The sequence below is a fragment of the Gossypium raimondii genome, chromosome 6 (genome assembly GCF_025698545.1).
Source record: "Gossypium raimondii isolate GPD5lz chromosome 6, ASM2569854v1, whole genome shotgun sequence".
In the NCBI taxonomy this organism is placed as follows: domain Eukaryota; kingdom Viridiplantae; phylum Streptophyta; class Magnoliopsida; order Malvales; family Malvaceae; genus Gossypium; species Gossypium raimondii.
Window position 1 is genome coordinate 57356737 of NC_068570.1, and position 70257 is coordinate 57426993.

Sequence of the window (70257 nt, forward strand, 5' to 3'; positions counted from 1 at the left end):
CATGGGGCCCTTTCCCTTGTCACTTCCCTTAGTTATCAGTCGGGTTATCTTTGCCACGATATCCTCTTGAGATTCCCACATCTTCTCAGTCATTTCTTGCTTCATCTTGTCTAGCCGCTCCTGCATCTGTAGCTGAAGTCGGTCCTGTATCTCCTTTTGACATTGCTCTAGTTTTTCTAATCTCTGATCCATATCTTTTGTCCTTGCTCGAGTGTCGTAACGGTGCTTGGTAGGTTGGTTGGTTTCCAAGTTAACTGAGCAATGATTTTAATTAATTAGGATCATTTAGAGGTGTTTAATGCATATGATGGAATGTAATGCAAATGCATGAAATGAATGCCTAAAGAGATGTTAACTTTGATTCAATTACATTCAAAAAACTTTACTAGAAGACAAATTTCTTTACATAAAGCAGATATATATATACGACTTTGCCCTCATATTCCAGTCGAAGACATCTTCTCCTTCTCTATCCGGATGCTAGGATAAACCTTGCAAATTCTTCAAAAGGAACGTCTCTTCTACCTCTTTTTGCTTGATCCTGGTTGATATGCATCATCTGCCCATCTTCGTAATGCTCATCGGCTTCTTTAAGGAAGTTAGATTATCGAAAACTCTTGAATAATCAGCCTGAATCCTCGGACCATGAAGTAAAGTCACGAACACTTCTGTCACCCTTCTTGTGTTTCTTGGAATATATTCAGGCAGCCGTATTATTTTCCACTTTATCAAGAAATCCGTATTCCATGACAAGCTTTCTAAGTTAGTAATCGAATGTGAATCAACACCTCTTTTCTAGGATGCAAATGTAATGTAATTATGATGTCATGCAATCAAAACAAAATAAACCCAAGTCAGTATCAGGTATAAACATTAAATCCAATACAATCAAGAAATAATAAAAACTCCTAGTCAGGTATCTACTGAGGTCTAGAGTACTTCTACCTAGGGTAAGTTCCTAAAGCTCACTATATGAGGCTTAGTTTCTAGAGTAAGGGTACCCGAACTAGCAGATTCCTCGACCCTGACCCATTATAGGCTCATGTGGATCGAGTTCAGCTCAGGGGGATACATTTCCCTATGGCTGCACGGAGATGAAAATCTCACGAAGACATAGGTACGGATGTATCCCGGAAGCGGTCCACTACCCTGCACGGAGGTGAAAACCTCACGAAGGACTAGTTTCTCGCTCCCACTTAAGGGGGTAAAATGCAAAATGTAAATGCAAAGTTGCCAAAATACCATGATAAAACATCAATGAGTGCGAAGGGAACTCATGAATTTTTTTAAAAACTTTTGATTTTCGACACAAAGACAAACATAATCAGTTTATGGCTCGACTCTCTAAGGTCCCCAGTGGAGTCGCCAAGCTGTCGAAACCGTTTTTTTGAAAACAAAATTTTAGTTGTCGACTTTTAAAAGTAAAACTGGAGTCGCCACCGATCCTTTATTAAGGTGTGACCGGCCCACCTCAAAAAATTATTTTGGTCTGCGAATTTTGAAATCAGGCTCGGGAGTCAGTTACGCACGAGGAAAGGTTAGCACCCTCGTAACGCCCAAAAATCGGTACCAAATTGACTATTTAATGTCTTAGTGTCGAAAGTTAAAAAAGATTTTAAAATAAGTTTGAATGATGAAATTGGCAAAAGGATAATCAATTGTTCAAGTCATGTAAAGAAATCGAGTCCCAATACGTTAGGGTACAATTCCTCATAATCCCCAAACTTTGAATGTCACTTTTATTTTATACTGAAAATTCTCATTTCGAGAAAGTAACATGCCACACCCAATACGTTAGGGCACAACAAGTTAAGTTCCCAAAATGATTTTTATGCATTTTGAATAAAAATATTCTCGGTCATTCAGATTGACAAAGAAAATCAGAACCCAATACGTTAGGGCTCAATTTCCCTCGAAAATCCCAAACTTCCAATAATGCTTTACTCAAAAAACCTTCAAATCAAGAAATTCACTTTGGTGAATAGTTTAAACCAAAATATAGTTTTAGATGGGTATGTTAAAAAGTTAATACAATACGATACAAATCCTAATTTAAGACCAAAATGAATAAATATTAACAAATATATATACGGGTAGAATATACAAGTAAATTTACATGCATGTACGCGCATACATTCAACGTGTAAATATAAGTGTACATATAAAATAGATGGAATGAAAGAAATCTAAATAAAATGCATGTATGTATTTGCAAATTGTGAAAATAACTTAAAAATATAAGAATATATATACATGAGAATTGTGAAAATAAAGTAAAATTATAAAAATATGTGCAATATGTATAAAAGGAAAAATTTAAAGGAAAACGTGTACATGAATATATGAAAATGTATGGGTATCTTGAATTATGAAGCGAAAAGTGTATATGTTATATAATATACATGCATACATATATAATATAAAATTTATAAATGTTAGAAAAGTAAAAATATAAAGTATAAAAAAAGTATATATATGTATATTATTTAAAACATGCGTATATATGTGCAGTAATAATAATGATAATAATAATAATAATAATAATAATAATATCAATAAATAGGATAAAATAAGAAACATAGCATAATTATGAAAAAAAATGGACTAAATTGAGTTAAAAACGAAGCAATGGGCGTATTTAAAATAAAAATTTTAAAAAAGGGGGCCCACTCGAACGTGCGCGCAACCATGGAGGACCAGAAGGGATATTATCCCATCCTTCCAATGCGCTATGCAAGGAGCGACCCAATTGAAACAAAGATAAAATGTGCGGCCCAAATTTTAAAATATGTAAAAAGAATTTAATTAAAAAGCACTGCAAATAGGAGGGGCCAATTGCGCAAATATACCATGTGACGTCAGAGCGAGCCGATCCTCCCCTCCGGGTCGGGTCACCGCGCGGGTCTGCTTGAATGAAAACGGCGCCGTTTTGATTGTTAATTAAAACCATTTTCCCTTTCAAAATCATTCGGAACCGAATGAGAGGAAAAAAAATAATAAAAAAAAAAAAGAAAAACTCAACAGGTGCTCTGCTGGGGTTTTATCCCTAGCTTCCTCGCACCGCCGCCGTTCTCAAACAATCAGCCGATCCAAATCCCGGCCGTCCAAGACGAAGCGAGCTTCGGGTTTCATCGGCAAGACCACGCAGGTAAGCCTCTCCCCTTTTCTTTTGTTATATAAAAAAAATAAAAATAAAAATAAAAAACATAGAAAACGCGAGAAGAAAAAAAAGAAACCCGAGTTCACCTAAAAGAGAATCTGTACTCAGTTTTTTCTTTTCGATTTCTTTGTCTATTTCTCTGTTAATACCCCCTATTTTTCCCCCCTTCATTCATACAAATCTAGGCTTTTATAGCCTACGAAAATGCACTAGTTTACAATCCCTCTCTTTTGTGGACTCTTAGTCCGTTTTTATTTGCAGGTGGTTGTGCGAATGGCGCACGTGGAGGGGCTGATCTCCGAGTCCTACGGCGCTTGGAGAGGTTTGCTGGAGGCGTTGGAAGTTGCTGGTGGCTTGCTGCAGCTAGGGTTTCCCTTTTGATTTTTAGTTTTGCTGTGTTGGGCTGTTAGTTACTGGTCATAGGGTCTGGGTCTTGTTTGTTGGTTTGGGCCCAGGCATATTTGTTTGCTTGGGCCCGGGCATTATTGGGCTTGTACAAAGATTGTCTGGTAGATTCGTCATGTCAGTTACATTTATGACAAAAACATGCAAAGCTTATTGATCCAACTTCATGAATTAAGATGTAATATTAATGATCCGCAACTGTTCACAAAGCCAATTGCATACAGGCCATACTCCATAGGGACGAATAGCTGAAAAGGGCAGGAAATTTCAGCCTCATTTATTAATTTATTATTATCATAGCACTATATTATTTTTGAAAGAGTACAAATGTACATTAGTTTACATACATACAAAGATTTGGTTGGCCAGGGCCGGGAAGGGGGGGGGGGTTTAGAAAATAAAAATATCAATATGGATGAAGCAACCTCCAAAGATGGGTAAAAAAGAAGAGACAAATTAAGTACTTAAAAATCAAACTAGATGAAGCTATATAAGCCATCAAGATAAAAAGAAAGAGCCAGAAAGATACTGAACTCACTGTCGAAATGGGAATGATATCCAGCAACAAGTGTGCGATTGAGTTGGTTCTTTGACTAGGTACTTTAGTGTGGTTTTCTGTTTCAGTTTCAGGTATCAGCAAGTTTAATAAGCTGGTCTACTACACCTGGATCGGCCAGTGTGCTTGTGTCTCCGAGTTCATCCAACTGTCTGGCTGCGATTTTCCTCAGAATCCTCCGCATTATCTTCCCACTCCTTGTTTTTGGGAGGGCAGGTGCCCAATGTATTTTGTCAGGTGCCGCGAATGCTCCTATCTGCAAGCCACCCACATACACCTTTTAACTAACCAATGTTTAACTAATCGGGATGTAAGGAAACCGGTAGCTACGGCTACAGTTTAAATTTTTGGTTCAACTGAATGGTAATGGTCAAAGCAACAAATTTTGAAAACTATTTGAGACCATAGCAAACATCTAAATTCTACGTCTTCTTTTCAAGGACCACACTTCAAAAAGTGCAAGGCTGACTAGGAACTAATATGGGTTTAAAGTACTTGGGAGGTTCCTGTATTATAGGGACTAGATCAATTTAATCTTTATACTATTAAAAAGAATTAAATAAGTCCAAATTGTAACAAAGTTAACATTTAATATATAAAAATTATTTTGAAAATTATTTTTTTCAATTGTAGTTCAATTCTAGATTTCATTTACAGAACTATAAAAACTTTCAAAATATTAACTCTGTTAAACAGGAAATGATATTTTTTAAACAATAAATGTTAACTCTATTTCAATTCGATCTTACGCGATTCTTTTCAATAGTACAGTGACTAAATTGATTTATTTAATAGTAGAGGGACTAATTTGATCAGGTCCATATAATAGAGGGACTTCTCAGATACATTCATGAACTAATATGTCTATGGTGACGGTGTAGATCATCTCTTAAAAGAAACAAGCACTAATCTATTACATGTTTCATATTTATATTCTACATATCATGTAGGTTAAATATGAGAGTTCCTAAGCATAAGCAGGCAACAACGTTTTTCTTCTTTTACTTTTTTGCTAGTTTGTCAGCAGACCAAGATTATGCTAGTACCAACAATTTCATCGAGTAAGGTGCGTTAGGTTAAATTTGTCCTTATGCAGCAACCCATAGGAATAAATTCAAACCTGAGTTCGCACGGTGAGTATAAGGCTCTTTCTGAGTTCGTCACTGTAAGAAATGCCTTCCACTGGAGTTACAAAGGCATATATGCCCTGCCCTTTAACCTAAGGGAAACGGAAAATGAAAGCTTAGGATTATGAACCACAAGCATGTCTCTTGGCTACTTGATATATAATTCTAAAATAAATGCATCAAGACCTTAGCATACCTGGTGCTCAACACCAACCACAGCAGCTTCTGCACACTGAGGATGAGAAACTAGAGCAGATTCCACCTCAGCTGTGCCAATACGATGCCCGCTGCAAACATTGAGATAATATCACTGACAGGCAATAGAAAAGAAGCAGATACGGAACATTCAACAGGCTGGCTAGTTTCCAGATAACTGCGGAACTTTATTAAAATGGAGGTGAAAGTCCCATAGAGGCCCCTATGCTTAGAGTTGGATTGCATTTTAGCCCCTCTACTCAAAAAATGATCAAATTAATCTTTGTATGTTAGATCAAAGAGCAAACTAGTCCTTCTGTTAAAAATTTAATCCATTGTTATTGTTAAAAACTGGTCTCTGTACATCAATATAAGCTACATGTGGAACACCATATGACATCTGATTATTCTGTCAGCCACACTAGTTTTTAACAGTACAAAGGAAAGAAATTTTTAACAGAAGGGACCAATTTGCACTTTAATCTAACATACAGGGACTCATATGACCATTTTTTGAGTAGAATGGGCAAAATGCAATCTAACTCCTAGTACAGGGGCCTCCATGGTATTTTATCTTCAAATGGAATACCTGACATTGATAACATCATCAACTCTTCCAGTAAGCCAGTGGTACCCATCTTTGTCCCTGAAATGAAACCGGCAACAAAGAATAAATGGATATAAGTATAGGGGTGGCTTAGAATCAAATTCACTATGCTAGTAAAAAATGCAAACTAATGAAACAGCAAATTCAGGGTTATACCAACATACCTGCTGCATCCATCACCAGTAAAATAATATCCAGGGAATGGCTTAAAGTATGTTGTCTCATATCTCTCATGGTCACCATACAGAGTTCGAAATGCACCAGGCCATGAGCTTTTCACACACAGGTAGCCACTGCACTCACCACCAAGCTCAACTCCTTTCTCATCCACTATGACAGGCTGTCGTTATACAATAAGAAGAGATTAACGAAAAGGAAAAGAAAAATGCTAATTTTATATAACAGCAGGGTGTTAAACCTGGATTCCAAAGAAAGGAAAGGTTGCAGAACCAGGCTTCTGTGGCCAGGCCCCTGGTAGAGGAGTAATCTGCCAGTTAAGACGAGGAAAACATATCAAAAGTTGAAATATCATGTAAAGCAGAGAAAAATCAACTAAATTTCCAAGTGAAAAATAGTTATGAGAATATTTCCAGAGGAGATGCTCCCAAAATATGTAACATGAAAAAAGAAAAGTACTTACCATAAAGCCACCTGTTTCTGTTTGCCACCAAGTGTCAGAAATTGGGCACCTTGACCCTCCAACTACATTAAAAAACCACCTATAGTAACCGGGACCCTTTTAGGTGAGAAACAGTTTGTTTATATATAAAAAGAGATAAGAGGCAAAAAATACAAAGAAAACTTATAAAGTTGAGAACCTCCAAGCACTTGGATTAATAGGCTCGCCAACACTTCCAAGGACACGAAGGGACTTCCTTGAGTAGCGTGTAACATACTGCACAGTCAGCAATAGTGATTATCAATACAAATTTGGAAATACATCAAGAAGAACTCCAGCGATGGTTTTCTCCAAACACACTAGATGACCTTTGCAGGCCAAAGGATAGTCTCGAAGATCATGCAAGTAAACTTTCATTCCAGAATCAAAGAAAATGACTGAATGCTTGCAAAACTCAAACAAGTTCCTTTCTTTATTACTCCCACTTAATTTTAGACAGCAATATTGAATGAAAATTGAAGACAAAAGTAGATTGGAGCTGTGGAAATTATGAAGGTGAGTATCAAATATAAAAAATAAATGAAGCAAAATAGAAACAAAGAGCTCTCTTTATTCAAAAAATCTCTGATAAACATCCCGAACCCAAGATAAACAAGATTAGAGAAATAGCTTGCCTCATCACCATCACGCATGAGAGAGCGCACCAAGGTAGGGGCAGTGTAGAAAATGGTCACCTTGTATTTGTCAACAATGTCCCAACATCGTCCAGGATCAGGGTAACTTGGGGCCTGCAAATTCCAATAGGACTTGTTGCTATCTACTGAAACATCTATAATATATTCTAACAAAAAAATTTGGTTTAAATGCTATAACAATCTGGCAGTTAGTGCTTATTAATGGCTTGTCAAACCTAGTTGCTCTCTAGATAAACTTTCAGAAACACCATGACTTGTAAAACCTTCCATACACCATTATGTTTCTTCCAGCATGTTTTAACTAATCCAGATTAGTTGCCACTTCTTTTGCCTCCTTAGTCCTCAATGACAATCTCAGGGAACCAAAAATTACAACATAGACACTATCCGTGTGCCAGATGTATATAAAACTAGACTAGTTGCCAATACTGGAAGCTTATAATTTCTTTATCCGTGTCAAATAGGAATTGTGAACCCTTACCCCCTCATACAGAAGAACTGTAGCTCCATTAAGCATGGGTCCATAAGTAACATAACTGTGCCCTGTAATCCAACCACAGTCAGCTGTGCACCTAAAATCAAGCAAAAGATGTTAACAAAGACTTGGCAACAATAGAATTATAAACAGCAAGAATTTATAAAATTTTAAGAGCACAAGGGAGCAGAGTGTCCAAAGTACCAGTAAACATCAGAGTCTTTGTAGTCAAATGCATATTTGAATGTTGTAGCTGTGTACACCATATATCCTCCAGTTGTATGAAGTACACCCTTTTGAAAGTTCATATTAGAGCATAAGAAAGGAATATGAGAAACTATGTATCCTCCAGTTGTATGAAGTACACCCTTTTGAAAGTTCATATTAGAGCATAAGAAAGGAATATGAGAAACTATGTAAAATATTTCAACCAATCAAAATAAATATACCTTTGGCTTCCCGGTACTCCCACTAGTATACAGCAGAAAAAGGGGATCTTCTGCATCCACCCATTCAACGTCAGAAGAAGTTGGATATTTTGGGACAACATCCTAGAAAAGAAGTATGAAAACGTCACTCCATTATAAAATTACGGTTACTGAAACCAGGAACCATCAAAGCTTAATAATTTTCTGTTTTTACACTAACCTCCCACCATATATCTCTTCCTTCCTTCCATTTAGTCTTTTCCCTCTTCAGTGCCAATTGGTTTTCATAGGTTAAGCACACATCTGCACAAAAAAAGATATCAATATAGATAGAGAGCATACGAGTCATAAAAATAATCACATTAGAGTCACTGGTGATAGAAATCAGCAGAGCAACGTAGCTAAAAGTTAAAGACTCAGCGACCTGTTAAGCATCCATCATGCTCTACATGATGCTAAAGATCTGGATATGTTAATTTAGATCTGACAAGCACATGGTACTCTCCATCAGTTATGTAAGAGCAGTTGGCAACCATCTCCCCCTTGGATATTAAAACATACTGAATGAATGCGAAGGAACAGTAGTGCAAAGAAATACTGTTGTACCAAAAGTTTCATTATATAGAAAATAAAATTTAGGTTAAAGATAAGTGGTCCATTGTATAGCACTAAGCAAAAGTTGATGAGATTAAATGGGTTCCATTTGCCCAGTCTAAATATGCATGAATTGCTATGGAGTATGGAGGAACCTATGCTCAAAAAATTAATAATTTCTTAAATTTTTCCAACCTACAGAGATCCCCTTGTTGGCAGAGTCAATAAGGGCAGCATCAACAATGTCCTTGAGGAAGACGGTCTTGGGACCTCTTTTAACAGCATTACAAGTAATAACAACTTTGGGTTTGCAGTCCACAATTCGTTGGGCAAGAGATTCTGAAGAGAACCCAGCAAAGACAACCTGAAAGTGCAATGGGGGTGGGAATTCGTCCAATGATAAAGAAGAAATTAGCAAAGTAATCTCTTATTGTTTGTTTGACATCATTCATCCTTCTTCATGTGCAAAAAAAGGAGTCATGTACCGAGTGAACTGCACCAATGCGCGAGCATGCAAGCATAGTAATAGGGAGTTCCATTAACATAGGCAAATAAACAACAACAGCATCGCCCTTTCTAACACCAACACTTTTCAAGTAGTTAGCAAGCTGCAAACAAGATGCAACAAATCAAAAGTGATTCCAATTAACAAAACCGAAAACATGCAGCGAATAATACAAAAGCTGAAAGAGACCTGGCAAACTCGTTGGAGTAGTTGGGAATAAGTTAAAGTAGCATCAAAGCCAGGTTCATTGGATTCCCAATAAAGAGCAATTTTGTCTGCAAGTCCAGCATCAATGTTTCTATCTAAGCAATTGTAACACACATTGGTAATGCCGCCTTTGAACCACTGGTAAAGACCAGAAACAAAAGGAACAGATTACAGTTACATAGACCCAAACGTTAAACTAAACAAGAATACAAGACAAAAAAGACACTAAAAGAGAATGAATGAAAGACCTCGATCTTGATATTCCCCCTCCTCACATCGAGATTCTCAGAGTAAACCTGATCTCCCCATCTTTGTTTCCAGTAAAACTCCGATGACGCAATGCCTGACCAAAACCCAGCTGGGTTTTCTATCGATGCTTTATACATTTCCAGGTACTGATCTCATATCACCCACCAGAATTGCCAATTATACAACAACCACGTAACCAAATCATAAGCTAATTTACTCAGATCAAAGCGAAACCGTAAATCCATGATCATATATAACAATTCAGTATTAAGCAATATTCAATTCAAGAAACAATGAGAAGAAACCTTTTGCTGAGAAGGAACGAGAGCCTGACGAGAAAAGTCATGGCTAGGGAGAACGACGTCGTCCTCTTCAGAAGCAGGAGCGTCACCCAAAACAACGGCCTTCAAATGAGAGATCTTGGCTACGGCAGAGGAAGGCGGAGAAGCCGTGGAATCAGCGTGGCGGAAATGGTGATTGTGGTTGTGGTTGTGGTTGTTGAGAGAGGCCATCAACAAGAGTGATCGACCGGCACCGTCAAGGTGAAGAAGAGGCAAGCGATGGTTGAGGCGGGATATTTTGTAGCGATGTTCAAGCTGTGGGAGTATAAGGGGAATGATGGGACGGGGGGAAATGCCGATGCTCTTCATTTTATCTTATAGTTCAAGCTTAAAGCTTTGCTATAAAGTTATAACCTTTCCATTATGTGTATGTATTTGTTACCTATAGTTTACCATCAGACTTTTGCTCTACTTTCTTTTCATGTGCATATATATATATGCCCATAGCATTGGAAATATCATTTATCAGATAGCACAAAATATATATAAGAGAATCACGGGAGTTTAGTAAAACAGTAATGCTTTTGTTTTCCTTAATTAGGTTGAGAGTTGAATTTTGCTTCGGATAAAATCCGTAACTAGTGATTAGTTTTTAATGAGCTTACAGAATATAGATGAATAATACAAAATTGATTTCTAATTTTATTATTTAAATGTTCAATGTTTTCAAATGTTGTAGGATATACTCGTGACTGGGTTTAAATTTATTGGGATTATTTTGCGAGTGTTTAAAGAACGATTTTGATTTTTGTATCATGAATTTAATAAGTTTAAATCATGATATAAAAAAATTAAATTATGTTCCCTTCCGCAATTACTACAAGTGTGTTCAAAAGATTTGAATCTATAAAGAGCGTGAACTCTTTTGCATATCAAGATTTGAGTTTGAAGCTATTGAAATGCATGTATGGGTGATAAAAGTTTTGAGAAATTGCAGTGGTAGAACCAAGAGGCTAGTAGAGGTCTTGACCCTCTTAAAATAGAAAATTTTTTATTTAGATCTCGTTATAATTTATAAAATTTTAAGTTAATAATGGTAAAATTATACTTCAACATCAAAAATGATAAAATATTAATTTAATCTTTTAAAAAATATAAAATATAAACTATTAAAAAATAAAATTACATTTGTAATATCATAAAAATATACCACTTAATTTTGATCCTAAAAAATTTAAATGATATGAGTACACTAAAATAATTTAATTGTCTTTGCTATAATGTTGACAAGTGGCCTTTTCTTATTGGTGGTCGACACATGTGGATATAAAAGAGTACATTGACAGTTTTTTTTTTTTGAAGATAAAGTACATTGACAGCTATATGATAATAAAAGGACTATTTTACTATTAAAAAAAACTCGTTTCCAACTTTATTGAAGGAAATAGACCATTTAAAATTTTATTTATCGAAATGAGCTAAAAAGATCCAAAACGTGCCTACGTGGAAGTATTTTAAGGAGAAATTTCATAAAAGTATATTGATAGAAATGCGCTTTACCCTGTGTCAGTAAAAATGCGCTGAAGTGGGCACACTTTTGCCCTTACTCAGACTAAATTTTCAAAAAAGATCATTTTTTAAAAATATTATAAAAATAGACCAAATTTTTTAAAATTTATGAGAATAAGCCTTTATAATATCCAAAGTGGCAACACCATTTTTTTTTGTGCCACCAATTAATGTGTAAATAAAACTTACAAAACAGATCTTTATATAGACCCAAAGTCTCATTTCTCTTTTTTTTTAAGTAATTGGGATGTGAGATATGTTTATATATAGACTCGTGAATAAGTTTGCAGCTTGTTTCTAAACAACGTAGGATTCCTTCCTCTTTTAACTAACAATATAAAATTAAAGGCTACACTATATTTTTATTTTTATTTATAGAGTTTAAATTTTTTACAAAAGTTAACATTTGTTACATTATAAATAAAAATTTTAAACTCTATAAGTAAAAATTATAAAATATAAAATGAGTATGGTAAAATATTTAAAAATTACTAATATTTGAGTGATCATCTTGTAAGTTTTATAATTCGATAGCCAAAAATCATAGTTAAGTGACTACTAATGTACTTTAATCTAGATATAAAAATATGAAAAATAATTATTATATTTTATGCATATTATATATTTCTATAAAAACTTATTTAACATAATTATATACTCTGTTTAAATGGATTATCTATATGGTCAAAATACATTTGAAATAAATTTATCAAGATTCATCGTGATGAAAATTAAATTAAAATTAGGATTAAAAAATGAATAAGTATAATAAAATATTAAAAATAAATATTTAAAAAAGAGATATCAATTTTTAAAATTACAAAAAATACTATTTGAGTACCAAATACTCACCATTTAATTTATTAATCAAACATTCATAACATAAAATAAAATAAATAATAAAAAATTAAAGTATAACTTCTAATTTAAAATAATGGAAAATTATTTTAAAATTAGAATTGCATAGATATTAACTTCAAACATTTAAAATTGAATAGAAGATTATTGCATGTATAAGTTTCATATGTGCAATTTGTTCTTTTTTTTAAGTCCTTTTGTATATATGCTAACAATTCTAAAATGCAACAAGGTTAAAGATCTCAAAATATAATTTTATAATATGAGAAAATGTTAACGAAATATAAAAAATAGAAATTGTTTTGTAAAAAATTATAAAATATAATGTAGCCTTTAATCTTATGTTATTAGTTGAGATAGGAAGGAATATTGTTTAAAAACAAGTTGCAAACCTATTCATGGCTCTATATATACACATATCTCACATCCCATATTGCTTAAGAAAACAAGTGAAATGAGACTTTGGGTCTATATAAATATCTATTTTGTAAGTTTTATTTTTACATTAATTGGTGACACCTTAAAATAAAATAAAAAACATTGTTGTCACTTTAGGTCTTTATAAAGGTTTATTCTCGTAAATTTTGAAAAAATTTATCTATTTTTATAATATTTTAAAAAACTGACATTTTTTTGAAAATAGTCCGGGCACGGGTTAAAGTGCACCTACGTCTACGCGCTTTTCTAAATTTCTCCTTAAAATATTTCCATGTAGGCGAGTTTTGAATTTTTTTAGCCTATTTCGATAAATAAAATTTTAAATGACTCATTTTCGTAAATAAAATTAGAAATGGGGTTTTTTTAGTAAAATATTAAGATAATATTATTACCATATATATTAAAGGTGATAAAAACAGCAATTACCATAATGTTATCATCATATGTAATAAAAGAGTAATTATCATGATATTATTACCATATATATTAATTATCATAATTTAAAATAGCAATTTAATATATATAAATACTATCAATTTAAAGTTACAATTAAGAAAAGCATTTCAATATGGTATAATTAAGAAATTGTCATTTGGCATACTAATTATTTGACATGTGTTTTATTGACTATATTTTAAAATAATATAATTTCAATCTAATTTCCTTATAAAAATATATCAATATTTTATTTTTGGTGAATTACAAGAGGAGGGCAAAGCCTTAATAGTAATGCGACTTGCACAACTCGAACACAAATTATACCCGGAGCGGCGAACACCTTAGCCATCAGGCCAACACACGGGGCTTAAAAAACATATATATTGATATTGAATACTCATTCATATAACATTGATCATATATGTCAATAATTTTTGCTATAATTTATTTAGTCATAAATTATGAAAAAATTATAAATATGAAGATGTCTACATATAAAATTTTAATAAGTAAAAATATAAATATATAAATATGTTTTTAAAAAATAAAAAAATGTGCAAGCCTAAAATGGGCTTGGGTTTGCTATTTACAAATATGAATGAGTTTGGGCAGAATTTTAGATCTATGTTTTAGGTCGAGTCAGGTTTGAACAAGTATAAAGTGGATTAATATTATACTTAAGCCCAATGTCTTGTCGTATTTATATACATCAAATTAAGCTCTTTAAACACTTAAAATATGAGTATTTTGTATAATCTTTTAGTACTTTTCTGTAATTATTAGATTTCATACTTAATTTTAATATTTATTGTGTTTTTATGCTTTTTTAAATAAAATGACAAGTTTAGGCCAGGAACTTAATCTTAAAGTTAAGCTTATTTTCAGACACTTGGTTGATGAGAAAAATGATGAGAAGAGCCTCAGATGGAGCCAATGTCGCCACATCAAGGTGTTGATGTCCCGACAATGATGCTTTTATTATCAATTGAGGAGTTGGACTTCATCACTTCACACATCTGAGTGGACTATGTTTGAAGTCACGACACCAAGAGTGTGATGTCGCAACACCTACCTATGTGGCCACAACATTGAGCTATTGAGGTTGCAACACTCGCCACAGTTTACAAAGTTGTAGAAGTCGAATCACCTAAGGACGAGGCCGAGAAATTAGAAGGTTGTTGTCGTGACACTAAATCCCAAAAGCACCCCTTGAAGTAGTCCGTCGTTGATGTCGCAACACTAAGACGTCACGACAAGGGAATTTTTCAATCCATCAAACCCTAAAAGTGAGGGAAGATTATTAATTGTAGGTCAATTTGTATTAGACTATAAAAGATACATCATGACACATTTTTGAGAGACTTTTGGATAGATTCTTAATACTAGCTATTTTAGGTTAGATTTTAGAGAACTCTCTTATAGGATTTTTTGCACTTTGTCTTTCTTAGTAAAAAAGCACATGAACTTTCTTGTACCTTTTGCAATTGTTTTAGTATTTCAATAGATTTTTCGTATTTTACTATTCTGATTTCGCGTTTTATCAATTGGGTTTCAATATTCATGGATTCAACACTTCAAACCTTTAATTGATTCAAAGATTTTGTCGGTTCTATTGAGCATTTCTAAACCTGGTTTTATTTTTGTTATTTTTCTTGTGTGATTTAACATGAAAATGATTGGGTTTCTTGGATTGATTATGGGTATGAAATGATTTTATTTGTGGTTGGTTAATTGAAGTGTTAATTAGTTAATTTAAGGTTTAGGCACTAGATCGTAAAATTTAGACTAAATCGAATGAAATTGAAAACTTAGAATTGATAACTCTAGGGGACTATATAAATAGGTGAAACTGAGAGGAGATCCTATTGAGCATTAATTCGATTAGCCCGATTTAATTTAATGAGGTCTTGAGATAAATTGGATTAGATTGCTTAATTGGGTGAAATGGTGACCGAGAGGTAAAATTGAAGAGTTGTAATTTATACATGTATGGTTTTATAGTTGTAATTGTATGGTCTTTATACTAGTGAAACTTTCTAAACAAATTAAATGATTAATCATTATTTGAGCCTAAACTTGGTAACTGCTCTCACATTATGGCTTAAATTTTTTTTCCAGGTTAATCCCTGAACTTTAGGGTTTTCAAGAAAATATTAAGACTAATTTGGATCAAAAAAAGTTTAGGCTGAATGTGGTAACAGTTACCAAATTTTCTGGTTCCAATGTGTAAACAATTGACAAGTTTAAAGACTAACTTACACAAAAAAAAAAAGGGACTAAAACCAAATTAGACCTTTCTATACGATTCTGCTGTAACCATTTCCTGAAGAGGGTTTAAACTTCAAAGCGTAAAGGGCTGCTTCTGCACCGTTATTTTCAAAGCATTTGCCTCTGTATTTTAGCCAATTAAGAAGAAGAACAAGAAGGGGAATTCAAAATTGAAAGGGCCAGGCAAAGTAGATTACCACGAATTATTACTAGCATTAGCAGCCACCAAGCATTGAAATTAGTATATCGATTCGATTCTGTTTTTCTGGGGTTGAGTGAGTGTGACTGAGGCGACAATGAAGAAGCTCCGATGCGCAATAGACGGTGAATTATGGGAATTGGACGCTTCCACCCCTCGTACCCTTGAAGGAGCGGCGCGTGCTGTTCCAGGGAAGGCATTACCTTTGGGTTTATCAAGAGGGACTAAACTTTTCAGGCCTAACCAGATCGATTTCATGCAACGGTTCATGGCTGCCCCTTTTCTTCCCTCTTATACCCATTACCTTGGGGTTACAATTCAGCGAGTATTGAGCATCCCTGTTAGTGAGAATTGGTCTGCTCTTTTGCTTGGTCAGTTCAACCTGCGTAAGTTTTTGTCGTCTTTAAAGGAAAATGGAGGTGGAGATGGTGTGCGTAAGCGTGACCTTAAATCAATTGGGAAGCTTTTTCTTGATAAGTCATTGTATGCCCTTGGGTTCTCTTCCGAAGTGTTGTTAACCCCTGATGACACTCTGCTTTTAAGCTCTGATTCATATTATGCTCATAATTCCTCTTCCATTCCTAGAAAGAAAGCTGTTTTCCATCATAAGGTTAGTGCTTTTCTCATTAATTATTTCATATAGGGCGCAAGGCATACTCTAGGCACTACAACCCTTATATTGCCTCAGCCTTCAGGCATAAGGTGCGAAAAAAGGCTAGCATAAGTGAACTAAATGTGTATATGTGTGAGTTGTATATGTAATTATATACAAAACAGGCAATTTTTTTAATGTGTATGATTTACTTATGGTTCATGTCTGTTGAGGGGACGATTCTTTGGGAGAAGTATTTGAAATGTCGTCCCCTAGGCAGCCGACCGAGCCCCCTACCATTGAAGGTATGATCCCGGGTCATGCCAGGTTTTGTCTCCCACCTTCATTAAGAGCCGTGTCCAGTTCATGGAGGGGGAGTGTCTTGAGGCAATGGGCCATACGTAGGCGCATGGTCACCCACAATGACCTATATGCCATAGGTCAGGGATTCAAACCCCACCAAGAGTGAAGACACTCTCTGTGGAGGCGGGAGACAAAACACCAGCACAACACAGGGACAATATCTTCTATTGTTGGGGGTCCAGCTGCCCGATGGACGACACTTCGAAGATTTTTCCCGAAGGAGTTGGCCCCCTCAACAATGTCTATAGTTGAATGCTCAAACAATGTCTAGTGAAAAATTAAAGCTAAATTTGATCGGCTGAGCTTCTTTTATGACTAAAGCTTTACAAAAAAAAGTGCACATAGGCGCACTAGGCCTGAGTCTGATCAAATGGGCCTTGCTCGAAAGGATCTGAGGTGCTTTTGTTGTCTAGTGCTAAAGTGCAAGGTGTAGGCATGCCTAGGCTCAGGCCTTGGCAATGACAACATTAAATGTTCTGATTTTTTTCCTCATATTTTATGGTCATTGGCAGTTTCCACATCATAATTTGACAGTGGATGCAGCTTGGCCTGCTCTCTTTGTGGACAAAGAGACTGGTACTTACTGGGATGTGCCTTTCTCCATGGCAATTGATTTGGCTTCTCTTCCATTGGATTCTGGTCTCAGTTATCATTTGTGCCTACACCATAACCATGGGTCACCAAAGCAATTTCAAGGTGATCCCATTGCTCAAGTCCCCGCTTCTCTATTTCCTGGCGTTTCTGCTAAATGCGCCTTTTCTTACGAGAAGAATGTTGACATTTGGAGAAGCAAAGCTCAGAAACTGAAGATGGTTCAACCGTATGACATATTCCTTTCAAATCCCCATGTTTCAGCATCAGGAACCATTGGTAAGATATACCCGATTGACAGTATGTTAGATGTTTATAGTGGAGGGGGATTTTTTTTTTTTCTTTCCATGTGCTGTACTTATTACTTCTTCTGATTTTATCATATAGTCAATCCATTTGTTGCAAAGTTTTTTGCAGGAATTGTTTATTTCATGAATGATTCCATATCGATAACTGCAGCTATTGTGAAAATACTAAAAGTTTCCTTGTTTTATATGCATAGGTGCTGCTTTGAGTGCGAATTTTGGGGAGAGTTCGGTCAGATTAGTTGAAGATGCTAAAGATATTAAGCAGTTATCATATCATAATCCAACTCTAAAATCTACCCTTCTAGGGGATATATTTGCATCCATGTCATTTACGGCCCAGCACGGGAACTTCCAACGGCTAGTTTCTGATCTTACAAGATTTCACGTTCGCATGGATTTCCCTTCTGGTTCTAAATTCCTTTCAGGTGCCACACTATTAGTTCAAGATCTTTTGAACTCACACCAGCCTAGTCCAGAAGCAGTTAAAATGATCTGCCCAACTACCTCCCTTTCACTTCAGCAGCAGGTATGTCTTTTGAAATAATCTCGACCCTTTCGATTTAGGATGTTAAAAAAATGAATGGCTGCAAATTTTTTTCTGATATTTGGTTAATAACACTTTATCTACTTTGCATTGCTGTGAATGCCGTTGGTTGTCCCTGCCATTTCTGGCTATTTTACTTTTCGATGTTAACCGGGGCTTCCAATAACCAATTTGAATTCTTAGGCATTTTCTGGGTAGGGATAGTAATGAATCGGGTTCGGAGCTGATATTGTTAAATCCACCAGCGCTTCATTGTTAGCGTGCTCTGCCCCAACCCTGTCCCACTCTGCGTGGATGTTAGAACTTGAATACTACCACTACCACCATGGATGTTTGATACGTCCATAACCGCTCCACCTCATCCTCTCCTCTTTGACATTTATTAGTTATTTTCAGTACTTTCAATGTGCATTAGACATAGATATTGGGACATTGAAGATTAATCTAAGAGTATCTCATCTAAATATTTCAGGGTTTATAATATATTATTATATTCTTATCCTTTTAAAAGTCAAATATATATGTAAGGGTAAAATAGTAATTTAAACATTGGGGGCGGGTTGATGCAAGTAGATATCACAGCTGCTCCATACCCACCTTTCAAACAGGGAAAAAAACAAACGCCTGCCTCACCCACCCTGCATTTACTGTTCAATCAAAGAAAGAAATTAAAAACTCCATTAGAGACAGATCGGTTTGAAATGTATGTGATAGTTCGAGTTTTGCCATCCTATCTCTGGTTTCTAATTCATGCTGTAAAATTCTTTATATGCATTTTGCACAGATTGCAGGGCCTTTCAGTTTTAGAGTTGATTCAGGGGTTGTGATTGATTTCAAGGACAAAGGTTGGCACATACAAGCAGACCAACCAGTGTTTGCAATTGAATATGCATTGCAGGTCCTTTGGTCCGCAAAGGCTGTTGCTTGGTATTCCCCAAAGCATCAAGAGTTCATGGTAGAGCTTCGTTTTCTCGAGAGTTAAACCCCCTTTTTCTTTCTGCCCTTTGTGTATGTTTTTGAAGTTTCCATTATTGTATCTTCTACTGCCTTCAATTATTTCAAGGATGTTCCTCACCTTTTCACATATCGACTCGGTTGAGTGCTCATTCATATTCCGTCAAATATTAGAGTTCCAAGTCTGAGTTCGAGTCTCACCGGGAATTCCATTTGACTTTTAAAATAAAATTAAAAAACAAAGTCATTCAAGCACTAAAAGAAAAACCTTTTTTTTTCTTTTCCTTAGCTATTTAATATGATATATCAAAGATTGATTAAATAAGATGTTATCATTAGATTTTTTTTCTAGGAGGAAACTGAGTTTGGTCAATTTCAGGGCGGACGGTAATGGTGGCAAGAGGGTATTTTTGGAAAAATCCATTTTTCTTTTGAATTTTATTTTTTGAAAATTTTAATTTTAATTAGGCTTTCAAATTTTTGAAATTTCTCATTTATTTTATAAAATTTTAATTAGAACCCTTTTTTTTTTTTAAATCTCATTAAACTTCTAATTTTTAAAAAAATTTAATTAGCTCCTCCAAAACTTAAACCCACTAATCAATTTGAAAACAAATTTGTTAAACTGAATTCAAATTATAATATTATTTATAAAAAATAGTTTTTTATTTTAATAAACTCAATTAGAGGTCTGGTAGGAAAATCTAGTAGCTTCAAGAGCTTTACCAAAATTGCAAAAGAGAAAAAAAGTTTACCAAATAGAGATTTTTTGTTTTAGATTTTAGGGTTAAAATTTTAAATCTTATAAAATTAAAAATCAAAATTTGTAAACATTGAGGGCTAAATTTGTTGATTTTTTAATATATTTAAGATCATATTGATAGAATATGTAAATATTAAAGAGTTACATTGGTTATTAGGCTAATAAAAAATCCATATTAGCTTTTCATCATTATCTAATGACAACTAACAGGAGTGATCAAAATATTTAATTTTAAAATTTTAATAATTAATTCAGAAAAATTAATAGTTGAGTAATCAAAATATTGAATTGATGAATATATTGAATTAAATATGATTTTAATTAATTTTCAAAATAATGAGATAATGTCCCTAAGTTAATTGGATTGATGAATCCTTCGTTGTTTTAGTATGGAGTTTATTGATGGTACTAGCAATAGGATACCCTTTTTTTGACCAAGTGAATTCACGAGTTTTCAACATTTTCATGGACACTAGAAAATATCGAAAATCTTTTTATTTCAAAATTTAATTCACTCAAAACATAAATTATTTTATTGCTTGTGAATGCTTTGAAGGATCATAATTAAATATTAGATTTCGCATTTCTAAATTTGAATTTTTTGGCAACGCGTGGTTAGCAATGTACCGATTTTGGGCGTTGTAAGAGTGCTATAACTGATTCCCAAACCTCATTTCTCCTATGACTTCAACGCAGACCTTAAAATTGTCATTTTTTTAAGGAATTTTAAATTTTCTTTATAAAATATGATTTTATAGGTGACTGATCATACCTAGCCAAAAAGATTACTGGCGACTTTGATTTTAATTTAAAATACTCGTGTTTTTCAAATAAAAAATTTCTATATTTCAAAATAACATCAAGATGATTTTTTTTATTTCTAAATTTTAAAAATGGCCGCAACAAGTCTTTTCATTTTTGTCTTCTAATCACAACGGTTGATTTAAAAATAATCTTATGAGATCCCACTATAATAAAATATCACCTTAGAGGTTACTTAATTTAAGGCACATATTTGGTAGTAAAAAATGATAACATCTAAGGTGAGGTCTAATTACAATGGGATGTCACGAGATTCTTTCTTAAATCAACGGTTGTGGTTAAAAGATAAAAATGAAGAAATTGTAGTCGTTTGATTAAACCACGTCAGAAATTAGGAAATTGTGCTAGAGACCTGGAACCTATTAAATCAATTACCAGATACATTGCTTTTATTTGGAAATCAATTTTTCTCTTTCTTTAGTGTTGAAACCGATTGAATTAGTTAAAAGGTAAACTTGCGTTTCTTAATGCAAATCCTACATAAGATGATCAACAATAAATTTATGTTTTTTTTTCTCTTTTTTTTTATTTCAACCTTGATTTAAGAAAAATTCCATAGAATCTCACTTAATGAAATTTTTAAATAAAGGCCGCACTAGAAAAGTAGTCGTTGGAAAGTGATTGGTGTTACTATTTGGTAGAAGTGTCCATGAGTTGGGTCAGGTCTTAATAAATGGGTCCGGCCCGATCGTATTAAAATTTTTTATATGAAAAATTTAGAAAATATAATACATCAAAAACACTAAAAATATTAAAATAAATATTTATCAATAAATTGAAATTAAATTAAAAAAGGTTTTATACTTAAATAACACTAACATGAGTGTAACTTAACCAGCAAATACTTCTAAAATATTAGCAAAATTAACAATAAAACGAGAGTTATATAATATCCAAACAATAACAACAAAATAGTAACAATATAATAATAAAATGACAACAAAACAACATGTATATATTTTTTGCAAATTCGGGTTGGGTCGGGCCGAGTCAAAAAGACTTTACTCGAGGTTCGATCCGCTTTTTAAACGAGTGTTATTTTTTGTCCAAACTCTCTTATTTTTCAGACGGACTTGACTCGACTCATAGACAAGTCTACTATTTTGTGGTGATGGTTTATTTAATTAGCTACCCTATGATAGGGACATCAGTGGTTCGTGTGATACATTTTGCATCTTCATCATTATCAAACTATGTGAATAATATGGAGGATAATCTGGCATTGATAATAATAATAATAATAATAATAATAATAATAATAATAATAATAATAATTTTATATTTAATTATAATTAAATTTAAATAAAAGGTATTAATCTATGTTTTGCATAATTAATTTTATTTACAACTACTTGCTTGAATATTTGGATACACAATTTTCCCATTTGACAAAAAGTTTTGAAAAAATCAAATTTAATCATTAGCATTTGAGAGTGATTATTGATTGTATATATATTAAGTAATTTATTTATTTATTTATTAAAAATTAGTATAATATAAATATTAAATTTCCAATCTTCTTTTTTTTTGGCTTAATATAATATTTGGTACTTGAACTCGACACTTTTTTCTAATCCGGTACTTAAACTTTTTTTTGGGTCTATTTCGGTTCCTAAACTTGACACTTTTTCCTAATTTGGTACCTAAACTTGACACTTTTTCTTAAGTCGGTACTTAAACTTTTGGGGGGTCCAATTTGGTACCTGAACTTGACTCGTTTTCCTAATTTGGTACCTAATACTTTTTTTTTTGATTTGGTACTTGTCAAACGTTTTACAAATTATTCCAATATACTAATAATATTATTTTTTTATGAAGTAGAAAAAATAATCAACGTATGATCGACATGTGACAGATGATATGATTTTTTTGTATTTCATAGGTTCAATTACTTTTAGTTTTATTTATTTAATTAATTATTTTATTAACTGAAAATAATAAATTTTTTAATTTGGGGTTTAAAAAAAATTCTTATTTAATATTAATTCATAAATATAACTCGATACCTATTTTTTTAAAATTAATTTCTTTTAGGGTAAACTACAAAAATAGTCACTTTTGTTTGCCCTAGATTACATTTTAGTCACTTATGTTTGAAATGTTACGTTTTAGTCATTTACGTTGTCGTTTTGTTATGAAGTGGTCACTCTACCATTAAGCTCCGTTACCTCCTTAATGGTAGTCCTTCGTGGCAGTTCAAATGGTTTTTAAATGCCAACTTGGATGTCCTATGTGGCAGTCTAAATTAATTTTTTCAATTAAAAACCTATTTTCATCCCAACAATTAGACATCCAAGTTGGCATTTAGAACCCATTTGGACTGCCATGTAGGACTGCCGTTAGGGAGGTAACGAAGTTTAACGGTAGAGTGACCACTTCGTAACAAAACAATAACGTAAGTGACTAAAACGTAACATTTCAAACATAAATGACTAAAATGTAATATGAAGCAAACAAAAGTGACTATTTTTATAATTTATCCTTTCTTTTAATACTGACACTATTTTTGTAGCATAACAAAAAAAAGTTACCACTATTAGTGTTTTGCATAATTTGTACAATATTTTATGATTAATATAATTTAAATTATAAAAGTAATATCTAAATTAAAATATTATTAATTAATAATATAAAATAAAATATAAATTTTTAATTAAAAAAAGTTTATGTTGTGAATGTCCTCGATTTCTATCTTGAAAAGTTCTTTTAATTATGAAAATATACTAAATAATTTTATATAATTGGTTTAACTATCTATAATATTATTGTAAGATATTCCCATACCATTGCATATTTTATAAGATGTTCTTGTATACGTGTTTAAATTTCATCCATGCAATTAGCATTTTTTTTCCTTCAAACAAAAAAAATATTAATAAATGACAAAATATTAGACCTGCTCATGGGTCGAGCTACCCGTCTAGGCTCAGAGAGTTTGAGCAAAAAATTAGGCCCAAAAATGGGTTGGGCCAAAAAATAAGGCCTATTTAAAATATGGGCTGAGCTCGGGTTGGAACATCCATGGCCTGACTTAATCCGTTTTTAAGTTTATAATACTTTATATTACGTAATTTAGAACACATTAAAAAAACAAACCTATACAAAATATATAATACTACTCTAATGTAAACATTTCAATAAATAAAAAAATTACTAATGTTAAAATTAAATAATATAAATATTTTTAAAAATATTTAAAATATAATATGGATGGACTTAAGATGAAATTGAATTAGTCTTTTACAAATATGGACGAGTTTAAATAAAATTTTAAACTCATTTTCGGACCAAATTAAATTTAGACAAACATAAAATATATTAATATTATATTTAAATCTTACGTGGACATGACCCATGAACATCTCTGTAAAATACTTTATATTAGTTAGATTTCATGCGTTCCATGCATTGAATTCAAAGAAGAGAGCAAGCATTCAAGTCAACGATTACACAACTTTCACATTTTATTGAAATTAAATATGGTTGAATGTATATTTTAAATAAATTTTTACTGGAATATATTAGTTATACTATTTTGATATTCTGATTTAATTTTTCCCATAAATAATATAGTTTATTTTTTTCGTTTTACTATAACGTTGATTTCTCATTTTTCTAATTTTTAATTGTTTGTATTAATTTCTTTATGGGTGAATTTAATTATTACACCATATAAATAGTTATGTAATTATTATGAGAGGAGGGCAAAACCCTAATAACAACACAATTAGTATGACTCGAACTCAAACCACATCTGAGGTGGTAAATACTCGAACTATCAAGCTAGTATACGGAGTTCAATATATACTCTTTTCAATTTTATATATAATGCATTGTTTACATGACAAAACTTAAGGATAAAATTAGGGGACGTGCAGGGCGAAGCTAGAATAAATTTTTAGGGGAGCCGAATAAAATTTTAATTTTTTATAGTCTATATCTTTATAACTTTTAAAAGATTAAATCGAATTTTTATAATTTTAGGGGGGCCAAAGTGTAATTTTACCTTTATTAATTTAAAATTTTAAAAAATTTTAAGGGCTTAAATAACAATTTTACATTTTGAGGAGGGGGTCGGGACCCTTGCCAGCCCTTAAATCCACCTCTGGGGATGTGAATTATGGAAAATCGCCATAAACATCACTTTTGAAATAAAATAATATTATGTTTGATATTACTCAACAACTTTTTTGAAAAAAAAAAGAAATTTTAGGTAGAAGGATGGTGGAATAAAGATGCTTTGAGAAAAAAAAAAGGTGAAATGAAATTTTATCTAATATAAAAATTTACAAATTTCGAATTTATGGGTTTGTAGGAAGTACCTATTTTCTTATCCACTGGTGTGGTAATTTTTCATATTTAGGTGATTGGTAATTTGTTGAATTAGATTTTTGAGTTATACTGATATTATGGATTATATTTGACCCATTAATAAAGATCATATCGAGAAGCAAGTTTAGAGATGTAGGTTGAATCTATCTAATCCATTGGATCGAGGAAGTTGAATTGGATTGGAACGTTGAAGATCTGCCAACAGTCCTTGTTTGTTATTATTATATTGTATTCAGTTAGTTTTATTTTGTTTAATAGGGATTGTGATAGATCTTCAGTATGTTATAGCAAGTCTTGGAAACTCTATATAATTGATAGGATTATATAGGTTTATGTGTTGATTACTGAGAGCACAAAATTTGTTCAAGTGAGAAATATTATTTGTGTGAGTGCATTTGATTATAAAACCTTTGTGTTGTGGTTTTACAAACTAAGTTCACATAGGTGAATTTAATGGTGAAAGTACTAGTCTTCAAAGGTGCAAAAGTGAAGAAATTGTCAATGGGGTGTGATAAAGTTAATGTTTACTTGTTGTAAGTGTTTGAAGATAAGTAGTATATTTCTCACTGAGTTAGGCTTCATAAACGTAGGGAAACCGAACTCCGTAAACAGTATTTGTACACATATTTTTGTTATGTGTTTTGCAATGATTGGAGAAGTGCCAACTTCCCCCAGTCATTTCTTTCTTCCAGCACTTGTTATTTAGCAATTGTTTCAGGTCAACAATATTTAAGCTTTATATTTTCACCCGAGGGGGGGAGTGGAGCATTAGTGGTTAAAATGTTTCATCGTTGGAAGGTATTTTTGCTCAATTTTGATATCCTCCTCCTCCTTTTCTCTTCCTCCTCCTTATTTATTTTGTAAACAAGGGCCGATTATGTCCAAACTTTTACATTTTTTAATATAATTTTATTTAAAAATGAAATTATTTTAATTTAATATAACTAATAATTTAATTATATAATAAACAAAATTACAATATGATTATTAATATCATCAACTAAAAGCAATGATCACAAAAATACAAAACACAAAATATTATTTTCTAATAAAAGAATTATTCAAGTTTTATTAATTCATAATTTAAAATAAAGAAATTCTATAAGGTCCTTAAGGCTGCTTTTCCTTTTTCACTTAAATACATCTCATTGCTATTATTAATATTAAATCCAAACACATATCATATTATCGATTTTAATCTTACCATTACAATATTCAGTCTCATTATTATAATTAATCTCTTTAACACTGTTTTTTTTCACCAAAATTAATCGCATAGATAATCTAAAGGAAAAATCTAAAATTATAAACGAACTTTGATTCAATGTGCAATACCATACACGGATTTTGATTTTTACAATTGTATACATAAAATTTTAATTTTGATTTAATTTTCACGTGTCACAAAACCAGATTTATGTGACACTATTTTCATTAAATTGTGTAAAATTACTAGTGTGGCATTTTATTAAACTAAAGAAATGAATATATAAAAATATTTACAAAAATAAAAAACACACATTTTTTTATCATTGTAGTAGTGTGGAAATAATTTTAATTATTTCAAATAAAAGCATATTTTAAATTTATTCTTTTGTGTTTTAGTTAAATAAATATCATGTAAGCTATTTACACATGACTTAATGAAACAGTCACATGGATAACAATATTACATGTATGTGAAAATTAAATTAAAATTAGAGTTTCGTGTATATATTTATACAAAATCAAAGTTTATGTATGACATTTACATATGAGATCAAAGTTGATATATAATTTTGAAATAGTCAAATCTTTTTTAATGGAAATGTTGACTAAAGCATTAAATTTTTAACGTTGTTGGTATGGCAACTTGCATGGCAAGTGTACATGTACTTCATGCTAAAAAATTTCGTTATATATGCCATATTAACAAATAATTTAAAAATTATAAAATATTCAAAAATTTAAAAAAAGTTCAAAATTCAAAAAAATATAAATAGTTCATAAAAATTCAAAAAAACAGCATGGAATATACGCAGATTGCCATGCATGCTACCATAATTAAAAGTTTAACGTTTTAGACTTTTAGTCACTATTTCCATTATTAGTATTCATTTACAAGTCTTCCATTTTTTTTGTTTAATTTAATGATGATATGTCATGTTATTATTCATTGATAGAGCATGAGACTTATGCTCTGAAGGTGCATCAAATATTATTTCAAAAAAGAATAAGGATCAAATTGACAGAAAAAACATTAAGAGTTATATTCCTTATTACATATTCTGAGATTTATCCCTTGTTGAGTGTTTCTGTATATCATTTAGATGGGTGGAGCTGTGTATTTATATGATATGGTTATTATTTATAGATGTGATATCGTAGGTAGGTTCCATGCATGTCGACGCGTACTTTACTCTAGGTCTAATATGTGTTTATACGATGTGGGTTTGTCTATGGTATGGTGTGCGAACCCCACATCGTGCAACCTCATAGAAGGGTGTGAGTGTCTTACACATGAACTCGTAATATTATGCAAGCTTGAAGTGCGAACCGTGTAGAATCCAACCCGAATCCAATTAGATTATGGATAGATAAAAGTGAGTATCATATCATCCCTTAATCTAAATAAGTAATTGTATTTGTTTCTCTACCATTAAGCATCAAATAAATTGGGTTACACGCATTAATTATCCCCAAAGTATACGCATTAAACTTGATAAGACATGCACTCTACCCCTTACTTTTTTTCTTTGTTTTTCAAGATTCCTTAGCTGGCTTTAAGGAAAGATTTAATATTCTTATAACTTATTTGGGTAAATTACACTGGCAATTACCCAATTATGATTTTTTTCTTTGGTCATCTAACTATAAAAAGTTACAAAAATGATTACTTAATTATTCAATTTTGTCTATTTTGGTCACCTATTTGTCTTGGATTATTTAGTGTTTTCATTTTTACATTAGCCAATTGGTGACTAAAAAGGACAAAGTTAAATAGTGTGACCATTTTATAACTTTTTATAATTATATGACCAAAGAAAAAATCATAATTAGGTGACCTCTACCGTAATTTACCCATTTTTTTTCAATTCCTTTCGTTCGTACAAAAATTCACGTTTTCTTCGATATTCACGTCACGAGATAAAAAAAAAAAGTCTTCAAATCATAAGAGTCTACTTGCACTACACGTTATGCACGTTGGCAATTAGCATGCAATGATAATAATAGAGTTTACGTCACCAACTAAAAGGTCAAAATTTTCCATCAGTCCCTGTGTTTTCGTTGAAATTTGAGATTGGTTAAAATATGCCCATAAGTCCTTGTACTATTAATAAATTTAGAATTTAATTCCTATACTTTTATTTCCATGAAGTTAGTCCATGTAAATTTCAAATTTTGAAATTAAAAAAAAACTCACTTGGCAGCCATTTAACTAAAAAATAGCGTTGTAATGAACCTAAATTTAATAAAATAATTTTAACAAAGTATTAATAGTTTGACGTGAATTTTGAAATTTGAAAAGTAAAGGGACTAAATTCCTCAAAATAAAAGTATAAGGATTAAATTTTAAATTTAAGAAGAGTGACTTATGGCACATTTTAACCTTGAGATTTAAACTCTATAATGTTAAAAAAATAAATCCATTTACTTTTTTCGATTTAAAATTTGTAGTTCAAAATTTACTTATTAAGTTCATAATGATTTACTTCTGAAATTAATATAATTACATGATGACAAATTTTGATAGAAAATAATAACAATGTCAATATTTGCACTGAGATTCTTAAATCGAAAAAGAAGAGAATTTCATTTTTAGCCGATGAAATCTTGACTTAATAGCAAATGGCTTTTTTTTTTGTCCATTACTTAATAGCAAAGTTTGAATGTTAAAGAGATTTGGCACCCTAATCCTAATATAGTCAACAAGTCATTGGTGTAGTGGCAAACTAATTTACTTTAGTTCTTCTTGATATCAAATCTCGAGTTCAAACCTGTCAACCCTTTCTCCCTTATTCCTTTAATAAAAGAAAAGTCGCACTATGTATGGGGCTAGCTTAGATTTATTCTAATTTAAGTATGGATATATTCGAGTTATTAGTCCGATTATGCATTGTAATATTGATTCTAGTAGTAATTATTCAAATGTATCAATTATAATAATAATTGTGATTGTACTATAACTCTTAAAAATATAAGGATTGATTGTGTATTTTACCAAATTAAAATTCTTAATTTATTAACTTCAAGAAAAGAATCTTAATTTATTGTAAGAAGAAACTCAAATTAAATTAATTGCAAAATTTTTAAGAGTATACTGCTTCAATTATGGATTTTTTGTCACCCCACTATGAAAAATTATAAAATGATCACTCAATTATTTAATTTTATCTTTTGGGTCACTCAACTATCATAGATTTTTGAGTGTTTCCATTTTACGATGACTAAAAAGATAAAATTGAATAGTTGCGTGACCAAAAAGAAATTTACTAATAATTGAGTAGGGTAAGCAAAATCGATTCAATTTGAAAAACTTGATAAAAATTTTAAATTTTGAATTAAATAGTTCAAGTAATTTGAGTTAATCAAGTTATTTAGGTTAACTCGAATAAAAATTATGTTTTTCGGTTTAACTCAAATACAAATTACACAATTGAGTTATCCGAAAATCTAAATAAGAAAAGACAAAACTATGTCATTTTGATAAATGTTTACCTTTTCTAAAGTTGAAAGTCAAAACCATTAAGTTAAAAGGTAAAATTACATCGTTTTGCTAAATGTTTACTCATTAAAAAATATTATATTGTTTATGCTGTTAAATAATCTTATGCTTTGTCTATTAGTTAAATAATCAGTTCATGTACACGCAACATTGAGTATAAATAATAGGATTCGTTAACTCGACTTAACTTAACTCGAAATTTTTTTACTTGATTCGATTCGAAAAAAATTCAAATTGAGTTCAGTTGCTAAAATTAAATTCGTCAACTCGACTAACTCGAAATTTTTTGACTCGACTCGATCGAATACTCATCCCTATAGTTGAGTAACCATTTTGTAACTTTTCATAATTACGTGAAAAAAAAACCATAATTGAGTGACTTCCACGGTAGTGTACCCAAGTTTTAATGAACACCGATTAAGGCTTTAACTTTGTTGTGGTAATAATTAGATAAACGTAGATTCAAGCATAACCTTGTACTGCGAGCATTTAGGATTAGGATAATTCCCAATAAATGAATTTGAATAGTAGGGTACAAATGTAATTTACAGTATCTTTTTTAATTTCAATTTTCTCTTATACGTTTCAAGTTTCTATTGCCTCCCACTACCAGTTAATGTCTTTCGATTTCTCTTTTGTTTAATTTCCACGAGGGAGACGAGCGTTTCAACTCACAAGTTCTAACGGTTTCATATATATATATATATATAGATGTAGATGTTCGTACATTCTTATTCAATGGCGTGATTGAGATAGGAACCAATGAGCAGTACAAGAAGAACCGAAGAGGTGGTGGAGAAGAAGAAGAAGAACAACAACAATGAAAGGATTCTCCGATTGGGGAATTACGAGTTAGGGAGAACTCTCGGCGAAGGAAACTTCGCCAAAGTTAAATTAGCTAAGCATCTCCACTCATCTCTTCCTTTTGCTGTTAAGATCCTCGACAAGTCCAATCTCATTCAACTCAAAATCGCCGATCAGGTCTCTTTTATTTTCCTCTAATTTCATTTCAGATTTTCAATCTATGTTTGTATGTGATCTCTTGTTCAATGCGGTTTTAAATTGCAAATCCTTAACGTATCGTGTTTGCAGATAAAGAGAGAAATCTCCACTTTGAAGCTGCTTAAACATCCTAACGTCGTTCGTTTACATGAGGTATTATCGTTAATTCGTTATTCTGCTTTTTTTTTTCCCTTTAATCGAAACCTTGAATATTGATGCTCTAATCATCTGATTGATCATGATAATGAGAAAAAAAAGGTTTAAAGTTGAATGATTATTTGTCTTTGCTTTTTGGAGAGTAAATTTTTTATCAAGTTTAGTATATAATTTGTTTAAGATTAAAGGAAATTCATATGATGTTGATCACACCAGTCGTCACCTCTCATCACTACTAAGATTTTTTTTCCTTTTTTATATTATTATATATGTGTAGATATGTGGTATTATTAATTTATTATGCTTCTGAGAGTGAAGTCGATGTCAAAGGGGAATGGAACCATAAATGTTGTTTGGTGTTATTAATTAATATGGAATGTGGAAGAGAGGGAGAGAAACGCGACCGCGAGTGATCACATATAATATCGTGACTAATCAAATGGGGGCCATTTCTGGCTAATATTGGCCTGGTCCTACTCTTGACTTTGTGCTTTGTGCTCCATGGCCACTGGTATTGAATCCCACATTGCCATGATTAGATTTCACATGATATAGGAAGCCAAAATTGAGTGTTAGATATTTTTCTCTGCGAAAAATTTTGAAAACAAAGAAGGAAATCAGAGAGAGAGATGAGATTGCATTGTATAAGTATATGCAAAAGGATCCAATGCGTAGCTATGTAGTTCAAATTGATGCTTCATGCTAATTCTACTTGAGTTGAGTTGTATCTACTAACAACGAAGACAAACTAGTTACATTTATTAAAGGTTAAGTTCTGCTATTGGTCCATATACTTTGTGAAAGTTGTACATTTGTTTCTATACTTTAATTTGACGAAATTTAGATTCTATATTTTTCGAATTGGTTAATTTTAATACCTTTATTTTTGAATTTTAAAATTTTAGTCATGAACCAAATAATAACAATTAAATCTATATGATTAAATTCAATTACTAGTATTGTACTATGAGTACAATTATAGGTTTAATCCATATTCTTCAATTGGATTATTCTTAGTCTTTATATTTATCAAAATTTGAAATTTCAATCTTGACACGAAAGATAACCATTACTCCATTAACTGAATTTTTAGTGAGTAATATGTGAAAATTACAAGCTCACATGATATTACACATTTGAGAAATAACATATCTTAACTGAATGAATTTAATAGTTATCGTTTGGTAAGAACTGAAATTTCAAAATTTGAAAAGTATAGGGACTAAAAATGATCAAATTAAAATATAGAGATTAAATCCATAACTTTCACAAAGTACAGGGGCTAATAGCAGAATTTAACTTTTATTAAATCTTCATCAAACTCCCAAATGCACCCAAGCCAGCTTTTTGGGTTCAACTTCTGTGTTAATTCATTACTGTCCTCTTTACTCATATAGGAAATGAGACTTGAGATTAGCAAAGTAATGATAATGCAAGTATGTAGAAGCTGTAAATGTGTGTGCTTGCTCATCTCTATAGCTAAGTCGAATTTTTCTCATGACTCTAGCGATGCCTTTGCTTATAATAAACATATATGCAGGTCTTGGCAAGCAAAACCAAAATTTACATGGTCCTAGAATATGCAACTGGAGGGGAACTGTTTGACAAAATTGTAAGAGAATTTGATTTTCTGGGGTTCCTTTTGCAATAAATATTAAATTAGTTACATTACTTGGCTGCTTCTGTATCACAGGCTTCCAATGGGAAGCTTTCTGAAGCTGAAGGAAGGAAGTTCTTCCAGCAGTTAATTGATGGTGTTGGTTATTGTCATGACAAAGGTGTTTTCCACAGGGATCTCAAGGTCATTTCATGTCCTTTAAATATATTTTTGGAAAAATTACTTTTGGAGGTCCTTATATTAAGAGTCGAATTGCATTTTACCCATCTATTAAAAAAATAAGTAAATTAGTTCATGTACATTAAACTAAAGAGCAAAATAATTTTTTATGTTAAATATTTCATCTATTTGTACTGTTAAAAACTGATGCGATTGACAGAATAATTAAATAGTGACACATAGTATGCTACGTGTACCTCATACTAACGTACATGATCCAGTTTTTAACAATAAAAATAGATAGAAATTTTTGACAGAATGACCAGTTTGCTCTTTAATCCAATGTACAATAATTGATTTGCCCATTTTTTGAATAGATGAAACAAAATACAATTTAACAACTAATACAAGAGCCTCTATAATATTTTTACCTCTATTTTTTATATGTCATACCAATTTTTCTTCTTTTCTCTTGTTTTCTTATAGTTAATCTGCTAAAATCTATTGTTCCTATATTTCAGCTCGAAAATGTTCTTATTGATGCAAAAGGGAACATAAAGATATCTGATTTTGGCCTCAGTGCATTGCCTCAACATATTGGGGTAAAATAAAATGCGCTTCTAGACAAGAAATTCATGAAAAAACTGGATTTGCTTCTAATTTTAAGTTCAATTTGTAATATCAGGAGGATGGCTTATTGCATACAACATGTGGAAGTCCTAACTATGTTGCACCAGAGGTTCTTGCTAATAGAGGGTATAATGGTGCCACCTCAGACATATGGTCATGTGGCGTCATCTTATATGTAATTCTCACTGGATACCTCCCTTTTGATGATCGGAATCTTGCAGTTCTCTATCAGAAGGTATTCGAGGTCTACATACATTTTTAATGATTTTGTTATGATCGCTTCTAGAGGTGCTCATGGGTCGGGCCGGGTTCGGGTTAGGCCCAAAAAAATTTTGGCCTGCATCCTAGGCCCGGGCCCGGCTCAGCCCAAAATATGGGCCTGAAATTTTGTCCAGGCCCGGCCCGGGAAAAATCCTCGGCCCGGCCCTTTTTTTAATAAACACCAAAATTTTATTTTAAAAATAAAAAATAAAAAAATTTATTTTAAAAATAAAAAATAAAAAATATATATTTATTATATTCGGGCCGGGCCAGGCCGAGCCCGGGCAAAAAAAATAGTGCCCGAGGCCTGGCCCATTTTCTAAACAGACCTTGTTTTTTTGCCCAAACCTATATTTCGGGCCTATATTTTTACCCGAATCCTCCCATATTTCAGGCGGACCGTCGTGCAGGCCCGCCCGGCCCATAAGCACCTCTAATCGCTTCTAGTCATATTGTATTTTGTCATTTTTATTTAAAAATGAATAAAAGTAAACTTGTCTTTTATAGGTAAAAGTATCATAGAGGCCAATGTACTAGGAATCAAATTACATTTTGCTCTCTCCACTAAAAATTAGTCTCTGCAAGTTAGATAAAAAATAAATTGATCCTTTCTGATAAAAATTTTATCCATTTGTACCGTTAAAAATTAACTTGGCAAGTAGAATAACTAGAAAGTGACATGTGGCATGCCAAGTGTACCTCATGCTGACATACTGAGACCAAATTTTAATAGTGAAAATTGATGAAATTTTTAACAAAATGATCAATTTGCTCTTTAATATAACATATATGAACTAATTTGCCTATGTTTTGAGTAGAAAGGAAAAAATGCAAATTGACTCCTAGTACAAGGGCTTACATTGTATTTTTTCATCCTTTTTGTTAAAATTCCGTCCATTTTCATTGTAAAAAACTAGCGTGATTGACAAAATAATTAGAAAGTTACACCTGACGTGTCACATGTACCTCATTCTAATATACAATGACCGATTTTTAACAGAATGACCAATTTACTATTTGATTTAATGTGTAGGGACTAATTTACCCACTTTCTTAATATAATGACAAAACGCAATCTAACTCTTTTACCATTTTGTTCTTATCAACCCCAATGTCTAATTCACTAGTGAAATTGACAGATTTTCAAAGGGGATACTCGGATTCCTAAATGGTTATCATCCGGTGCTCGGAACATGATAAAAAGGATTCTTGATCCGAACCCTAATACCAGGATAACAATGGCAGGTATAAAAAATGATGAATGGTTCAAACAAGATTATAGTCCAGCAGTACCTGATGATGAAGAAGAAGATACATACTTTGATGATGAAGCTTTCTCAATGTCTGAAATGGTGAGAACTTCCCAAAAATTGTCTTTTAACAAGTCCTCCACTTGCAAGCTATTTAACATAAACTAATAGAGCCGTTATTTTGATGAAGGCATATGATGGAAATAAGAGCCCTGAATCACCCACTCTCATTAATGCTTTTCAGTTGATAGGAATGTCATCCTACTTAGACCTTTCTGGTTTCTTTGAAAAGGAGGTAACTAGTTTAAATTTTATGCAGTTTGGTCACTATTTTATCACTCCAATTTACAATTTTTTTTTTCTATCTACAGGATGTCTCTGAAAGGAAGATCAGATTTACATCCAATCATTCAGCTAAAGATTTGGTTGCAAGAATTCAAGATATTGCGACAGAAATGGGATTTCGAGTCCAAATGAAAAACAGACGGGTTAGTTAGTGGTAAAAGTATTGTAGAGTCCTTTTTATTAAGAGTTTAATTGCATTTTGTCTCTGTTGCTCAAAAAATTGACAAATTAGTCATTATATCTTAGATCAAAGAACAAACATGTCATTTTGTTAAAAATTTTATCTATTTCTACTATTAAAAACCGATCATTTTACATTAGGAGGAGGTACATGTGGCATTACACGTGTAAATATTTGATTATTATGTCAGCCATGCTATTTTTTTAACCGTAAAAATAGATGAATTTTTTTAACAAAAATGATCAAATTATTCTTTGATCTAATGTAAATGGATTAATTTGTCTATTTTTTTTGGTAAATAGAGTACAATGCAATCTAACTCTTAGTAAGAGAATTTTCATGATACTTTTACCGTTAATTAGTATATTGTGGTGTCTTCCTTTGGGGTATGTCTCATCATAAGAATGTCTACCATATAATAGTCCTAAACTTTGTATTCCTTCTTTGTTTTAGTTGAAAGCAACACGAGAACACCGAGGCCAGAAATGTGTTGGCAGTCTTTCAATTGCAGCTGAGGTAAAATTTCACTCCTATAAATTTACCATTTATGAGGTCCATGCCATTTGCTTACCTCTAATCGAACATCTTTGCATATTTTTTTTTTACTGTCAGGTGATTGAGATAAGTCCATCATTGTATGTGGTTGAATTAAGAAAATCATACGGTGATTCTACTGTTTATAGACAGGTGAATTATTTCTTTCCCCTTTTTCCTTTCACGTTGTTTTCGAAATTAGACAAGACGGTTGGTCGGATTACAAATAGGTTGAAATATTGATGTAAAATTAGAGATTGAATTAGTTAACCCGTTAATTAGTACAAATTCGTTAGAATGATTGAATCGAATTAAAAATTTAATTAAACTATTTTTTTTCTATTTTTAAAATTTTTAATAATTATTTAATTAATCCCTACAAACCATTCCAACTTATGACCAATTCTACTATTTGTTATTCTCAATTCTAATTGAAATGATTATATATATACTTGCAGTTATGTACAAAGCTGTCAAAAGACTTGGGTGTCCCTATGGGTCAAGGCCAAGGGCTGATCTCCATAGAAGCTTGATGGACTGATTGTTGGTTTGTGACTTGGTTGACTCAAGCAACATAAAAAGGTTCCAGTATAGGTTTAAATTGTAAATTAATGGTTAAACTATGATTTCGGTCCCTCTATTATGCTCGACTATGAGATTTAGTTCATGTGCTTTAAACTAGTATAAACTAGTCTCTTTATTTATCTCTATAATGTCATTAGTTAATCTCAATAATCAACATTGTTAATTATTCCGGTTAAAACATGACCGAAATAGTTAATGATTTGAACTAACTAACGGCATTAAAAAATTGAGGATCAAATTATAACAAATCAAAATACAGGAGCTAAATTTTGAATTTAAGCATAGTAATGTGACCAACTCTATAATTTAACCTAAATTAGACTATTTAATATTTATTTGTACAAATATCATCGTTGTTTGTAGGTGAAGTTTTTCTTTTAATAAAAATGAAATTAAAGCATACCCGTGAGCACATGATATATTGAAGAATCAACAATTTTGGCATTTCGTGTACTATATATTTAATGGCTTAAATTAAAAGCAAAATGGTCCAAATTTAGGCATTGAAGCTTTGATATCACATTTCCTCTCCATTAAATAATAATGGTCGAGTTTGTCACTATCTTTCACATTCGTCTTTTTCTTTTTAATTAATAAAGTTAAATTTTTATAATGGTTGAATTGAGTAGGCTATTGATGATTTATTTCATTAAACTGAATAAATTATTTAAAAATTATAAATTAAAAAAATCGATTTATAAATTAACCGATGCAACTTCTTACTCGAATCAATATCTACACTAATTCTTAATCTAATCGATTTGAACATTAATCTAATCTGATTTTAAAAATAATACAACAAATATGGATTCATACAATTAAATAGTATAGGTGAAGGTATTCCTCTTTTCAAAAGAAAATGAAGGTATTCCTACAAAGCTAGTAAATAATATGTTGTTAATACATTTAGGAGGATGGAAATATAAAATAATAAAGTCGAAACTAAAAATTTTCATGATCACGAATGAAGATAGTTATTTTGAATCTCGTGCGTTGGCGTGATGGTTAGGGTTTTTAATTCCCTAAACAAAAAAGTTATGTTTTTTTTCATAAACAACTTTGAAGTAACGAATTTGCGAACCAAAATCCGAACACATTTCTTCTTCGATCTCTGACATTAATCATTAGAACGATTTGAATCTAATATATGTACTTCTACTCGTTGATGAATATCGATCCACTGAACCAATCATCGAATTGTCGTTTCGAGCTTACTAGCTGGACTTTAAAAAAAAAAACTTAACAATTTAGTAACTTAAATAAAAACTTATGAAAATTTTAATGACTTAAATAAAAACTTTCGAATAATTTAATGACTATTTTATTATTTTTTAAAGTTAAATAACCAAAACATAGACGTACTAATAATTTAATGATCTAGAATATAATTTTTCCTCAAATATTATGATTCTAGAGAAAATAATAATAGTCAAGACTAGTAAATCCATTAATAATTGTCAAAGTTTGTCAGTATCTTCAAATATTTCTAGAGATTTCCATGAATAGTATTCAAGGATCTGTCAATATTTTCAAATATTACAGTTCCATACAGAAAATTAATAAATTCCGGTATGCTTAAATGTTGAAAACGAAATGTTAAATTATTTTTGGGTTTGAACTTTGTAACCTTTTTTCGGGTTTGAACTTTTTTTTTGTTCAAGTTAGGTATTTAATTTGGCAATTGGTTTCACATTGAGGCTTGAACTTATTTTTGTCTAAGTTAGCGTTTGAAAACCCTAGAATTAAGGCCCTAATGTGAAAATAATCGTCAAGCTCCAGCGCTAGTATAGAAACAATTGCTACGCCTAAGGACTAACTTGGAAAAAAAATTTAAACCCCAGTGTGTGAACAATTACAAAATTCAAGACCTAACTTGAAAAAAAAAGTCTAAACTCCAACGTAAGAAAATTACCAATTCAGTCTTCAAATAGTGATTTAACCAAAAAAAAAAAAGTCAAGTATGCTTAAATAGCACGTTCGTTACAACAACGTGATTTATTCTCGAGTTTCGTATCGATACCATATGTATTGTTTGGAATGTTTTGTTTAAGTAAACATCAAAATTACAATACATATATTAAATTCATATAATTTATATACTAAATAAATTTAATGATAAATTACATCCGACGTCATTAAACTATTAGCATGTTTATATTTTGGTTACTCAACTTCAAAAGTTACAAATAGTCAATGAAATATTCAAAAGTGTTTATTTAAGTTACTGGTTGTTAAGGTTTTTTCTTAAAAAAAAGTTGGACTATTAAGCTCAAAGTGACGATTCAATGATCGGCACAGTGGATCAATATCAATCGATAAGTAGAAGAACAAATCTTAGATCAAAGCTAACCTGACAGTCAGTCTTGGAGATGGAAGAAGAATGTTGTTAGAATTTTGGTTTGTAAATTCATAATGTTCAAAGTTGTTTTATAATAAAAAAATTGAATTGTAAAAGAGAAAAGGAATGAAAGCTTTTGATTGGCTTAAGCGTTGTGAATAGAGAAGGCCATATAACAACGATTTTAACAGTTCTGTGACTTAAATGAAAACTTTTGAATAATTTAATGACTATTTTGTAAAATTTTAAAATTAAATGACTAGAATATAAATTTACTAATAATTTAATGACATTTTACATAATTTGCCCCCCAAAAAAATACCCATACATACCAACAATATCAATAATAAAGCCCAATGATATTTTGTCAAAGCTCAGGGCATTGGAAGTCACGTAACGTCATCTTCAATGCTAATGTGAAGAAGATCAAATCAGTTTATTTATTTATTATTTATTTATATTTTACAACCTTTAAATTAATTTTTTAAATTGACTTTTCAACCAAATCAAGAAAAGTAAAAAGCATTCAACTTTTGAATTTTTTAAAAGAAATTCTTTTAGAAATAAAAGGGTAAATATATTCTTTTGGTACATATGTCTGATTTTTGTTACACAAAATGATACTTATGATAAATCGTGCTAATTTTTTATGTTGTCTGATAAATATTTGACACGTGGTGAATTCAATATTTTACATGTGGCGATGATTATGTCATAATGGAGAAATTATTTTATAGACTCTTCCCACTGTATCATTCATGGTTCTTTTTCAATTATTTAATGACATTTCAACAAAATTTTTCATGTCATTGATACATAATTTTAGTAATTTTTTTATCTTGAATATTGAACTTTAAATCCCGAACCCTGAATTCAAACCTTAAACCCTTTAAATTTGGGGTTTGGGATTCATGATTCAAGATTTGAGTTTAGGTTTGGAGTTTAGGATTCAAGGCTTGGGTTGAGGTCTGGGGTTTGAGATTCGGGATTCAGGGTAAAAAAAGTTATTAAAATTATGTATTAATGTATTTAAGTTGTGTTCTTCATTGCGTTTGAGGTTTCAAAAGTGTTTTTTCATCGAACAAATAATGAACACCTAGCTTTTGGGTAAAAAATGTAATAAAAAAGTGGTTTTTCACTCGAACGCAAAAGCTAAAATTAATCTCATTTTGACTTTTGAGTTTGAAAGTGAAAATTATAAAAAAATATCCTTATTTATATCACCTATTTAAAATGTATATAAGAAATTTGATTAATTTATATTTAAATATAATTTATTATAATATTTAAGTTTTAAATTTTTTATTAATCATTAATTTTTATTCTAATTACTTAAAAGGTATTTAAAATTTATATTTCACGTATCGCTATATTAAATTATTTAAATATCGCATAATTTAATTAATTTTTAATTTTCACTATCACATCCAAAATTACATTTTCACTTTCAACCACAAATTTTTTAGCAAAAACAGAGAATACTAAAAATTAACGAATCACATTTTTTTTTCACATCAATTTTCTACCACACTTTTCAATCACAACAACACATTTTCAAACGAAATGTTAAATCTTCCTTATTTTAGGATCCCTTTTCTTTTTGCAATTACTCGTAGATGTTGAAGTTTTTCACCTGCAAGTAATGGTGGATTAAGAAAATTAAATGATATACTTTTATGATAGTAAAAATGTAATTTCGTCATTTTAATAGTCTATATCTTGATTTTTAGAGGATTAAATCAAAATTTTATTATTTTTAAAGGGTCGAAGTATAGTTTTACCAGTACCCGCGCTTCGTGCGTGCAAGGAAATATTTCATGATGACAACTGAAACATCTCAACGTTTCCTTTATGACAATGGCATGCATAATTATATCTTTAAAGGAGAAGAAAGAAAAAGAAAAGAAAAAAGAAAAAAATTTAAAGAATGAAAGAGAAGGAAAAAAAGAAGAAGAAAAATTGTGATAATATGATAGGACCCACTGCTTTAAATGAAATAATTTAAAATCCACATCATCACTCTTTTTGTAATTTAACGGCACGATGATTTAAAAATAAATTTGAATAATTTAATAATTAAATTAAATTATTTTATAGTTTAGTGATCAAAATAAAAATACGCTAAAAGTTTAGTGAGTATTAAGGCAATATACCCTTTTTCTCTTTATATATATATTTTATTTTTAAAATATTTTAAAAGAGAATATATAACTTTCACCACATGGCATAAGTATGGCATGACAAGTGACAACAAAAATTTGTTACACTTTAACGGTTAAAATTGATCGTCAAAGAACTTATGACAATTCTAAAGATATTTTTCCTTCGAATGGGCTTTAATTAATTTAAAAATCCACTGCTTTAAATGAAATAATTTAAAATCCACGTCATCACTTTTTTGTAATTTAACGGCACGATGATTTAAAAATAAATTTGAATAATTTAATAATTAAATTATTTTATTTTATAGTTTAGTGATCAAAATAAAAATACGCTAAAAGTTTAGTGAGTATTAAGGCAATATACCCTTTTTTCTCTTTATATATATATTTTATTTTTAAATATTTTAAAAGAGAATATATAACTTTCACCACATGGCATAAGTATGGCATGACAAGTGACAACAAAAATTTGCTACACTTTAACGATTAAAATTGATCATCAAAGAATTTAATTTATGACAATTCTAAAGATATTTTTCCTTCGAATGGCTTTAATTAATTTTTTAATTAAAGTAAAAGAAAGAATTATATTTTTTTGTTTTTCTTATTGAGATCAATTTTTAGGGTAAATTACATCCAATGCCAAGAACTACTACTAAGTTTATGTTTTAGTCACTTAATTTTAAAAGTTAAAAATAATCCTTAAACCATTCAAAAGTTTTAATTTAAGTTGTTGAATTATTTAAAAGTTTTTGTTTAAGTCATTTAATTGTTAAGCTTTTTTTTTTTAAATTTCGGTGAGCGAGTTTCAAGCGATGATTTGACAATCAATACGATAGATCAGTATCCATCAATAAGTAGAATAACATATTTTAGACCCAAGTCAATTTGATTGTTAGTGTTGAAGATTGAAGAAGAAAGTTGTTTGTGTTTTGGTACGGAAATTTGTGATGTTCAAAACTATTTTAGAGAGAAAGAAAGCTTAACTACAGAAAGAAAGGAAACAAGGCTTTTGATTGATGTAGTAAATGCGAATAGAAAAACCCATACAATAACAATTTTAACAGCTTGGTAAACTAAATTAAAACTTTCGAATAATTTAGTGACTATTTCGTAACTTTTTAAAATTAAGGGACCAAAATGCAAACATACTAATACTTTAGTGAATTTGATCACGTTTTCTCTCCCTTTCCTGAGTTTTTGTCTCTCTTTGTTTGAACTATTTTATTGTAAATAAATTGGAATTTGATCTATTTTTAAAAATAATTTTGGATAAATTACATTGTAGGTCACTTAAATATATTTAAATTTATTTTCATCACTCATTTATGAAAAATTATAAAATTATCATTTATTATCTTTTTTTGTCCAATTTTATTTAACTGCGATTAACTTTGTGATGAAAAGTCTAACATGATAAATCTAAAATTAACATAATAATAAATTTAATCCTTAATATTTATAGATTTTATCAAATTAATCATTATTCTAAAAATTAACTTAAAATTAAACCAATTTTTATCACTTATTCCCTAAAATCCAACCAATATTTACAACTTCATCAAGAAAAAAATCAATCCAATAATAAATATATAAAATAAAAACCACTATTATAACAAAAAGCAGTGTCATTTTTGAAAAACAATCATTTTATTTAAAATAAATGACTCTTCTCTCACTAAAACCTTAAAAATACTTAATCATTTTATTTTCGTTTAACTCGATTGATATGGGCATTATTGTCAATATAGGAGGACGCGAGTTTGAGTGCGTTAAAACGCATTATCCTCTTATTTATGGGTTGGGGAGATGATATGAATAATTATTCTAAGCATTGTGCCAAAAAGATTAGATATGATCAAAACTTATAATGCCATAGTTAAATTTTTTTCTTCTTCTTTTAGTGATTGTTTTAATAGCTTTGTAATAGTCTTATATTTAATCACATACATCGGTTTATCAAGAATTAATATTATGTATTAATTTATATAAATTTTATGAACGTTTTAATTTTAAAAAAATTGATCCCACAGTCCAAATTTTCCGAATATGCCTCTGATGAAAAGCATCAACTATTAAGAATCTAATCTTATCTTATCGATTTCCTTTTAAGGAAAAAGTTCAAATTAGTGGCGCCATTGATCATCGAAGAAGACATCAACACAGTGGAGGTAAAGGTGAAGGTGAAGGTGAAGGTGAAGATGACAATTATTAAGTTTGGGTGAGCAAGAAAAAAGAAAAAGAAAAAAAAAAAGAGAGAAAATGATAGGGAGGAAAGAAGAAATATAAAAAAGAATAGCAGTGGAAGGGAAAAAAAGAAGAAGGGAGAATTTAACAAATTTTTTAAGAATTAGGAGCAAATTGAAATAATATGTAAATATTAGAGCTGAATTTGGTATTATACCAAATTTAGAACTACGTCGTCTCTGGTTGGGCACTATTTTGTAATTTTTAGTGAAGACCTTTCTTGTCCCTCTTAATTTTAATATTAAACAAATTGGTCCCTCAAAAATTAAAGCAATTTAATCTCTATCAATTTTGATTATGAGCAACTACGGACTATTAATAACAATGTTAATTTTTTCCTCAATTGTACATATTTTTAATTGGTCTAATAATAATTTTAGCCCTCAAAATTTACATATTCTGTTAACTTAGTTTTAATTTAACAAATTTAACCGACAAAATTTACACATTATATCAATTTAGTCATAACAATTTGAGCCCGCAACATTTACACAATAAAATTTAGTATTATACCAATCAAAATTGCATATAATTGATGGAATACAATTAATGTTGTAATAAATTTTCCTTAACTGCTCACTTTCGAAATTGATAGGATGGTCCGATTTTTTTGAGAGGGACTCAATTGCTCAATATTAAAATTGAAAGGGGCCGGGGAGGTGTTTTTACCTAATTTGTTAGATAAGTGATTAAAAAGAAAGTTAAGCATAATTAAGTGACCTGTAGCATAATTTATCCAATGGTTTATTTAATATATATTTAAAATAAAAAAAAACCTCGACTATCACATTTGGTCTTAATAAATTTATTGTCAACTAGGGTTAAAAAAGACAAATAAAAATTTAAGGAAAAAGACGTCGAAAAAGGTAACATCGGAAAAGAAAATTGCCGTCGTCGAGGCCGTCGTCGGAGGCGTTCCTTGATCGTTGATCCCCGTGAAGCGTCTTCGTTTATCAAAATTGAGAGGATGGATAATTCAACGGCGGAGAAAGGGAGCCCGGGGCAAGAGCAGCAGGCTGCCGGAGTGGGGATTCTTCTTCAGATTATGATGCTTGTTCTTTCTTTCGTCGTTGGCCATGTTCTTCGCCGCCACAAATTCTACTACCTTCCCGAGGCCAGCGCTTCTTTGCTTATTGGTTAGTCTACTTCTTCCTGATTGTCTTTGTATATCGTCTTTCGATTCCTTAGTCAGCGAGATAATAGCGTTTCTATCAGGTTTGATTGTTGGTGGACTTGCTAACATCTCCGACACTGAAAGAAGCATCAGGTTTTCCATTTCTTTTTTTTTTCTTCTTCTTGTTATGATTAGTATTTCTTCTCAGTTTTCAATTTCTATCTTCTGTGATAAAATTGAGAAACCCTGATTTCATTTGGTGTTAATAACCTGGGCAGGGCGTGGTTCAATTTCCACGAGGAGTTCTTCTTCCTGTTTCTGCTACCTCCAATCATCTTATATCCTTGCATTTCTTAGATAATTGAAGATTTGTTTCCTACCTACCTGATATTAACATTTCTGTCTGCACATTCTCTTATCTCTTGTTTTCCTTAACTTACCCTTTCCGGCACTCAGTCAGGGTTTAGCCTATCACCTGTAAGTAGTAGTAACTCTCTTTCTATTACTTAGTGTTTTTTGCATATTGTTTTTTTTCCTGTAATTCTCATCCCCTTTTCTCTCCTTTGAGCAGAAACCCTTCTTCTCTAACTTTGGAGCCATTGTCACATTTGCTATTTTTGGAACTTTTATAGCTTCAGTTGTTACTGGAGTTTTAGTGTGAGTATTTCTTTAGTACAGAAATATCTGTCTTTTTGTGCTGCAAGAGATCTCTTTTTCTCACCACTTTTTAATTCTCATGTTACAGGTATCTTGGTGGTCTTATGTACCTCATGTACAAACTCCCTTTTGTTGAATGCCTAATGTTTGGTGCTCTTATATCAGCGACCGACCCTGTTACTGTTCTTTCCATATTTCAGGTTTTTTTTTACGATTTTGGCTACCTATTTTAGGTGGGTTAAGACTATACAAAAACATAATTATGCTAATAGTCATGGCATATACCTCCTCCAACACCATATATTGCAAATCAGTGAAGATTTATAGTAATTATTCAAATGATCCAAAAACAATAGTAACACTGACCTAATCAGTTGTTTGTGTGTGTGTTTTTTTTGTGATGTAGCTTAACCTGTATTCTCTTCATTGATGTATCACTATACCTCTTATTTTTGTTTTGGGAAAATTGATTTAATTTAACTTAAATTCCATTTAATTGCTGCTTTTGCATCTTACATTTTTCCATTTGCTTTTGCTTCCCAAAAGACGGGTAAAAAGCAAAAGGGAACAGAGAAAGAAACTACATTATGAGTAAGAATGAATGAATAACTAACATGCAACACTAATATATCATAATTGTTTCTCAAAAGTATAACCATGCATTCTTATTCTCATAAAAAAAGTGTAAATTTAGTTTTCAATTATTAACAAATATTAGTGTTTCTTTTGTATTAGTTAGTTAGTTTGTTCCTGCAAAAGGCAAGCATCAAAAGCAAAAACCAAATAGGAACTCAGCAATAATATAATTGCTGAGCAACTGTCCTTTTAGTCAGTAACCCGTACTTTGTTACATACAAAAAGATCTTCAATATATTCTTATCCCCTAAACTCCCTTGCTTTTTAATACATTGGATTCTTAATTTTTGTAAATATGTATGGCAATTTTAGTTTTTCAAAGGGTTTTTGCTACTGCCTGTTTCATTACTTCTAACAAAACGTCAAGTTGTAGGTATAGTGGCTGTGAGATATCAAAATTCCTTTTTTCTCCCTTTTGCCCCTTGAGGATTTATAACACTAGTGTTTAAGTAGTAAACACGTGAGCTATGTGATCGATCTGTAATATCTTAATTGTAGGAGCTTGGCACTGATATGAACCTCTATGCTTTGGTCTTTGGGGAATCCGTCTTAAATGATGCTGTAAGTTCTTGTAGCATTCTATTGATGGTTCATTGTTTCATGTTTCTAATATATTATGCTGCGCATGCACATTATTTACTGGGTGAAATGGTTCTTTGCAGATGGCAATATCTTTGTACAGGTAAACTGAGTACTTGCATTTTTCCTTTGTAGTGGGAATTGTTTGTTCGGTTTCTAAATCATTTGTTGTTTCTATATGCAGAACAATGTCCGTTGTAAGAAGTAATGACCCGTCTGGGCAGAACTTCTTTATGGTGATTGTCAGGTTTCTTGAGACCTTTGTTGGTTCTATGTCTGCAGGTCTGTCTTAATCTTTGGTCTTGCTGGTACTTAGTGTATCTTTGTTATATATACACACTCATTAATCTCTGTTACATTATATATACACACTCATTAATCTCTGTTACATTATAATCTATGTACTAAATAATTCCTTTTAAATGGAAAAATAAAATAAAAATTTGCTGAACTTCGTCTTGCAAGTGAATTCATGGTAAATGGCTGCCTTTTTTGCCATCTTTAATTTAACTCTAGTTTAGGTTTTTATGTCTTAGTTATCAGTATACCATTAATTGTTTCAGAAGTGACCTAAACAATCATCGGTTTTCTTTGTTACAGTAGCCTCTATATATACATGCTAAAAATTCTAACACTGGAAACTAACACAAAGCATGATATCCGGCCTGAATAATGGGCACTAACATAAAATATACCGGTTACTTCTAAATATCTATACCAAACACTAGTTAACAAGTTACTTCTAAAATATCTCTACCAATCACCAATCAACACAAATTACTCCTACAATATCTCTATGAAACCACAGTCAACGTCCCTTGATTTCCACATTTGCAATGCAAAAACAAATAAAGACAAAACTCGACAAAATTCAAATAATGTAATAATTAGACACATGGTTGATTAAAACAACATAAGGAAGGTCTGATACCACTCTGAAGGTGTTTGGTTGCAACATATATTGAAATACAAAAAATTTTACTATATGATTCATGACAGAAATAAGTAAAATCTATGGCGCACACTCCTTCTTGGACCATCTTCTGTCATTTCAATCAATCCTACCAAAAAAAAAAAAAAAATCAGAATGCCTTCCTAATTGTAGTAGGAATTTTGAGATTTCTTGTTGATTTTGAACTCTTCAGGTTCTTGCACATTGAGCTCAATTGTCTCAAACCAAGGCCATTTAAGTGTTTGCCTTTAAAAGTGATCCACACGGGTGGCTTGGGAAACCTTCACAAGTTTAGGATCATAATTGACCAATAGCTATACTAATAGCCTCGGTTTTCAAAAACCCCTAGCATCAATTGATCTCCCTCAATGGGTGAACTTTTCTACCTTCAAAGATGAGAAAGCAATCTTTTCTCTCCTATAGTAGTGTATGGCCGGAAAACAGAACAAAAGACAAAGCCAAGCTCTCTCTATGTGTGTAGCTAGACAAGGCTTTTAATGCTAGGTCGGGTGCAAATAAACTTTTGGTTTATTTGTGCTCAAGTCCTTGCATTGAATTGAGCAACTAAATTAAGTGTCAAAGAAGTCTTAATTACATCAATTACACCCAATACTAGGTCTTTATGATCACCTTTGTTTGTGTGGCCAATTAGGTCCCTAACAAGGTAATAAACAAAATCAATTCGGCTAGAAATTTAATTATTGATTGTTTATAGACTGCGAGCAGCATTTGGCAATGCATCATTGCCACCAAATGACAGGAGAGCTAAAGTGGTTTGACAAGCCTTTCAATATACAGTATCTCAGTGTAATTTGATCATATGTCCAGATAAGGCAGCTACTGTATTAACCCTTAAGAGATAGCGCCTTGGCCTAAAGCTTCTGGCAACTTAAGCTAAGAACTAGAGATATACCCCTCTTAGTTGGGGCTCTGGACCAGTCAAGATGTCTGTATGCTACTTGTCATGTCCAAAATCACTTTACTAAAGACATTCATTGTTGGACCAATTAATGATGTAATCAAAGGACGAAAGTTAGCGAACAAAATGAGTTAGTGTAACAGGTTAAATGATTATTTACACTATTGACAAAATAGTGTTTCTATAGACACTAATACAAAATAGCAATGGAACTCCTGTAGTGGATCACATTCAGCATACTTTGTTAACTAGTATGCACCCACATATTACACTCCATGCTTCAACCCATTAGAATGGTTGCATGCACCATGCATGAAAGCTTAACATGTATCAATCTTTGAGCATTGTCAATACTTGTCCTGATAATACTAAGGACATTTTAGAAAATCGGCTTTAATGCTTAAAGATATCATAAATGTAGCTTGTTTACAATTTCTTAAAAAGGCCAGTGGCTCTCATGGGCTTTTTCTACATAAGTTATTTATAATGTTTAATAATTTTACTTATGGATGAATAATTACTTCAATTAACTTAAATCATAATCTTTAATATAGAAAATTGTGATTGGCTTGTAGTAGGGCTTATGCTAACACAGATCTTATATAAAATAGGATTTAAGTGCAAGAAACATGAAAAGCCTTTTACATTCATCCTCCATCTTTTGATATATTGCTTTGTCAAAAATAAAGACTCAATTTGCTGGCCCTGTGTTTAAAACCTTCTAAAACTTGACTCAATCTAGTAACATAATTTTGAATTATATTGGTGAAGAATGAAGAGACTAAATATGCAGTACGGTAATATAGTTTTTCATCCCAACAGATGCCTGATGCCGTGTACTGGTGAATGTTATCATTTTTCATTTTGGTTAGCAAGAAACCTAGAGAGTAAGAACACACCTCATGGGAAAAATGGAAGACTACGTAAAAAGAATGAAAGAAAATGCTTTATCTCAATTTGTCCATGCATTTATTTTCTGTTACTCATTGATCTTTCTACCTGTTCAATATTTTTATGCACTTTTAATCACAATGACTAAGATAAGATGTTTTCCATCATGTTATGCAGGGGTTGGAGTTGGATTTACTTCTGCTCTAATATCCTTCCTTGTCAGTCTTTTATATTTATATTCCATGTCTTATATCATAAACTATGTGTTGTGTACTTTTAACCCTTAACTCCTAGAACCTCTTTAAGTATGCTGGACTAGATATTGACAAGTAAGTACCGGATTGCAACCTTTTGGTTCCTTTATGAAGTGTATTTTGATTCAAATATTTTGAAAATTCCTGACCATGACATCTCATTATTACTTTCTGCAGTCTTCAAAACTTGGAGTGCTGTCTTTTTGTCCTTTTTCCTTACTTTTCGTAAGTAATTTTGTCAACTCTTTATGATCTTTGTTTTTCCCACCTTTTTATTGTTAATGAATCCATCGGGCAGTTAATTATGAAAAGATGTTATGTTTCTAGGTACATGCTTGCGGAAGGTCTTGGTCTCTCTGGTATTGTCTCAATATTGTTCACAGGAATTGTAAGTTGAAGCTACAATGCTGATTGAGTAGTAGTATGTCACATGTTGATGCAGCATGATGGACATTTTTTTTTTCTTTTAGGTGATGAAGCACTACACATTCTCAAATTTATCAGAAAATTCTCAGCATTTTGTATCCGACTTTTTTCACTTAATATCATCATTGGCTGAGACATTCATGTAAGACATTTACATACGGGAGTTATCTTTGTGTTATATGAACTGATTTAATTTATTGTCCATGCCATAACTTTTTCCATTGTGAAGCTAAACCATTTTGTGCAATTTTGCAGATTTATATACATGGGTTTTGATATTGCCATGGAAAAGCACAGCTGGTCGCATGTGGGATTTATCTTTTTCTCAATTGTATCCTTGTATTATAATTATTATTATGAACCTAGGTTTGGTGGCTGCATTAAATTACGGTCTCATGGTTGTTCCTTGACTTGCTTCATTATCATGTCAGTTATTTATTGCAATTGCCAGGTAAGAGCTATATATGATGATATTATGGACCTTCAAAACTAAAGATGGATCTTTCAAAATTTAAATTATTTATTGTCGATGGACCTATATAGAGTAATTAATGAGGTTGTGTGTTTACATCTTTAGGGCTGTTAATGTCTTTTCTTGTGCGTATCTGATCAATTTGGTTCGTCCTGCACATCGGCAAATACCTTCGAAGCACCAAAAAGCACTTTGCTACAGTGGTAAGAAAAATCCTAGTTTCGTTGTAGTTGGATATATTCCTTTCCAGAAACTAAATTATTTTTTACTTGACTAGGACTTCGAGGGGCAATGGCTTTTGCCCTTGCCCTGCAATCTGTTCATGATCTTCAAGAAGGGCACGGGCAGATTATATTCACTGCAACAACTGCCATAGTTGTTTTGACGGTATGGTAGAAAAGTCATATCTTTAATTTAAGAATTTTGTTTTGAAATTTAGCTTTTCTAAGTGATATATTTGGTTATGCATTCAGTGCTCATTGCTTTTATGTGAAGGCAATGCTTATTTACAAGTCTATGCAATACTATATCTTTTGAAATGTTCAGCTTCTCCTGGTAAAGAAAATTGAAAGCATTGATTCTGTAGTTCTATGGTCCTTTTCCCTTCCAGTAACTTGGGAGAAGAAATTGACATTTAATATTGATAATGAACTGTATAAAGCTAATATTGGCACTAATTATGCTACCTTCACTATGCATCTAATTCCGAAGTGATAGTCACGTCATTGTTGGTTAATCCTTGTTACGAGAGTAGTTAGCATAATAGGTTTGTATATTAGTGGTTTTGTTCTAAGTAAATATGGCTCTCAAATTCATGCTACTTCCAGCATGCATTATTGTTTCACTAGAAATTCAGTGACTTCTTCCTCTGCTTTGAAATCTTTATCCAATAACCCTCAAAATATTAATACTGTCTGAATCAGAATATAGTGAATTTGTTTGCATCATCATCATCATCATCATCATCATCATCTCTTAATAGTTACCGAGACAGTTTGGTTTTGTTCTTTTATGCAAGTGTTTTTAGTTGACTCTTTAGCTTGCTTTAGTGATATACTATAGTTCATGAGCATGTTAAAAGGTATGATCTCATCACTAGTTTGCAACTAGTGTTAAACTAACATAACACCTTGCAGGTGCAATGTTTTGTGGATGACTGCATCTTCTGTATTCGTACTCATTTCAAGAGTTATAAATATATCACAATATTAATGTGGTAGTTGATTATTATCTTTTCACTAATTGGTTCCCCCCCCCTTAAATGTGACAGGTGTTGTTAATTGGAGGTTCAACAGGTACGATGCTAGAAGCTCTGCAAGTTGTGGGGGATGGCCATGATGCCCACTTGGGAGAAGTAAGCTCCACAGAAACTATGCTATATATTACTTAATTAGTATTCTACAATAAACTCCCACCTGTAGTAAATATGTTTTGTATGTCTAGGGATGTGTGCGTGTGTGTTTCCCCTCTGTTTTGTATGTTTAGGAATGTGTTGTGTGTGTTTCTATGTACATGTTTAATAATGTAATCCAAAAGTCTGTGGAGAAATGATCCATCTCATAAAATGCCCTTTAATCACGCTGGACCTTCTTCCAATTTTTTTGAAGCACTCAACTTCATGTTAAGAGGGGGAATTCAATATTTTATTTCAGAAAGTTGGAGACTTTGCTGCATTTTCCTTACCTGATTATTGCAGATTTTGTCTGAAGTGTTAGTTGATGAGAATCAAGTAAAAATGTTGAATAAGGAAACTGCTGCTGCCATCATGATGATGGCTGTGTTTTGTTGTGAATATTTAAAAAAAAAAAAAGGAAATTGGTGAACAGTTGTGAGTGGATTTAGCATCAGTAATAGAAATCAATAATTTCATGCAGGGCTTTGAGGGTAATAATGGATATGTTCCTACATCTCACGAGGAAGATGAAACAACAGGGAATAAGTTAAGGATGAAACTGAAAGAGTTCCACAGAAGGTAATATGCAGTTATTTTTACTTTCAATCGTGATCAGGGATCTATCAATTAATCATTTAGTTTCTTTTATTTATTTTATTTAAAACCATTTTAACCTGCAGTGCGGCATCATTCTCTGAAATAGATAGGAACTACCTCACCCCATTCTTCACGAGCCAGAATGGAGATTCTGAAGATGAGGAGGGTACAATTTCCTTTCCCTTTTCTTCTATGTGATATTGTAATTTATGTTTGATTTTATCTGGATGGTGGCTAAATATAGAACTGTACTGGATGAATGGTTTTAAATTAGTTGTTGCTGCTATGATTTTGTTCCCTTCCGTTTGTTTCTTATAACATTTCTTTTTAAAATTATTATAGTAGTGAGTTAATTTGATTTTGAATTTGAACATTCCTAGTGGTAGTTATGTGGTTCGTCCTTTTCTTGACATTTTGGTATGGTTAATGCTAGCATGTATGTCAATATACTTACGATTAGCATTTGAGATATAGATAAGTTGGTAACATCAACTCAGTTATCAAATTTTAAAAAGCTGTCAAGGTTGTCAAAAGTGCATGAATATAAGGGGTTCAAATCGTTGAGTGAATTATCCTCAGATGATCCATGTCTTCTATATCATGCCTTTGCATCTTTGGGCTTAAACTTGACAGCTTCAGTTGTGTGCATTATTGTCCGTTTTGGTTAATCTAAGTTCTTTGAAATTTATCAGATGATCCAATGCCTAGTTCTAGAAGGGGAGTATACCACGGACATAGCTGATACTACAAGACAAGCGGATGACAACACATCTGCTGGTACACGGAACTAACTTTATAAATATTTTACGATGCACTGCATGTCCAGTTGGAGGGAATTGCAGTAGTGTACATAATTAAAGACCACCTCATTTCTCTCGTCCTGCATTCTAGGGTACTCTTGCTATGAAGATGACATCTATGGCATGCGTTGTGTGTATAGTTGGCATTGTTTTTCGTGATGTCGACAAAGGATTAGGATTATATGAACATGGTGTAATTGTTTCGCCAAGAAAATTAGGCTGTTGGAGTTATGTAGGAGATAATGCATGTTTAATGTGTTCTAGTGATATATACTTTTCTTTTTTCATATTTAACAGTGATTCTTGTGTTGATGAAAAAATGAAATTACAGGAGAATACTTTGATTGCATTAATGGTGACTGTAACCGACTCGGTCTACGAGATCTGGTAGGAAATATTTTTCTTAGATGTAGAAACAAGCTGCTTCTTGTAGTTATCAATAATTTTAACATCGTAGGCATTCATAACATTTGATTTGATTTATTGTCTTTGCTGTGTCTGTATGTTATGCATGAAACTCGCACACACATAAAAGCAAAGATAGAAGATTCTGAAAATAATTGCATGAAATGTATGATAATCGTGGGATGTTTGATTCATTTATTTACCAAAAGAAAAGAAACCCATATATTCATGATTAATCATACAAGAGATTTAAGCATGCGTTAATAATATCTTTCTATTAAATCAAATATGTAGATCATTTTAGATTAGTTTTGTAATGCTCTGTACAAGAACCATGGATGCCATTATATTAGGAGTCGATGTCCTTTTACACGAAAATGGGTAGATAAGTTCTTGTATGTTAGATTAAAGAGTAAATTGGTTTTTCTGTTAAATATTTCATCTATTTTTACTGTTAAAAATTGATTATTGTCAGCATGAGCAATACGTGGCATGTTAAGTGTCATTGTCTTGTTATTTTGTCAATCAAGTTAAATTTTAGCGGTATAAAATAGATGAAATTTTTAACAAAAGGATTAATTTGTTCTTTAATCTAAAATATAGGGACTAAATTATTTATATTTTGAGTAGAGAGAATAAGATGTAATCTAAATTCTAGTATAGAAACCGATATAGTACTTTTACAGTTGCTTAACCTGGTTGTCTACACTGTTAGCGGTTTCCGTCCTAGAAATTTTGCAATTTGATTTTAATCTTTCAAATGAATTTATAAGAATATAATATTGGCCTTTTTCATATTTATTTAATTTGATTTTTAATAAAAAATTGTAATTTTGTACGATAAATTTGATAGCAATTTTGGTTTTGAGTTTTATTTGTCTAATATCCTTATTAGCTCTTCAGTCAATTAAATAGATGTATTTAATATTAATTATGCTACTAATATTTTCATTATAAAAGTTAAATAGTTATAATATTTAAGATAAATTTTGCTTTTTATTTTAAGGGAAAATATTTGGTACACATTAGTTTTGGACTCTACAACAATGGTGAAGGGGTGGTTCGTGCTTACAAGGTTATAGTAAAATATTAAAATAAATAAATAATTTAAAATAAAGACACATGACAATTTTTAAAATTATGAAATAAAAAAAATACATTGTTGGCGTATCAATTATTAATCTTATTTTTAATGTATATAATCTTATATTTTTCTTTTGTAATATAAAATAAATTTATACATGTTTTAATTATTTTAATACTATTTATTTTTAATAACAAAGTCTCATGTAACTTTAATAATTTTAAGGAATTTATGTATTATTTTAATATAGTGATTTAAATTTGTACTTTAATACTCAAATTTTCTGGTCAAATCAAGTCAAGGGTGAATGGCAAAAGATTTAGTGATAACAAAATTCAATTTAGCCTATAAAACCTGAAGAATTTTTGTTAATATTAATAAAATATTTTTATAATTTTAACATATTTCGTAATTACATTTATAGCATTTTGACTTTTACTTTGAATTGATACTAGTCTCACCCATGTTCCGTGTTGAATTAATTATTTTGGACTAAATAGTTAAAATTTAAAAGTTACAATATGTGTTAAGTTTTGTATTTTTGTATATTTAGAATTTAGTCTTTAATTTTTTTATTTTTAAGAATTTAGCCCTTTTATTTTTAAAATTAAAATTTTAGGTTCAATTATTAACACTGTTGATATTCTAAAAATTAAATAAAAGCTCACTCGATAATCATGTTACAATAAAGGCATTATAACGGATTTGAATTTAACAAAAAAATTAATGATGTTAACAAATGTTTAAATTTACGTCAACATTTTATTTAAAATAGAATATTTACAACGACTAATAATATTATAAACGTTGAAGTGCCAAATTATATAAAAAAATTCAAGCATAAAGATCGAAACTCAAATTTTAACTTAGTATATGAATCAAAATCAAAATTTAAATATTTTTATACAATTGAACTTAAATTTAATAATATTAATAATTGGACCTAAATATTATTATATTGATGCATTTCAATTCATCTCTTTCACTTGTAGCACCCGTATTGGTTGAAGTAATGTTGATGGAACAATTCTTTTTTTGTTGAACTCCCTTTCTTTTCAGTCCATGAAGACAAAATGTAACATAGGATTAGGATTGACACCATCAGTTAATCAGAAAAGAAAAGATTTACGGGATCATTAATTAATGTTAATCTAATATTAATAAAAGAGGATGCTAATCTAATACTAATAGAATAAAAAAATAAAATAAAAATATCAATATAATATTAAAAAATTGTTTTTCCGTATACTTTCCCTAATTTTGTTGTACTAATCGGTATATAACTTTTGGCAAAAATAAAAATAAAAATCGGTACATAACTAATGAATTTGAATGAGGTTAAATAATACATTGTTTTAATCAAATATGGGTTGGCTCAATTTCATCTCTTTAAATGATCATGTGGCAAAATGTATTATTTTGAATTAAAATTAATTATAATATATAGTAATATTAATAAAAATAATATTTTGTTAATTTTAATTAGTAAAATAAATTTCTAGAATGATTTATGAAATGATCTTGATGTTTAATAGAGGATGAATTTTTTTGGATTTGTAGAATATATTGACAAGTATGTCTAAAGATACGGTAACAACTACCTTAATTAAGCTTACGTACAACTCGTCTTAACATATTTAAATATAACATATATCGTAATTAGGAGCCTTCGTTTATGGTCCAAATCAAAATAATAGCCAAACCTTTCATCTCCTATTTTCGAAGAGACTAGACAGTCACCACTTTCTAGTTTCGACTCTTCTCTTAGATTTGTCTTGAAAGAACTGGTTACATTCTATAATAACAATATTTTGGTATCGCCAAAGACTAACTATTACATGCAGAACAAACACCAAGACAGGGGAATAGTATGGCACATCTACTAGCTACTAAAGGTATTCGCAGAGGAGAAACAAGCCCTCATTCGCAGATGACGCAGCGGAGTGGAGAAAGACTAGTGGTGGACTGATCCGTCAGAATAGACTCCGATGCTCGCTGCTTGATAATGGTCCCTAAGATCTGGATTTTTTAAGGGACGAAGATGTTTTCTGATGGGCTCCTAATTCTTTTGTTTCTGATGATGCAACTTAAGTTATTGAACTCATCTTTTGGCTAGATTTTTTGTTTGTTTGTTTGGGGTTTTGATTTTATTTTTCTCCTTTATTATTGCATTGAGAACCATTCCTCATTAAGTAAAAGTCAGCCAAAACACAGAGATTGCATTAGTTGATCAAACCATCATGAATGGGTCCATACCATTAGTTGCTTCACTGACAAACATAACATCCCTTCTCGGCCTTTGATACAGCAAGATGGTAACACTTGAAAAGATGAGAAGTGACAATGGTAAGTATCTCAACATGCAGAAAAAAAAAAAGCACTACAAGGACATTGCTCTGTAACAATGCAATCAAATCCGGTCATTTTCTTGGTCTATCGGGCTTTTCGCTAGCATTTCTTCTTTAACAACAGTACCTGCGAGACAATCCGTTCCAGACACATAAATTTACAACAATCTATTAATCTAATAAGAGATATATCCAGATTCTGCCAAATACAATGTCACCTCACAACACAACACAACAAATTTTCAGCCAGGAATGAGATTTATAAGATTCTGTATAAACAGGATCAGGACCTATGACATCTAACAAATATAAGATTCTCACTATCTTTATTGAAAACAGAAAGACAAGAACAGAGATTTAACTTTCTGAACCCATCATTTTTATGATGTTGAAACTCAACTTGATGGCAAGTAAACTGATTATCTACAAACAGTCGTACAAATTCCTGTTTATTTCATATGTGCTAAATTGGAACTGCAAGCAGTTATAGGTATGATTATGGCAATTTAAGTGTTTAGCTGGTAGTTATATGTGGTGTACTTGTTAGCGTATGCCTTCATAGTCAACCAGATTGACTATAAGATATATGCTATACTATAGTATACATTATTTTATATTAATATGTAATTCCTTATCAATAAGTTTGAGATTGTTGTTTTTGTACTAACAGTGTAAAGTGCTTGGAATGAAGATTGCAAAAAGAATTATAAGATTGTCATTGTTTACCAATTGTCACAAAACACTAGACAAAGGGTTTCCTAAGAGTCTTAGTGGCTGCCAAATTGTTTGGTGAAACTCTATCCATTGAAGGAAACATTTTAACTAGCATTAATGTACCTAATAACTCGATCTCTCTTTTCGGAGATGTTCTCATTGTTTTGTGTGGATCACCATTAGATGCCGAAGGTGCATAGCTTACAGTTAGCTGTATCTATTGCTTTGTGGCTTGGTCGATACTCTACAAAGATCTAAGGAATAAATCCTACAGTTTGTAGTTATTGCTGATATCATATTAAACAGAATCGTAGTGAGATTCTTGCTTGGAAATTTGATTTCTATAATTTTTGTTTTGATCTTAATTCATGTTTATATAAATTCCCAACAATACTTACCTAAAAAATTGACCTTACAAAGTGATAATCTCCCAATCCTCTTTCGACAGATCCAGAAATTCAACATCACCATCTTCAAACATGACCTGCGACCACATAAAAGCACTTGATTTGCATATCTTTATATTTTTAAAAATAAAATAATAATCATAATAAGAAAAGAAAAGAATAGACTTTCTTACCAGGTGCTTTTTTGAATACTTGTCAAATCGTTTAATAATTCCAAAGTAACTGAAAATTTTCAGCCAGGAATGAGATTTATAAGATTCTGTATAAACAGCATCAGGACCTAGGACATCTAACAAATATAAAAGAGCAACAGAAGAAAACAATGAAACACGACAAAAATTATTCAGTCATTAATTCCTTATACACTCAACTAAAGAAGCAAAGTGCAAAAACTTAGCTAACTTAAGAACGAACTTAAGAACAATTCCAAGGACTTCTTTTCTAAAATCCTATACCATATAGAGGAGCAACACAAAAGAAATGGACAGAACTACCGGATTTTGCTTTTACGCATCATACAACACTAACATGAGGCTACATCAGAATCTAGAAGAATTAGTCCAAGTGATAATAGAACCATGCAAAAAACTCTTGTGCATGTTAGGTGAAGAGCCATGAACACAAAAATTTAGTGAATCAAATTGCATTTACACTCCTCAACAAAACTGTGCCGTTGAAGGAAAAAACAGAACTTCTTGAAGTGGCTCAGCGGAATAATTCAAGAGAAGATAAGTGGGATTACCAAATAAAGGAGCAAAGTCGAGAAAATTCATATCCATCCAAGATCTTTACTGAGACCATTGGATTTCTATCCTATCCAAGTCAATCTAAGACCATTGACATCGAACCAAACCTGAAACCAGAAGATTTCAAAATCTGCAGCCTAAAACCTTTAGACACTGAACCAGACTTGGAACAAATAGATATCATCATCTCACAGCCAATACGCAATCTTCCCAGGAGTCTATCTATACCAAATATAGAAACAGACTTTGAGCGTTATGGATATGTAAGAATAGGATCGTTTCACAATATGATTGATAAGGAAGTCGAGATTAATTGCCTTTCCTTCATTTTGATTAGCGGTTTAGACTCATCACAAGGAGCTTGGAACCTTAGGACTCGTTAGAGAGAGACCTAGATCTCTTTAGGGTTTTGATAAAAATTCTGCTTTCCTTTGTTTTATTCATTGTCTCTTTAAATAGAGATTGCTTACTACAATAATCAAGGAAAGTCATTTCAAACTAAATAACGTACTACAGGAAACAACTATTTTAGGAGTCCTACCAAATACCAATAACAACTTCTACTAAGTGTCCACAACAATAGTCCCCTCTTGGAGAAAGAGTTTGTCCTCAAGCTCAAAGCCATGATAAACTTGGTGAAAGGAAGTCGAGAATGATTGGCATTTGTCTAGTGCTCACACATGCATCAATTGCAGTGAATAAACCTCTTTAAACTTCACCAACATTAACAATTTTCAAAAATAACCCAACTAAGCTTCTTTGTCACCAATTCCCATAAGCATGTCTTTAGTAATAAATAACAGCACATTTGTAACAATTCAAGAACTAATAAATGAGTCTCCATCATCTCAAATATCCATTTTACTAGGTAATCCAGCAAGTTTAGACTCATTACACTTTTCGGATATAAAATTGAAGTTCTCAGGATCAGGTTTAAAGGAAAGGACGGGTTGTTGGATATGAGTTTAGAAAGGATTAATGAATAAGATAAGGGAGTACAGTTGGTTCTGATCGCTATCTCGTGATGGGTGTAGGAGAGTTTGATGCATAGGATAATGAAGAGGGATAGGTAGAGATTGCTATGATTTGGTTTTGTTTAGTTAGAGGGTCTACCTTTGTATTTACCATGAAGTTACCAAATTGGTCACCAGCAATCATGATATCCATTCCTTTTAGCATTTGATCGAACACTTGAGATGTGGACACTTAGCAGTTGTTTTTGGTATGTGGTAGGACTCTTAAAATAGAAGTATGGTTGTGGACAAACCATTAATACTAAGTATTAGAGCCAATACTTGGCCTCTTTTTTTCTTTTTTTTGGTTTCAACCTTTAATTTAGGCATAATTGTAAAAAAACCCTCAACGTTTGGGGGCTTTTGGTTTCGTGCCCTTAATTTTTTTATTTTTTTATTGACACCCTCAATGTTACGATTTTTTCAGAAATCAGTCCACTTTTAACGGTCAACGTGAGTTGATCATTAAACAAACTGTAGGTCAACATAGTAGCTCATGTGGCATGCCACATAAGCGCATAACGTCATATATGACGTCATCTATTTAACTTTTTTTTTTTCATTTTGTTTCCATTTTCTTTCTTCTTCCCTCTTTCTCTCTTCCCCTGCAAATCACACCATTGAAGAATTCTTCTAAAACCCAAACCTATTATATTCCCATAAATTGATACTTTCCTGCCATGGAAAGCTTGCCAATGGCAAAGAGCTTTATATCGAGATACTATTGGGGATTCCCTTCCCTATAAGCCCACCTTCTCTGCTATAATCCGATGTATTAGGATACAATAATGTATACGGCACCTTCACTAGTCCAACTCTGTTCTTCAATTTACTATCATTGTTTCTTTCCATAATCCTACTCTCAATTTCCATTAGTTTTTTCCTGAATCTTTCAAATGCGGCTAAGGGTTCATCGTCGGTGGTCCATTCCGCCGTATCTCTTTGCCCCAAGTATATTTCATTGGTTGCATGCCTTGATAAGCCTTTTATAAGTGATACACCCAGTAAAGCTTGGAACTGTGTGGTGATTGTTTTCAAGAAAGCCAAATCTGGGTCGTTTTCGAGCTCGTCGTATTCTTTGGTGCCTGGTTTTGGCATGAACCGACAGTTGACTATTGGTCTATTTGAGAGGTATCCAGCGTATAGGTATTGTCCGAAATTGATAGCGGAAGCTATCCATATGATAATGGTACATGCTTGGGTGAGATCGGCTAATGTGTTCATCTCCGGCCACCATGGTTCTTTTCTTAAATCGCCGTGGCCTTCGTTTTTGACCTCCGACCACCATGATTGGATTTCAGTGTCGTTTTTAACTGTTTCATCTGATGGGTAGTAGAAAGAACAGAACTCGGTTACCCAGGTTTCAATGGCGGCCTAGATTTTAACCCATCAACGGCGTATGGGTAATTGTTTATCATCAATTTGAGTCCATAAGGACAGCTCGAATCTGGCACTGCCATTCCCCTAAAAATAAAGGGTGTTTAAAGGGTTTGCTTTAAATTATTAATTAAAGAGCAAATTTAAAGCTTTGGGTTTTAGAAGAATCCTTCAATGGTGTGATTTGCAGGGGAAAAGAGAAAGAGGGAAGAAGAAAGAAAATGGAAACAAAATAAAAAAAAAGTTAAATAAATGACGTCATATATGACATCGTGTGCTTATGTGGCATGCCACATGAGCTACTATGTTGACCTACAGTTTGATTAACGGTCAACTCACATTGACCGTTAAAAGTGGACTGATTTCTGAAAAAATCGTAACGTTAAGGGTGTCAATCAAAAAATAAAAAGGTTAAGAGCACAAAACCAAAAGCCCCCAAATGTTGAGGGTTTTTTTTTACAATTATGCCTTTAATTTATTGCTGAACTATTTGCTTTTTGTCCAAATAGAATAATTCCTGCATCTCTAGTCTCTGCCTATCTCTTTATCATGCCTGAAATCTCCTTAGTATCCTCTATTAAAAAACAATCCTACTCTGATTGTATCAAAATGAATTACATTTTGTCCAAATCACCACCATTTGACTCCATGAGGGAAACCTTCCATATTGGCTACAATCTATCTAGATGTATATCCAAGGAAGAGGAAAAATGGGATAACTTACCAGTAAGACTTAAGCTCCCAAGAAGATGGACCCAACATATGTTATCTGGGAGAAAATTCCAATGGTCATGGCACCATGGATGAAAAGATAAGTGTGAATCAAATGTGTTATTCCACTGCAAAGAAATTCAAGGTTAATGTGGTTGAGATGTATTCTGATCTCAACAACTATTTCCAAATTTATGATTTACTAGAAAAGATTGGAAGGGCTTGACAAGAAAAAGGTAGTCTAACCTAGTACTTCAATGCTCTTAAGGGTTTGGCAGGATTTAGATTTGTTTAATGATTATGAATAGAAAAACCTTGATGACTATCATAAGCAAACTGAGGAAAGTGATAGAAATTTCAAAACTTCGGCAAGATTAATGTTGAGTTTGATGAAACAAAAGGGAGTATACTAGATAGGAAGCCCCTTCCTCCTATTGGAAAAGTTTTTTTTAGAAGCACAAAGGGAAGAGACCTTACGTCATGTTGTGTTGAGAGAAAAAAAGGAACAATCAGCTAGTTTGAAACCACCACAATGGCTTCCAAGGATCACACAAAATAGATTGATAATCAGGATGCAAATTGGTCATCCTACAACAACGAATGGAGGCTTGAAGAAAAATCATGGGTGTGGTGTGATTATTGCAATAAACCATGCCATACTTAATAAACCTGCTGCAAACTTCATGGAAACCAGAAAACTGGAAGGGCAAACTGTAAATATTTAGTTTCCTAAGGTAGCAGGTTCTAACTCTGATCCAGTTTCCCACTATCTTCTCTCTAAGCCAACAAGTAACTTCTTTATGTACCCTATTGAATTCCTCACTTGAAACATATGGAAGTGAATTTCCCTTGTCTACAAAACTGACTGAAGTTCTTCAAAGCAAATTTGGCTTTCATGATGATATTATCACTTATTTTGAAAAAAGAAATCAATCATAAGTACACATCATTTAACAACTAAACCTAGCACAATATTCAAAAAGTCAAAATTTTCATATTTACCTATCATTTATTGGACGAGATATTTTTATCACTTCACCAATGCAACACCGAAAACGTAACTGTCGTTGATTATAATCATGCTGAGAAGTTCCTGAAATTTAAGTGCCAGCTTCAAACATTTTATCCCCGTAAAATATTAATATAAAGAGAGCATAAAGAATAATTCACTTACCGACAGGCAAACCTCCATTCTGGTTAATCCAAAAAAAAGAAAAAGGGACAATTAGTTCAAGTTTTTGCCAAAGTCTACAATATGCATATGACACCCAAATAAGTGATTCAATGAATGCTCAAAGCTACAACGCATAACCAAAAAGAATAAAACAACTTAGTCAAGATTGAATAACAATGGGTCATAATGTATACATCATGGATGTGAAAAGCCAAAAATTACAAAAGAATCCAAGGAACTAGGAGGGAGAGAGCTAAGGAGTGAATAGATCAGTAAAGGGAAAAAACTTCTAAGGTTCTTCTTGGGAATAAAGAGCTCTGGTATATCAATTTATAGTATTATAGAAACTCCAAGAGATGATACTGCCCTTCCTGAAAGTGGTATATAAACTAATTGAAATTTCAAAAAAAATAAAATAAACTGAGCTGGACTCTGAAAATAAATGCATCCATAGAGCTACAGTGTTATAACATAAGAGGAACTATTAATACACTAGGTATTCCTAAATCAGAAAGATTTTAGTTCCTGGGATTTTACGGCAAGAGCAAAAATAGACACAACACAGAAGTTGTAATTTTATTCTACTGAATAATGTTTGCCAGGCACAATCAGAAAATCTTTAACAGCTGATATACAATAGTCTTTGTCAAATATGCAATAAAGACATCGTAAAAGTAAGATCTTATGCAGTTCTTTTTTCTCTTTTAAAAAACAAAACCTTCTAAAGTCGACAAACAAAAAGCATTTTGTAAGAATCACCTTTTCCACAATACAACACAACCATACGTACTAGCCTAGAAAACACCATTCCAAGTTATTGCATTTTCTACAACTGAAACTGACAATACCGGCAAGCAATTAAAACTGTCCATGACCAAATTGCAGAAGATAGAATTAAATTATAACCACAAAGTAAATAGAAAAGGCATTTTTAAAACACATCTTTTATTCTTGATAGTGTCAAAAAGCCTCTTAACACATACTTCATTTCCAAATAGAACAGCTTTCAATGTTGGAGAGGACACTGCCACTTGGCATGCTACTAGCTTTAATGTAGCATCTGATGACATCTTTGACTTGCTAGGTTTGACCCCAAGTTTTTGCCTGCAGCCAGCGGCACCACAGTGACAATCTTGATCTGCACCAAATTGAACAAACCTGCTAAATTTGTTAGATTGTACTAAGACTACAAATGTCAAAGGAACGAATACCAGTGGCTTCAGCATTTTATATGGTAAAGGGTCGATTTAAAACTTCAGATTTTATTATCAGTGCATGAAATGCAACAAACATATTTCTATTCACAGGTAGAGAGTCAGGCAAGCACTCATACTGATAATCATAGGTCAGATGCTCCCCCTTTTTTATATCTCGCATTGCAAATATGCCAATCCTTGTTTCACCATCAATTATCCTAAGAAAGGTAAAATAAACAAAAGAGTGTAAGAATAGCATATCACTTGATATCAATGCAAGTGTACTAATATGGGTAGGTAGAGAACCATTTCTGCATCTCAGTATTGGGGCAGCAACTATGGTTTATATATCTGGATTTGTTCCCCTTGTATGTGGCATCAATTACCATATCACGATTGATTTCACATAAGTAGAAATTGGTTTCTCCACGATGCTTCATGTTCCAAAGCCTCTCCTCACATGTTTTGTCATCAATAACTACATTGAAAAAATACTATTTAAAAATTTACAAGCATGTTCAAGAGAAAAAAATGATGCTTAGAATAGGGATAGCAACTGCAGTGGATAGAGCAAGAGTTGCATACCTTCCCCGACATATTCTATTACAAACTCTCCATGCTTGATATCTTCATCAGCTACAATGCCCTCTCCACATTTCTCGGTCTACAAATATTATCCCATTTAACTTCACATTTCAATGTGTACAAACAACAAACTACAATTGAGAGTGACTGGTTTCCAACAAAATGCACAAATTGTCTCTAGGCACATGGACACAAGAACTTTTATTAACAGTGTCATGCCAACAAATCCATGTTATATTCTTCCCCCAAAAAATTATTAAATAGGCAAGGTTAGCTGTTATTTTGGAAGACATTGGCTCCTTCCAGTATACAGATCTTAAAAGGTTTCAGCAATAAAGAAAAGAATATTTATTCCCTTTAGACATGGTTCTGATAAAAGCTTCAGCAAAACACAGATTCAATCAAGACAACAGAAAAAAAAAATCAAACTATACCTTAATCAATTTCAGTTTTTTGACAGGTCTGTGTTGGAATGGTTTATTGAGGCATGAACTCCCACAGCTGCAGCCAGAAGAGCAACTAGACAGTAGCATCCTGCATGAAGCAACAAAGTTACATACACAACTCCATACTACTTCCACAGAGTAAGAAGATACGTCATAATAAATGCATAACGAATTACCAAATGGCATGTTATGCCTAAGCCCACAAAATATTATATTTGGTTCATGAAGGTAACAGCGACAGTGAGTTCTCAAACAGTATTAATTTCAATGAAAATGCATGATTATTTTCTCTTTTCCTTGTTCGTTCTTGGTAAATCTCAATTCTCTGCTGGTACAGTAGATTAGGCTGATGTCCATAACACCAAAAAAAGAGAGTTATCTACACAACCCTACCCCCCCCCCAAAATAAAAAAAGTTATCTACATACTAAATATTTATAAGCTAGGTTTACTCGAACTTGTGTGAATGTTGGATATAGGTATGTATCCTGAGATAGGTATGTTCGATTTTCCCAAGTTTTTCCATGTATTTGGAGAATCCTTTAAGGGAAATATCCCCATACCCATGTTCAGAAATGTGTCAGCACAAGTGTCAAACTCAGGTCTGAGCAAGGTAGTTTATAAGAACCATACACTTTCAAAATCCTATCAATGGATGCTACTGCCAAAAAAAACCATTAGTTCCCAAACACCTATCTAGCTGCTGCAAAAAATTCCAGCAATATTGACCATGCACAGTGATACTATGATAACCCTTGTATATACCAAGATGATAAAACATGAGCAGAAATTTCCCCAAACTTAACCCACTACAAATCCATAAAGCGAGGCTAATCAGACCTCCCACATGGTATAATGTAAAATAAAAGAATATAAGTAAAGATAAAAACATCTTCTAACAACAATTATTTTGGTGCAATAGTCACGTGCTGATATGGGGTTCTAATCTAACTGTAACATACCATTGAAGGCTCAAGATGAAATTCACTACAATAAATTTCTGATAAATCAAAGTAATGTGAGAGCAAACCAGAAAAATGTAATATGTTCATGCTTTAAAATCCAAAAACTATCATTTATAATGTAGTTCAATCATGAATTCTGATAAACTGAGACAAATCTTACCCACAGTGGCAATCTCTGCCACACACAGAAGAACCAGGTGATGATGATGTGCAAGAACAGAAAATTCCATCATCCTCCAGGCGCCTTTTAATCCTCTTTGTGAGATATATGTCTTAAGTTGTTAAACCAACAAAATAAAAAACAAACTGACATTTAAGCTCAAAGTAAAGTCATATCTCTTAGAAAAACAAGATGAAAAGTACAAGATAAAGGTCGTAGTGCATGAAATGGGCCATTTAATGATAAACATAAATTGTGGAGGAAGAACAATTACAAACTTATGTGAAAAGGATACTGCGCCTTATAACGGTGTATGGCGTGTCTTTCCACTTATTAAAGCAATCTGGCAGTTCAAACTCAACCGGATGTCCAATTTGCTTCATCAACTTGTTGAATGCATAGCCAATGTGACTGCAATCAGAACTCTGGTAAAGGGGAAAATCCAATAAGAAAGTTCACCATATCTTGAAAAAATTCTACACAATAGAATAACCGAAAACCAGATCACAAGCTTTCTTGACATTTTACCAAAAAACTATATAAGAAACAGGAAGGTCAACGAGAAAGTCTAAAGGTTAATAAACATATCCATAGTTATATAAAAGATTAAAAACCTTAATACAAGTTAGTACAACTAAAGGTTTTAATAAACAATCAATTTAGTTGCATAAAAATCCAACAGAAAATTAGATATCACAGTAGAAAATGTACTGACTAAGATTAATACAAGTAAACGTTGTAACTCTTACACAGCCAGGTAAGTTCTTCTTAACAATGACAAGGAAAAACAACAAAAGTATCTAATCAAAGCAATTTTGATATCGTAAATCCACTGAAGTTTAAAACAAAAATTCAGAACCATTAGAGCAGGAAAAGAAGAGAGATTTTTTAATAACATACATCTCAGACACCATAGGAATCACATTCAAACTATTCTATTGCACTATAAAAACACTGACTAGTATATATTCAACAAGAGAAGTATTCTTCTAAAGAAACAAAATTATTCAATGTAGACAAAATTTCATAGCACACACCTCAAAAATTTTAACAAACAATAAGAAAAACAATTAAAAAAAAAAGAAAAAGAAAACCCTGAACTACTAGAATTAAAGAAACCTATAGCAGGCAGAAAAATGTAAAGCAACCTTCTTTGTAGCAGGCATGGCCTCAAGTATTATAACCACAAAGAATATCTGACAACAATTGCCTACACCAAACCAACATGGAAATCAGTATTTACAATTCCCACAACAAGTTGGGTTAATTTTATATGAAATAGTTTCCCTGCAAAAACCTAGCTTTTTGGACTTGTAAAACAACAAATCCAAACGAAATGACTTTAGTTTAAATTACGGCACTCTCCGCCATTTAGCCAATAGTGCTTTTTAAACATATACAAGTAAAGAAAAACAAACTGAATGAACAAGATAGGGAATGACAAAGCCCATGAGCAAAATAATGCAAAAAATAAAAATTCAGATAATAGTTGAAACAGAACTAACGGTTCTAGGAGAAACTTTGACAAGCCCAGATACAGATTTATACACTTAAGGTAGCCAAATTTTTCAATGGCAGCAAAAATGAAAAAAAAAATGTATATATATATATACAGAAAAAGGAACTGAAATCTTGTAGAAAAAGAAGAGGTGGCTCACTTCTCGGCCGTGGATAAGCAGACGGAGAAACAACGAAAATGAAGCACAGATTCAAAAGAGACGATTTAGGAGCACAAGTTTTATATTTATTTATTCATTTGCCTTATTAATAATATCAAATTCCAAGCAGGAAAGAAAGGTTGAATTCCAAGAAGATCCTTATATTATATATATTGTTTCAATTTAGTCCTTATACTGTTAAAAAGAGTCTAAATTATAATAGAAATATTTACCGTCAAAAGATTTCGTTTTAACTTTGTTAAACCGTAAATGATATTTTTAGAACACTAAATGTTAATTCTATTTCAATTTGATTCTTTTGAATGGTATAAACACTAAATTAATCTATTTAATAATAAGTAGACTAATTTGATACAATTTTCATAATATAGGGATCTTCTTGATACTTTCACCGGAAAAAAAATGCTATGTAAATCTACTAGATCCAAACTATACTGTTCGTGGGTCGTGGCCCAAGAACTTCCAAGTATAGTTGCTTTTAGTTTCTAGAACCGCATTAAACAGCCATTTCTCTGCCCTATCAGAAACCGATCTGTTGCCGTCTTGTCCTGATTTCCAAGGAGAGCTTTTTTCCACCGAATCCGTTGATATCTCATTTCAAACTCTCCATATTTCATCTTCTTCCTTTCATATTCAGTGTGGTTCTCCCGCCCTATCCCTTTCTTCTTGCTTTTCTGCAGATTCAGGAACGCTTCCTACCAGGTAAATTTCCTTCTTGTTCTTCAACGTTTCAGTTGCTAAAATATGCGCTAGACTGTTTGCCATTCGTGGAATATATTCAAATCTACAGTTCCTATATTTTAACAATAGCTGTTGAATATCATGAATATAAGCACCTACCAGAGACTTATCTGGACAATATATATATTGCTGTCAGATATTCTTTGTGGTTATAATACTTGAGGCCATGCCTGCTACAAAGAAGGTTGCTTTACATTTTTCTGCCTGCTATAGGTTTCTTTAATTCTAGTAGTTCAGGATTTTCTTTTTCTTTTTGTTTGTTAAAATTTTTGAGGTGTGTGCTATGAAATTTTGTCTACATTGAATAATTTTGTTTCTTTAGAAGAATATTTCTCTTGTTGAAGATATACTAGTTAGTGTTTTTATAATGCAATAGAATATTTTGAATGTGATTCCTATGGTGTCTGAGATGTATGTTATTAAAAAATCTCTCTTCTTTTTCCTGCTCTAATGGTTCTGAATTTTTGTTTTAAACTTTAGTGGATTTACTTTTTACAGTTTTTCTTGGGATTGCGATATCGAAAGTGCTTCGATTAGATACCCTTTTTGTTTTTCCTTGTCATTGCTAAGAAGAACTTACCTGGCTGTGTAAGAGTTACAACGTTTACTTGTATTAATCTTAGTCAGTACATTGTAGTTCTGTACATTTTCTGTTGTGATATCTAATTTTCTGTTGGATTTTTATGCAATTAAATTGATTGTTTATTAAAACCTTGGCAATCCATTCAATAAAGTTGTGTCGTTTGGGTTTTGTCTTGCAAAATTCTCCACTCCTGGAGTAGTAAAGCTTTACCACTTCCCTCACGGATTTCCATTTCTCACAGTAAATGAAAAAAATGAGTTCCGACGATCAGAAACCCGGTCTCGTGATAACTGTGACCGAATCCATTCGCTTGTTTCTTGTCTCAGCCTCCAATGACCGCCGTCTCTCTGAAGAACTCCGAGAACTCGCTCTCACTCTTTCCTCAGCAGCCAATGCACCGTACAAGCAGATCCGAAGCATATGGATGGAATCAGCTTTTGACTCCAGGCCTGGATTGATTTCTTTCTTCTCCGGATCTAATTTCATTTTCACCAGTCCTAAACCCAGAGAGAAGGTAAATTGGAAACGATTTAGATTCTAGCGTTCTAGGTCTATCATGGTTGCATTTTTAAATTAACTTGTGCTTTTTTAAAAAAAATTGAATTTGTAGAGCGAAGAATTGAAGGAGAGGTTAAGGAAGCTTAAAGAACTAGCAGAGAGGAAAGAGTATCAAGAGCTTGTTAAAGATATCACGCCGAAGAAGGATCTCAATGAACCTTTCTCTACTTATAAGGATCAAATTGGCTTTGGTTAGTATTTTCTTTGCATATATTTTTCATATAGTTTCTTGCAAAATTTCAAACTTAAGTAATTAAAGGAACAATCAAACTGTTGCAGAACTTACTTCCAATATATATATTGCTGTTGTGAGATTCTTCTTCGTAGTTAATTCCGGTGATGTATGCATGAACAGGTTTAC

At 31.8% G+C, this 70257-nt stretch overlaps 6 protein-coding genes across 15 annotated transcripts in view; 4 read left to right on the top strand and 2 right to left on the bottom strand.

The window, feature by feature from the left end:
• Positions 1–3841: 3841 nt before the first annotated feature.
• Positions 3842–10567, bottom strand: LOC105772620 (acetyl-coenzyme A synthetase, chloroplastic/glyoxysomal). 2 transcript variants are annotated; one of them, XM_052632466.1, is made up of 18 exons: positions 10128–10567; positions 9822–9968; positions 9556–9711; positions 9347–9469; positions 9057–9225; positions 8488–8570; positions 8289–8390; positions 8044–8207; positions 7846–7936; positions 7344–7457; positions 6869–6945; positions 6691–6769; positions 6469–6537; positions 6215–6390; positions 6033–6089; positions 5445–5535; positions 5242–5340; positions 3842–4377 (listed from the first exon to the last, which is right to left on the bottom strand). In XM_052632466.1, the coding sequence occupies exons 1-18, from the start codon at positions 10470–10472 to the stop codon at positions 4192–4194; spliced, it is 2328 nt and encodes a 775-aa protein (XP_052488426.1). In that variant the 5' UTR covers positions 10473–10567; the 3' UTR covers positions 3842–4191. The 2 variants fall into 2 exon arrangements, with proteins under 2 accessions (XP_052488426.1, XP_012449456.1); XM_012594002.2 differs by having other exon boundaries at positions 8044–8132; positions 10128–10565.
• A 5161-nt stretch (positions 10568–15728) lies between these two features.
• LOC105772621 (protein TRIGALACTOSYLDIACYLGLYCEROL 4, chloroplastic) lies at positions 15729–19355 on the top strand. Its single transcript, XM_012594003.2, has 4 exons — positions 15729–16483; positions 17341–17698; positions 17922–18253; positions 19056–19355. Exons 1-4 carry the CDS (start codon positions 15971–15973, stop codon positions 19251–19253), a joined length of 1401 nt encoding a protein of 466 aa, XP_012449457.1. The 5' UTR covers positions 15729–15970; the 3' UTR covers positions 19254–19355.
• Positions 19356–30342: 10987 nt separating this feature from the next.
• On the top strand, positions 30343–36687 carry LOC105773224 (CBL-interacting serine/threonine-protein kinase 1). 2 transcript variants are annotated; one of them, XM_052632233.1, is made up of 13 exons: positions 30343–30459; positions 30559–30828; positions 30940–31002; positions 32546–32617; positions 32699–32806; positions 33304–33384; positions 33468–33647; positions 34813–35025; positions 35114–35218; positions 35295–35411; positions 35903–35965; positions 36062–36136; positions 36442–36687. In XM_052632233.1, the coding sequence occupies exons 2-13, from the start codon at positions 30610–30612 to the stop codon at positions 36514–36516; spliced, it is 1371 nt and encodes a 456-aa protein (XP_052488193.1). In that variant the 5' UTR covers positions 30343–30459; positions 30559–30609; the 3' UTR covers positions 36517–36687. The 2 variants fall into 2 exon arrangements, with proteins under 2 accessions (XP_052488193.1, XP_012450394.1); XM_012594940.2 differs by lacking the exon at positions 30343–30459 and having other exon boundaries at positions 30466–30828.
• Positions 36688–44107: 7420 nt separating this feature from the next.
• On the top strand, positions 44108–53474 carry LOC105773223 (sodium/hydrogen exchanger 6). 3 transcript variants are annotated; one of them, XM_012594937.2, is made up of 23 exons: positions 44108–44451; positions 44531–44582; positions 44708–44767; positions 44882–44906; positions 45001–45086; positions 45175–45286; positions 46221–46283; positions 46385–46404; positions 46486–46583; positions 49241–49269; positions 49361–49392; positions 49495–49542; positions 49645–49705; positions 49788–49885; positions 49999–50074; positions 50175–50194; positions 50321–50418; positions 50493–50602; positions 51486–51569; positions 52090–52187; positions 52289–52371; positions 52898–52982; positions 53097–53474. In XM_012594937.2, the coding sequence occupies exons 1-22, from the start codon at positions 44283–44285 to the stop codon at positions 52945–52947; spliced, it is 1572 nt and encodes a 523-aa protein (XP_012450391.1). In that variant the 5' UTR covers positions 44108–44282; the 3' UTR covers positions 52948–52982; positions 53097–53474. The 3 variants fall into 3 exon arrangements, with proteins under 3 accessions (XP_012450391.1, XP_012450393.1, XP_012450390.1); XM_012594939.2 differs by having other exon boundaries at positions 53337–53474; XM_012594936.2 differs by having other exon boundaries at positions 52898–53474.
• A 3246-nt stretch (positions 53475–56720) lies between these two features.
• On the bottom strand, positions 56721–68114 carry LOC105773101 (histone-lysine N-methyltransferase ASHH3). Of its 5 annotated transcripts, none has more exons than XM_012594760.2 (14): positions 67994–68062; positions 67484–67545; positions 66631–66760; positions 66336–66447; positions 65200–65299; positions 64766–64844; positions 64487–64658; positions 64318–64398; positions 63968–64142; positions 62985–63003; positions 62813–62903; positions 58137–58185; positions 57955–58040; positions 56721–56969 (listed from the first exon to the last, which is right to left on the bottom strand). In XM_012594760.2, the coding sequence occupies exons 2-13, from the start codon at positions 67499–67501 to the stop codon at positions 57969–57971; spliced, it is 1098 nt and encodes a 365-aa protein (XP_012450214.1). In that variant the 5' UTR covers positions 67502–67545; positions 67994–68062; the 3' UTR covers positions 56721–56969; positions 57955–57968. The 5 variants fall into 5 exon arrangements, 4 of the variants coding, with proteins under 4 accessions (XP_012450214.1, XP_012450217.1, XP_012450220.1 ...); XR_001126977.2 differs by lacking the exon at positions 56721–56969 and adding an exon at positions 61824–61938 and having other exon boundaries at positions 57952–58040; positions 67994–68054; XM_012594763.2 differs by lacking the exon at positions 67484–67545 and having other exon boundaries at positions 67994–68114.
• Positions 68115–68462: 348 nt separating this feature from the next.
• Positions 68463–70257, top strand: part of LOC105773103 (uncharacterized) — a 2355-nt gene continuing 560 nt past the window's right edge. The window contains exons 1-4 of one of the 2 annotated variants that reach the window (XM_012594769.2): positions 68463–68716; positions 69580–69852; positions 69949–70087; positions 70252–70257. The exon at positions 70252–70257 is cut by the window's right edge and continues 80 nt beyond it. In XM_012594769.2, coding sequence (XP_012450223.1) covers positions 69583–69852; positions 69949–70087; positions 70252–70257 — 415 coding nt within the window. In that variant the 5' untranslated portion in view covers positions 68463–68716; positions 69580–69582. The remainder of the gene's footprint in view (positions 68717–69579; positions 69853–69948; positions 70088–70251) is intronic. The other variant, XM_012594770.2, reaches the window with a different exon arrangement.

Excerpts from the sequence above, each read along its gene's own strand:
- LOC105773224 (XM_052632233.1), top strand. The coding sequence starts at position 30,610 with ATGAGCAGTACAAGAAGAACCGAAGAGGTGGTGGAGAAGAAGAAGAAG. Across the intron at positions 30,829-30,939 it reads AACTCAAAATCGCCGATCAG|ATAAAGAGAGAAATCTCCAC; the intron begins GTCTCTTTTATT and ends TCGTGTTTGCAG. Across the intron at positions 35,219-35,294 it reads CTGGTTTCTTTGAAAAGGAG|GATGTCTCTGAAAGGAAGAT; the intron begins GTAACTAGTTTA and ends TTCTATCTACAG.
- LOC105773223 (XM_012594936.2), top strand. The coding sequence starts at position 44,283 with ATGGATAATTCAACGGCGGAGAAAGGGAGCCCGGGGCAAGAGCAGCAG. Across the intron at positions 45,087-45,174 it reads GTTGTTACTGGAGTTTTAGT|GTATCTTGGTGGTCTTATGT; the intron begins GTGAGTATTTCT and ends CTCATGTTACAG. Across the intron at positions 49,543-49,644 it reads GTCCTTTTTCCTTACTTTTC|GTACATGCTTGCGGAAGGTC; the intron begins GTAAGTAATTTT and ends TTATGTTTCTAG.
- LOC105772620 (XM_052632466.1), bottom strand. The coding sequence starts at position 10,472 with ATGAAGAGCATCGGCATTTCCCCCCGTCCCATCATTCCCCTTATACTC. Across the intron at positions 9,226-9,346 it reads GCATTGGTGCAGTTCACTCG|GTTGTCTTTGCTGGGTTCTC; the intron begins GTACATGACTCC and ends TTGCACTTTCAG. Across the intron at positions 8,571-9,056 it reads CAACAAGGGGATCTCTGTAG|ATGTGTGCTTAACCTATGAA; the intron begins GTTGGAAAAATT and ends TTTTTTGTGCAG.
- LOC105772621 (XM_012594003.2), top strand. The coding sequence starts at position 15,971 with ATGAAGAAGCTCCGATGCGCAATAGACGGTGAATTATGGGAATTGGAC. Across the intron at positions 17,699-17,921 it reads TTCAGCATCAGGAACCATTG|GTGCTGCTTTGAGTGCGAAT; the intron begins GTAAGATATACC and ends TTATATGCATAG. Across the intron at positions 18,254-19,055 it reads CCCTTTCACTTCAGCAGCAG|ATTGCAGGGCCTTTCAGTTT; the intron begins GTATGTCTTTTG and ends CATTTTGCACAG.
- LOC105773101 (XM_012594760.2), bottom strand. Across the intron at positions 65,300-66,335 it reads GGCAGAGATTGCCACTGTGG|GATGCTACTGTCTAGTTGCT; the intron begins GTAAGATTTGTC and ends TGCTTCATGCAG. Across the intron at positions 64,845-65,199 it reads AAAAACTGAAATTGATTAAG|ACCGAGAAATGTGGAGAGGG; the intron begins GTATAGTTTGAT and ends TAATATTTGTAG.